This window comes from Asparagus officinalis, chromosome 3 (genome assembly GCF_001876935.1).
Source record: "Asparagus officinalis chromosome 3, Aspof.V1, whole genome shotgun sequence".
Lineage (NCBI taxonomy): Eukaryota > Viridiplantae > Streptophyta > Magnoliopsida > Asparagales > Asparagaceae > Asparagus > Asparagus officinalis.
This window is the reverse complement of record NC_033796.1, coordinates 17,875,856-17,940,594: the sequence shown is the minus strand read 5'-3', so window position 1 is coordinate 17,940,594 and position 64,739 is coordinate 17,875,856. Positions and strand designations below refer to the sequence as shown.

The 64,739-nt window shown below is 39.5% G+C and overlaps 2 protein-coding genes across 3 annotated transcripts; both read right to left on the bottom strand.

Annotated features, from left to right (window-relative positions):
• LOC109833210 (magnesium transporter MRS2-3) lies at nucleotides 23,550–26,937 on the bottom strand. Its single transcript, XM_020400804.1, has 6 exons — nucleotides 26,458–26,937; nucleotides 26,258–26,383; nucleotides 26,033–26,161; nucleotides 25,319–25,473; nucleotides 24,992–25,229; nucleotides 23,550–23,990 (listed from the first exon to the last, which is right to left on the bottom strand). Exons 1-6 carry the CDS (start codon nucleotides 26,857–26,859, stop codon nucleotides 23,703–23,705), a joined length of 1,338 nt encoding a protein of 445 aa, XP_020256393.1. The 5' UTR covers nucleotides 26,860–26,937; the 3' UTR covers nucleotides 23,550–23,702.
• LOC109833209 lies at nucleotides 34,730–54,595 on the bottom strand. 2 transcript variants are annotated; one of them, XM_020400803.1, is made up of 3 exons: nucleotides 53,481–54,595; nucleotides 35,317–35,987; nucleotides 34,730–35,079 (listed from the first exon to the last, which is right to left on the bottom strand). In XM_020400803.1, exons 1-2 carry the CDS (start codon nucleotides 53,991–53,993, stop codon nucleotides 35,346–35,348), a joined length of 1,155 nt encoding a protein of 384 aa, XP_020256392.1. In that variant the 5' UTR covers nucleotides 53,994–54,595; the 3' UTR covers nucleotides 34,730–35,079; nucleotides 35,317–35,345. The 2 variants fall into 2 exon arrangements, with proteins under 2 accessions (XP_020256392.1, XP_020256391.1); XM_020400802.1 differs by lacking the exon at nucleotides 34,730–35,079 and adding an exon at nucleotides 35,086–35,191 and having other exon boundaries at nucleotides 53,481–54,594.

Here is a 64,739-nt window from a genome sequence, read left to right as displayed (position 1 = left end):
CAGCCGAAACAGCAAATGCTGTCTCGCGAGCTTATTTTCTCTAACTGTTCCTAGGGGTTATAAATACCCCCTGAGATCGATTTTTGAGCGGGGCTGATCAGAGAGCATTGGCGGAGCATTTTAAGAGCAAATAGAGCAGAGTTCCTGAGCTTCTGGCAATTCCTTGAGATTCGAGCTTTGACTTGATCTTAAGAAGAGTGATCGTCTTACTTTGATAAGATCTTCACTTTAAATTCCTACTTCGATAAACGAAGGAAGAATCATTTAACCCCTCACAATTTAATCAGAATCTGTGATTTGGTGGTCCACGAGTCAAAGCACTCCCGGCACAGGCAAAGATCCCACGCAAGCAGCGATCCAAACAACGATCCTGCGTTTGTTTCTAAAAAGTTGTAATTTTCCTTTTGTTGTGTAAAAGAAGTCTTATAAAAATGCTATCTCTTTTGAATTTGTTGTAATCGATCGAAGATATAATGAATTCCACAACGAGACCAACTTTTGACGCAAACAGTAACGGCTAGTTTTTTCCAGCCTGTTCCTGTTTTAGTTTTTTGGTCTTTTTGCCTTGATTCTCTTGTGTTTTGGCGTCTCTATAAATACCCTTTATACCTCAGACTAAAAATTATCTATGAAAGTTTTTAAACAAGTTTTAAAAGGGTGTCTAAGTTTTGTTTAAGTTTGTTTAAGAGTTTAGTTTGTGAAGCAATTTTTACAAGAGCAAAGTGGAGATCATCCTTTGGTATTTGAGCATTCACTCTTCTTCCTCTCTCTTGTTATCTATATAGAGAAGTTTTCCTAAACTCAATCTAGCTTTACATTTATATTGTTTGATTATCATTTTATTAAGCTAGTGTTTATATTGAGTTTAGTTGATTTTATTTACTTTTTGTTTACACATACAACCATTGAACTTATTGTATTTTCATACATAGTTAATTGGGGTTATGAGTGTTAGACCCTAGAGGGGATGATTAGGGTCTTGTGTTAATCTAATCCAATTTTATGTTAATTAAAACTTATTAATAAATTATTCTTACAAGATAGATATATAATATGTTATGAGCAAGAATATGCAATATGAACAAAGGAAAATATCCTAGCAATGAGATATACTATGAGATATATGTGAGAATATATAAATAACATAAGGATAAACAATCTAAACTAGATAGTGGGCAATATAAGCAACAAGCAATATACAAAGGCGATATAAGATATGAACATAAAAATAAGTGTGCCAATGCAATCACAAACAAACGATATGTTCACGGAGTTCGGTCCCCACGACCTACGTCTCCGCTCCTCACCTCGAGAAGATCTCCACTATCACAACCGGGTTTTCTACGGTCATCGGAATAACGTTTACACCACACGATATCGGTTTTTAACGCTCACCGATCAACGTTCACAATCTCACAATGTAACTACACTCCACACCCTCTAAGTGTTGGTCTCTAGTCCGTGTCATTCCTCAAGTGCTCGTAATTACCACCTCTCTCTAGGCTTTACTACCAACCCCACTCCTCTTGGAAGTGACCCCGTCTCTCACCACACACTCATCTCGGTGTACTAGTGTAATACAAAGTAAATCTCACAATAAGCACAATACAACAAATGATTGTTCTCTAATATGGATGAGAACATAATATATGCTCACTCTCAATTGCTACAACTCACTACAACCCAAATTATACTAAGTATGAAAATACAATAAGCTCAATGGTTGTGTGTGTAAACAATGAGAAAATTAATCATAAACTCATTGTCAACCCTAGATTAATGAAAATGATAAACAACAAATAATTAAAGCAAAGTTAGTATTGAGTTTAGAAATTCTTCTCTGAAACAACAAGATGGAGAGATGGAGATTGAAGCTCAAATGAAGATGATCTCATCCACTTGTGAAAACTTCTTCACAAACCAAAAACCAAAACTAAAACAAACTTGAACCATTGTTAAACTTTCTTAAGATATTTTCTTGAGTACTTAGAACTGAGGATATATGTGGGTATTTATAGGAACCCCAAAGCTAAGAGAAAACAATGTAAAAAGACTAAAAACCCAAAAACAATACAGTCTAAAAATATAGTTGTTATAGTGTTATGAGTCGACTCAGTACTATTCATGAGTCGACTCATAAGTAGCCGTTACAGGCTAAAAATCAACTTATGGGTCGACTCATAAAATTCATGAGTCGACTCATCATGCATGGGTCGACTCATGAAGTCATGTGTCGACTCAGCAAAAACAAAATACACTTTCCGGCACAGTTTATGAGTCGACTTATGATAAACATGAATCGACTCAACCTGTCTGGGTCAATACATAATGTTATGAGTCGACTCGTCAGAAACAAAATGTAAACTACACAACAGTTTATGAGTCGACTCAACACTGTTCATGAGTCGACTCAAGACATGCACACAACATGTTTTAAATAGTACATATCAACTTAAAACATGGTTTAAAAATATCAAATAAATTCAGAAAAATATAAAACTTTGAAAAATGATTGTAGACATGATAATAAACATGCTACAAAATATTAAAAATGTAAACACATGAGTTTGATATTTTAGCTTAACCAAGTTTTGAAACATTACAAAATAATTTTGTAGACTTAATAAAAGATGTATATGATTATTGTTAAGTCCAAAAACTGAGAATATAATATTTTCACAAAATTACATATTTTGAAAACTTTTCAAAAACAATAAATATGATTTTATTGAACTAAATAAAATTGATATTGATGAAATCATATATATGCATATAAGTATGAAACAGGAAGTATATTTTCAATTGTATTCAATTGTTTCATATTAAAATTTAAAAACTATCAAACCAAAACATATATGTATATATATAACTATATATATACATAGAAACCACAATTAAAGTGTGTATATATATATAACTACATATATATACAAAGAAACCAATAAAATATGTGTGTATATATGATTGAGCTTAATATATAACTACATATATATACAAAGAAACCAATAAAATATGTGTGTATATATGATTGAGCTTAAAGTACCAACCCACATAATATAAACCTAAACTAAATATGCCAAGGTATGATCTTGATCTTCAATAAGCTCTTCCTGGTAAACTTGCGGATGAAGCGGGAACTTGAATCTTTAACTTGAATTGCATGGCTTCACTCCATTATTCTGTCAACATCCATTGGATATGATCGTGAAAGCTTGATTCCATCCATCCTACAATGCGTTGTTTGTCTATAATAAATAGAAATACACCAACACTAGACAAACAACATTAGTGATAAATTGTTTGTTAAACATCATCAAAACAAAGAGGCCAATAGTGAGAGTTTGTAACATCGAGTTGTGCTTAATTGAGTTGTCACCTTGTTTCGAGAACAATCATTTGTTGTAGTGGTTGTAGTGAGCCTAATTGTGTAGAGCACATTATATTACACTTGGACACTGAGAGAAGTGGTTGGTGAGAGACGGGGTCGGTTCCAAGAGAAGTGGGATCGGTAGTAAAGCCTAATGAGAGGTGGTAATTCCGAACACTTGAGGAAGGTGACACGGGCTAGATCAACACTTAGAGGGTATGAAGTATAATTGCAAGTGTGTAAGTTGTAAAGTTTTTGGTGAACTAGAAAACCGATTGTTGTCGAGTGCCTAATTGTGAGGATTCACTTTGTATTACACTAGTACACCAAGATGAGTGTGTGGTGAGAGACGGGGTCGTCCCAAGAGGAGTGGGGTAGGTGGTAATGCCTAGAGAGAGGTTATAATTCCTATCACTTGAGGGAGATACGGGCTAGAGACCAACACTTGAGGTGATAGTTAGTATAGTTACATTGTGAGATTATAAACGTTGATCGGTGAGCGTTAAAAACTGATATTGTGTGGTGTAAATGTTTTCGGGTGAATGTTGAAAACCCGGTGTGATAGTGGATTTCTCCCCGAGAGTGGGGAGCGGAGACGTAGGACGGAATGTCCGAACTCCGTGATCATTTCCTTGTGTTTGAGTTTAGCATTGGCGCATTTATTCTTGCATATTATTATATCTCTATTGTTGCATGTTTATACCGCCCTTAGTTTGTATATCATTGCACATATATTGTTCATATCTCATTTGCTATGATATATTTGTTAATAAGTTTTAAATTGGCATAAATCGGATTAGATTAGTATAAACCCTATTCACCCCTCTCTAGGGTACTTTCAACTTCAATGCTGAGTTGTCACCAATATTAATGCAATTATTATGACCTCTTGAGCCAGAGCCTTTAAAGCTCCTTAGAGAACGCTAGTACTTCAGTAGCCTTATCATTGTTGCAAGGGCGACTCGTCTGACCAGTTGCTGACGTGTCTTAAAATGATTTGACCCATCATTGCACAAACCCGACCAAATTACCAACATGCCCATGTAAATCCTCTATAAATAATAGTAACTTCCACCATACTAAGGTACTCAATTTTACGCACAAAAAGTCAACAAGACTATACTCTATTTTTCTCTTTAGATTAATCAGATCGGTCACTCACTTGAGCATTTACGCACAAAAGTTAACAAGACTATACTCAATTTTTCTCTTTAGATTAAAAAGACCAGTCGCTGACTTAAGCATCAGAGGACATGTCAGAGGAAACAACCTTTGGGGCCTCTAATTTCTGCTACTTATGTAGGGAATTACAAGTCAAGATTTTTGACAGGAACGATCAACCATCAAAAGAGGTTAAGGGACCCCCAAAATCATTCTTAGCTCTCCTAAATCACACATTAACTTTCTGACATCGACATTAGCCTATGCAATAATGTGCTTCAATCATAGCCAAGTGTAGCTAAGAGTGTTTCTCTCTCTTCCTTTATTCAAATATATTTGCAAAACTAACGATCAGCCATCAAAAGAGGTTAAGGGACTCCGAGATCATCCTTACCTCTCCTAAAACACACATTAACTTTCTGACATCAACATTAGCCTATGCAATAATGTGTTTCAGTCATAACCAAGTGTAGCTATGAGTGTTTTTCTCTCTTTCTTTATTCAAAAAATTTTTTTAGAGAAAAACAAGGGATATACCCTGCTCATTAAAAGCAAAAGTATCTTTACAAAAGTAGGATACGATCTGTATCCATATGGATTAGTAGATAGAAAAAATAATTTCTAAAAGTATCTTTACAAAAGTAGGATACGATCTGTATCCATATGGATTAGTAGATAGAAAAAATAATTTCTCTAACTAGGGATGATCTGTATCCATATGGATTAGTAGATAGAAAAAATAATTTCTCTAACTAGGGATGTATGACCTTCTTTCAAACATCCATGAAGGTGAAGAGAGGGCATTGCCGTCATTCACCGTTGACATAGATATAAGAAAGAACCAAAGCCAGTCATACATATAGTAAAGAGAAATTAAACTTTCTATAGACTAATTGAAGCAAACTATCATATTACAAAAGAGATGTTCTATACAGTCAACAGCTGAAACAAACTGATGAAGCTTAATTAGACATTGTTGCATCTCGAAATAGGCTTATCTTCCAGAGCCTCTGCTAGCTTAAAAGCAGCCTTCCCACTGCCAGAACCTGACCAATCATACATCATACAAACCAGAAATAGCTGAGTTAATGATATCTGTAGCAGAGAAGGGTGTCTTATCAAAAATATATTTATTTCTTGATGTCCATAAGAACCAGCATACTGTAGAGAAAACAGATCGCCATATAATTCATCAGTTTTATGTAGAGATTCAACAGCTATGAAAAGATCATATAGTGATGTTGGCCACATGAAAGGTAGATAATAGTCACTGAAATATTTCCACACTGATTTGGTGAGAGTGCGTGAGAAGAATAAATGATCACTAGTTTCAGGATGTATACCACATAAAATGCATGTAGAGTCACCAAGCCAACCTTTCCTTATAAGATTATCTTTGGTGTGAATCCTGTTCATGGATAACAACCATGTGAAGAATTGAATTTTACTTGGCATAACTGGATTCCAAACAACTTTGTATGTAGCAGATAAAATTCCTCTGAAGTTTAAGAAATCGTAAAGAGATTTGACAGTGAAAGAACCATTTGTTGAAAGAGACCATAAAGGGATGTCAATATGTTTAGTAATATTGTGCAGACCAATAAGATTCATGAGCTCGAGTTTGGCAGTGTAAGAAGCAGACGAGATGCTTCTTTTCAAAAGAGGATGCCAGTGCCATATTTGATTATGAAAGTTTCCCTGACTACGAATAGAAACATTTTTAGACAAGGATAGGTTGTATAAACATGGGTATAAACTTGGTAAAGTGTTTGTAGTAATCGATTTATCTTCCTAAAATCTTATTTTTTGACCAGAGCCAAAAGTCCAATGAATAAGATGAAAAAATGTTTCTTTGTTTGAGATGATATCATTCCAAAACAAAGAATTAGAAGAATTGCAAATAGCTAATTGAAGAAGTGATGCCTTTCTGATATAAAGATGATGAAGGAAAGCTCCAATTAAAGAATCTCTGTCAATACATTTCCATAACCATTTAGCAAGAAGTGAGATATTAAACAGCTTAAGATCCTTCACTCCCAATCCTCCTTCTAATTTACTTAAGCATATTTTCTTCCAATTGACTAAGCAATTGAAAGGTTTGGAAATATTTTTACCAGTCCATAAGAAGTTTCTCCTGATTTTATCAACTTGATAAGAAGTTTCCCCTGATTCAAATATTTGCAAAATTACCTTTTAAATCTCAATTGTTGCAAAACGCCCCTTTAATTAGATAAGCATAAGATCATTTTGGGTATCTAGCTTAGATTTTTTTGCATCAGCACAGGATACAGAATTCTTGCATTCTATAGCTTGCGTTTAAAGTTAAGAAAACTTTGTATCTTGGGCTTATGGGGACATATATAACTAGATGAGTTTTTCGATAAATGAGTGTAAAACTTTGGTTTAATAAACAAAAACCTCTTAAAAGAAAGTTAGGGTAATACCTTAGCTCAAGCTTTCCGTTTAAAATTGGTAGTACCATAGACGATTGTCGGTGTAAATCTCATAAATGATTGGCAGCATAGACAAAGATCTAAGCAGTTATGTGGTGAAAGATCCACACCTATTGGAAGATCTTTGCAAATGTTGTTAGCCATATTGTCATAGTACAGTGCCAGCTCTACTCATAAATGAAGGGGAAGGTTGTTAACAATATTCACATATAAGTATAGTTCTAAATTGGAAATAAATGACCAGAAAAAATGATCGGTGAGTTTAAATAAAAGTTAAAGATCAAACACACAATAGTTTAAACTTTTTGCCTAAAATTTATTTGTAGCATCCGCTTAAGGCCCACTGGCTCTCATTGAACCCTATTTCTCCACAACATAAACATTGACCAGTCAAAAGAGTCTCGGCTTAAACACATCAAGGCCCAAGTTATAAACGTTATGTTTTGCAATAGATGCTACCAAAAAAGATGGACCACATTTTGAATCTGACGCTTGCAAACGAGGCTTGTTATTTGACTCGACAAACAAACTGAACGTTTTGAGAGAGAACCGTGTTGTGCCTCGAGAAACCAAACCAATCGCCGAGCAAGATAAAGAACCAATCAAAATCAATAGCACAAACAATCAAACACCAGTTTTACGTGGTTCGGCAAGATGCCTACGTCCATGGGGCAAGGAGGGGGGGAGTTTTCACTATTAGAAATCAAGAGGAACAAACTAGGGTTACAATCTCTCACCAAAACCCTCAACAACTCACTCTTAATCTCTCCAATTGCTCCAACAATAGAAGCCCAAGAACTCACCCTCAATGGCTGCTAAAACCCCTTGCTTACAAACCCTAAAACTAAGTTTGGGTATTTATAGAAAACCCAAACGAAACGGGTCTGGAAAACAGACCCAGCCCAAAACCGCTTCGGCGGTCGACCGGCACGGTCGACCGCGATCCATCGCGGTCGACCGGCGCGGTCGACCGGCCCTCCATCCAGCGATATCGCCAAAACGTCCGAGAGAGTTCGAGCGGTCGATCCGCGGCGGTCGACCGCCACCCAGAGCAGAACATCTGCGTCGACCGCGCCGGTCGACGCCACCAACACCGAAGCCCAGTAAGCCTTGTGCCGAAATGCGGTCGACCGCGCCGGTCGACCGCCACAGCAATCTGCTGAAACTGAACTTTCTGCCAATTCTATCAAATCGCCACCTCGGCGAAGATTCTACAAACTGAGACAACACCAAACAAACCAATGGCTAACTGCTGCATCCAGTACGCCATGGCAACAGACTCATGACAACGGACTCCATCCACAGCACGTCGAGACCTAAACGGGAGTGCGAACACACAACCCGCAACCAACTGTGTTCTACTCACACAAATCGACTGCATCAGAAAACTGACTGCCTACGTATCCTCTCCAAGGAATCAAGCCTTCACGTAGTTCACCATTGGCCTCCAAAGGCCCTCAATCCATCTTGTGGCTGATAGCATCATCAACGACCCCAAACTGAAGCGATCCAAACACCTCCACCTGAGATGTAACAATGGCCGTATCCAAAACGTATCCACCAGCTGCATCCAAATCAACCACCTCATCATCTGCACCCATAAATAAATGACTCCTACGCTGTGCCACCTCAGCTGGAATCCCAACCAATCCAGAATGACCTGGAGTATGTGGGGAAATCCCCACCCAATGTGGAGTAGCATCAACCTCCACCCGCTGCGATATCCCTCTGACCTGATCAATACTCTCCACGAAATTTGCAGTAAAAAGACAATGAAAGAAAATTTGACTTGTATTCTCTCACCTGGAGTATGTGGGGAAATCCCCACCCAATGTGGAGTAGCATCAACCTCCACCCGCTGCGATATCCCTCTGACCTGATCAATACTCTCCACCTGCCGAGAGTCCAAAGTGACAAACCTGCTCAGACCAAACTCAGAAGCTCCCCACTGATAGCCGAACGAGCCTCTGAATCCCAAATGCGCAATCGGATTCAATCTCACATCCACAATGTGACCAAGTGCTGGGTAGCCGAATATCCGACGCCAACCAAAATTTGAAACAGCTCCACCGGATCTAACAACTCTACATGCAGCAGTCGGCAACCTCATAAGATGACCCAAACCTGTCGAAGCCTGAATACCAGATCCGCTGCTTGACAACCAATGTCGATCCTCCTCCAGAAAAGAACGGCTCACTAAATCCGCCATCTCATCACGTTGCCCCACTGTCTCCTCTCCTCTGAAGTGTCTCCAACTGCCATGAGCTCGGCACCAATGCAAGAAAGGACTCCTACTAGAACAAGTACGACTGGTAACCTTTCTGCCCATACACCTCCTCCAACTATTGCGGACTACTAGGGCTTTATACCAACGGGACTTGGTTGCAACCCAAATATGCCTAGTACAATCCCCAACATAGGAAACAAAATAACGATTACCTCCCGATGATGCCTCCTCGGAAAGCCCCCAAATGCCTGACTGAACACCTCCAATAAGACCTCTCGATCGATGGATAGAAGTGCTGAACTCCACCTCGGTCTTCTCGCTCATACCAATGTGCTCACAGGACTTCAATCTGCAGGTCATAGCACTCTGCCTCCAATACCCCAAGTGAAATGATGTTCTTCCTCAGTTGAGGAACGAACCTCACATCAGCCAACTCCCGGATCATCCCGTCACTCATCCGAATACGAACGGTACCAATACCACCAATAGGGCATCTGTGATCATTACCTATGAGAACAGCATCCCCTCTTTCCAACTCCTGAAAGCTGGAGAACCAATCCTTTCTAGGGCATATGTGGTAAGTAGCACCAGAATCCAACATCCACTCGGTGGAGTCGGCAACATCAACTGACGGAAGAGCTGGGCACGAATAGCCCGAAGAATCTGAATCTAAAACATCGTCACTAGCCTTGGCAATATTCACCTCTGAAGCTTGAATAGTTTTCCCTTTATTCTTCACAGCTTGCAATTTTGGGCATTCGGCTTTCCAATGTCCATCCTCTCTACAAAAGGCACACTGATTCCTACCAACTGCAGGATGCCCCCCTCTAGACTGCGACCTTCTTCCACGGTTTGGACTTCTAGCTCTTGCAACCAATGCCCCCGCAACCGGCTCAATGGAAGTCTCCTTGTCCTTCTTTCAAAGTTGATAGTTCACAAAGGCTGCGGTGACCTCACTATACGAAAGAGATGCCTTCCCATTAATAAGAGTGAGGACGAATGTCTCATATTCCTCGTCGGGCAAGGAACTCAATAACAACAATGCTTTATCCTCATCTTCAACAATGACATCTACGTTCGCCAAATCTGCAAGTAGCTTCGTGTAGTGGTTCATGTGATCACTAATGGATGTCCCCTTCTTCAATTGGAAGCGATAAAGCCTCCTCTTCAAATGCAAACGATTTTCGATGCTCTTCGTCAAATATTTGCCCTCTAGGACCTCCCAAATCTTCTTTGCCGAAGTTTCATTCATCACATCATATTTAAGGTCTTGGGTAAGGCAAGACCTAATCACACCACACGCCGTTCTATTCATTTTATTCCAAACCTTTTCATCAATGTCGGCCGGTTTCCCATCCAACTCCAATGTATCTTCCAAATTTTACGCATTTAGCGCATCCATGACTTCGCATCGCCAAAGTCCAAAATTATTTGTGCCGTTGAACTTTTCCACATCTATTTTCATAGAATGTATATTCAAACTTTGGACGGCCCTCACACTAGAAGAACCCTCCCCACTTTTATCTTTTCCGACAATAATCTCAAAGCACCTAATAAACAATTGCGGAACAAATAGGAAATAGATCCAACTTGAAAAAGATAGAAACTTTATCACAAAGATCCCACCTTTATCACCAATCGAAGCTTTAGATGAACTTCCCAACTGATCTATAACTCCAAAAAGCCCAAGCGTTGCCCGGAGCTCTGATACCACTTGTTGTGCCTCAAGAAACCAAACCAATCATCGAGCAAGATAAAGAACCAATCAAAATCAATAGCACAAACAATCAAACACCAGTTTTACGTGGTTCGGCAAGATGCCTACGTGCACGGGGTAAGGAGGGGGGAGTTTTTACTATTAGAAATCAAGAGGAACAAACTAGGGTTACAATCTCTCACCAAAACCCTTAACAACTCACTCTTAATCTCTCCAATTGCTCCAACAATAGAAGCCCAAGAACTCACCCTCAATGGCTGCTAAAACCCCTTGCTCACAAACCCTAAAACCAAGTTTGGGTATTTATAGAAAACCCAAACAAAACGGGTCTGGAAAACAGACCCAGCCCAAAACCGCTTCGGCGGTCGACCGGCACGGTCGACCGTGATCCATCGCGGTCGACCGGACCGGTCGACCGCCCTCCATCCAGCGGCTGATCCAAACGTCCAGAGAGTTCGGCGGTCGACCGTGGCGGTCAACCGCGGGAATTTTTAGCTTGACGGTCAAGCCCAGTAAGCCTTGTGCACGAATGCGGTCGACCGCGCCGGTCGACCGCCACCCAATCTGTTGAAACCTGAACTTTCTGCCAATTCTACAAACCGAATTCCTTAATTTCAACGTACACGTGACCAAAACCGTAATGGGTTATACATAGCTTTCAAATGAAATAAATATTATGTCTTCAAATCTTATCACTCCTAAACCGACGGCTCAACATTAAGGCGTCGTTTGGCAAAGGGTTAAAGAAGAGGGGTTAAAAAGAAGGATTAATGTACTTAGCCCATTTGATAATATGAAGGACTAAATTATTAACCCATTAAATAAGTTTTATTTTAGCTATTGTGATCAGTTTTAGTGTTTGGGAATAACAATGATTTTGACTATTTTCTTTATAATTAGAAGGGCTAACTCTTAATACTTCTTAATAGGAGTATTAGTAAACCCTTCATTTTGAGGGGTTAACTCATTTTAATCCATCTAGAGGGGTTAACTTAACCATTCTATATTTTTTTATGTTTGGCAAATTATGGAGGGTTAACTCACTTTAACCCTTATATAGATTTTTTATATAGATTTTTTGTGTTTGGCAAATTGTAGCTGAAAGCTGTTAGCTGTGTAGCTAGCTGATTGACTAGAGCTGTTTGGTAAAAGTAGCTGTACAACTAGCTTAAATTTGTTAAATGACTAAAAAATACATGCAATATTATTGATATAAAATTAGAATTATTAGGGGCAAAAACGGAAGAAAAAAATTGGCAGCTCATTCCCAAAGACAAACGCTATTTGAGATAGCTTTCCAAAAGCTACTTGCAAAAGACACAATCTCCAAAATAATCTCCTCCTATTTTTGGTCACCAAACAGCTCTACTAGCTTATTGATCAAGTCAATAAGACACAAGCTCTTAGATAAGACATTTTTTTTTGTTGCCAAACAGTGCCTAAGTCTCCTTAACACCTTACTTAACCATTTGCCAAAATGTATGTATATATATATAAAGATCGTGTGATTTAAGCCTACTCTAAAAAAAAGGTCAATTAAACACATGAAAGACAAGAAAAGGACAGCACATGCTTATAGCAATTGGTCGTGTTTTCAGAACAAATTTCAATCTGTAACGCAACCTGGTGCATAAAATATCCACCAGGGTTGTTTTCGGTCCACTGCATGGTTTAATTATTGAAACAAGCAGTTAAAACAAGACTACGAGAGTCTAGATATCTAAATTCATTTTACACACTAAGGGGGGGAAAGATGAACTTAGATATCTGTAATCGTTATTAGCGTTCACACTTCAAGGAAACTGCGCTATTTTTTTGTTTCTCACCTTAAATCGCACTTTAGATTTGTGAATTAATTCTCATACATTTTTAAATTGCACTAATCCAAGATGCACATAATTAGTAACGGATAAGATCAACTATTGGATATTTTTTCAAGTTCTACGTTTCATATAATCAGCTTCTTTTCTAGATTTTGAAGCAATAGTTCACATAAATCTTCAAACATGTCAGGTCTTTTTGGGTAGAGAAACGACTGATGCTTTTAGTTGGCTCACCGTCTTCCAAACTCCAATCTGACGTAGCGCAGAAGTGATAGCCTCGGAATCCAAGGGCGTTCTCTGAATCTACAAAGAACAATCTTCGAATCCACGAAGAACTTCGAATCCGCGAAGAAAATATCGAAAAGAGAAATTTTATTGATCAAAAGTTATGCCTCTAGAGCTTACAAGACTCTGCTTAAATAGAAAAGAAACAAAACTCCTACTTGTTGTGCGCAGCGGAAATTTCGGCAGCACTTCGGCAGCACAACAAGAGAGATTAGATCGATAAGAATTCTCGTCTCACCAAGGAAACAAGAATCTGAAGCGGATATCTCAACCAAGTGAGATATCGGCTCTTCCTCTCATCAGTTCTAGGACTGACCTGTCGAGGGATCCTACAAGCTATTACAAATCACGACAAGAACACAACTTTTACGTGGTTCGGTAAATAGCCTACGTCCACGGGGCAAGGAGGGGGAGATCTACTATTAGAGGGAGAGATACAACTAGGGTTTACAATTTCACAAACTAAACCCTCAAACTAACTCTCAGATCCCTCACACAAAATCTCTCTCAAAAGAACACAAAAGGACTGCACAGAAATCCACACACAAAGTCTCTGTGTTGCACTGTACGCCGCTCCTTTTGCTTCTGTTTTTCTCAACTTCGCACACCTTTGCAGCCGCTGTGCTCCTCTGCCTTTGCGTCTGCTGCAGCCGTCACAAGAAAAATCAACCCTCTTGCTCGGAACCCTAGGGAAAAGCATTTTTTCTTTTATACACTTTGTCTTCGGGTGGGCCCCACACGCTAAGAAACCGTGTCTGCAGTTTATAACCAAGCCCAACCTCTTCACGCGTTTTCCCCAAGCTGCTGCCCACGTGAAGACCTTCACGTGAAGGTGGACCCCACTTGCCTCAAACTCATTATTGGTTCACAATTCTCCACCTCGGTGAAGTTTTCTCAAAACTGAGCCGACACCAACCAAACCAAATGGCTCACTTGTTGTATCCAGTACGCCATGACAACGGACTCATGACAACGGACTCCATCCACAACAGGTCGAGACCCAAATGGGAGTGCGAACACTCAACCCAAACCAAATAGTGTCTACTCACCAAATCAAACTGAGCCTACACCGACTACACCAAATGCCTCACTTGCTGAGACCCAAATGGGAGTGCAAACACTCACCCCAAATGTCGATGTCGCTCACCAAATCGATCTCACCCCCATCAACTAATCCAAACCCGGCTGCATCATAAAGACTGCCTACGTATCCTCTTGCCCAAGGAATTAAGCCTTCACGTAGTTCACCCAATGGCCTCCAAAGGCCCTTAATCAAATAGAAAAGTCTGCAACTCTTCTCCAATATCACCAAACGATCTGCAACTGATGGCACTCCCAATGGCCCCAAATTGAGACAAATCAAACACCTCCATCTGAGGTGAACCAATGGCCGTATCCAGCAGCAGTCGGCAACCTATACATGAGACGGCTCAAACATGTCGTAGCCCGCACACCAATGCCAATGCTCGACATCAAACGCCGATCCTCCTCCAGAAAGGAACAACTCCCCAAATCTGCCATCTCATCACGTCGCCTCAAAGTTTCCACACCAATGAAGTGTCTCCTATTGCCGTGAGCTCGGCACAAATACAGATATAGGTCCCTCTTGTACCTCCTTCTAACATCAGACTGAAGTACCTTCACCTTTCTGCCAATACACTTCCTCCATTTGTTGTGGGCTTCTAGGACTTCACACCAACGGGACTTGGTTGTAACCCATCAATGCCTAGAGCAATCCCCAACTGCGGAAACCACATACCTATTACCTCCCAATGATGCTCCCTTGGAAGGCTCCCGAATGCCTGAATGAACACCCCTCAGATGACCCCTCGAATGATGGATAGAAGTGCCAAACTCCACCTCCGTCTTCTTGCTCATACTAATGGGTTCACAGGACTTCAAACTGTAGGTCAAAGCACTCCTTAACAACTTATGCAAGGTATTACCAATCAAATAACCCAGCATCAAACAACACCACAGTCTAGCCGAATCTGATAAAGTCGTCATCTCCCTATCAATCGTCATGCTTCCGAGCAAATAATACAAATTGCTCCTTCTGACGCCCTTCATCACAATCATGGACCCCAATGTGACCTTCAAACATGCATCCACCAAGGTCACTTTATAGCCAGATGCCACCAAAGCTCCTAGTGAAATGATGTTCTTCGACAACTGCGGAACGAACCTCACTTCTTCCAACTCCCGCACCATCCTGTCACTCATCTTAATCCGAACGGTACCAATACCACCAATAGAGCATGCATGTCCATTACCCATGAGCACAACATCCTCTCTTTCCAACTTCTGAAAGCTGGAGAACCAATCCCTCCTAGGGCAAACGTGGTATGAAGCACCCGAATCCAACATCCACTCTGTAGAGTTGGCAACACAAATTGACGGTAGTGCAGACAATGAATAGCCCGAAGAATCCGAATCTGAATTGTCGCCACTATTCTTGACAACATTCACTTCTGAAGCTTGTACAGCTTTCCCCTTATTCTTCTCGGCTCGATCTAACTTTGGGCATTCGGCTTTCCAATGTCCATCCTCTTTACAAAAGGCACATTGATTCCTACGAATCCCACGATGTGCACCTCTAGACTGCGACCTCCTGCTTCGGTTTGAACCACGGCCATGAACTACTAATGCATCTCCCGATGCCTTCTCGGAGGACTCATCCACACTCTTCCTCAACTCATAATTCACTAACGCTGAGGTCACCTCCTTGTAACTAACAGTAGTTCTTCTATTAATCATAGTTAGGACAAACGTACCATAATCATCATCGGGCAACGAACACAAAAGTAGCATCGCCTTGTCTTCATCCTCAACCATGATATCCACATTAGCCATGTCAGAAAGTAGCTTTGTGAAGTTGTTAACATGCTCCCTAATGGAAACTCCCCTCTTCATCTTGAACTGGTAAAACCTCTTCTTCAAGTGAAGCCGATTCTCAATGCTCTACGTTAGATACTTCTCATTGAGTGTTTCCCACATTCTCTTCGTCGACGTCTCGTTCATAACGTCATAAATAAGATCCGGTGTCAAGCATGACCGAATAACTCCACACGCCCTACTATTCATCTTCTTCCAAACCTTAGCTTCCATCTCGGCAGGTTTCTCTTGTAACTCAAGAGTCTCCTCCAAATTCTGAGCGTCCAAGGCGTCCATCACCTGACACCTCCATAATCTGAAATTAATCTTGTTATCGAACTTCGAAACATCAATCTTCATATTATTGATATGTATCGTCTTCGTAAGAGACGATCCCGATGTGCTTGTTTCACCCATGTTGTCGATCTAATCTTCCAATAGGAATCCTTCAGCGAATCCTTCAAACAAGCTCCCAAGTCCAACCCGGAGCTCTGATACCACTTGTTGTGCGCAGCGGAAATTTTGGCAGCACTTCGGCAGCACAACAAGAGAGATTAGATCGATAAGAATTCCCGTCTCACCAAGGAAACAAGAATCTGAAGCGGATATCTCAACCAAGTGAGATATCGGCTCTTCCTCTCATCAGTTCTAGGACTGACCTGTCGAGGGATCCTACAAGCTATTACAAATCACGACAAGAACATAACTTTTACGTGGTTCGACAAATAGCCTACGTCCACGGGGCAAGGAGTGGGAGATCTACTATTAGAGGGAGAGATACAACTAGGGTTTACAATTTCACAAACTAAACCCTCAAACTAACTCTCAGATCCCTCACACAAAATCTCTCTCAAAAGAACACAAAAGGACTGCACAGAAATCCACACACAAAGTCTCTGTGTTGCACTGTACGCCGCTCCTTTTGCTTCTGTTTTTCTCAACTTCGAAATCCACACACAAAGTCTCTGTGTTGCACTGTACGCCGCTCCTTTTGCTTCTGTTTTTCTCAACTTCGTACACCTTTGCAGCCGCTGTGCTCCTCTGCCTTTGCGTTTGCTGCAGCCGTCACAAGAAAAACCAACCCTCTTGCTCGGAACCCTAGGGAAAAGCATTTGTTCTTTTATACACTTTGTCTTCGGGTGGGCCCCACACGCTAAGAAACCGTGTCTGCAGTTTATAACCAAGCCCAACCTCTTCACGCGTTTTCCCCAAGCTGCTGCCCACGTGAAGGTGGACCCCACTTGCCTCAAACTCATTATTGGTTCACACTACTATGACTCAAGTTTTACCAAAAATAAAAATAACAAAACTCTTCCTAAAAAGACTCCTTAAGATTAAGAAAGTCAATCGGTCAAATATGATATCAAACCGGATTCGTTTCCTAATCAAAACAGACTCTTAAAATATTACTAAAAATAGTTAAAAACTAACAAAAATACAGATATCTCTCAAACCGTAAGGAATTTGGCAAAATAGACGGGAGCAAACCGAACCCTTAGGGTAGGTTTGGTCAGCTCCGTCTCGTCGAGATAGTCGATTTTCATATATAATTCATTCAATTCCGGGTTTGAAAGTTATGACATGTTTTTCGTAACAAGTTATTTTCCTCGATCGGGCCCGCGTTTGGACTTGTGACTGTCCCACTTTGACACAAACATGTCTGTCGTGTGTTCTACATCACAATCTAAGGTAAAGAACTATCAATAAATCTTCTACCTACCAAATATTAGAAACCCGAAAGCTTTAATTACTAAATAATTATAAGATCTAATTACCAAATTGTATCCGAAGTTAGGAACATTTGATTATCAGTTCTATGTCAACTTTGACTTCCGAAATCTTTACTTCTTTTAGATTTTTGCTCTTTCGCAATGCATTGAGCTAATAAGACCAGTGCTGATGTCTGATATCAAACAGTCAAATATTATAATGGGTGATTAAGTTAACAGAGGTCCTCTAACCCTCCGAATGTTTGATTTTGGAGAAAGTTGTTCCTATGACGATCAAGTTAGTGATTTGCTTGAGTGGAGAAGTAAAATAAACTACAATTCTTAAACACAGTGTATAAAGGTAAAAATCATACCTTATTATTGAAAATAGTATCCCTATTTATAGTGATGGTAGAAGGGTAGGATGATAACTTTGGTCAAGTATGAGATGGCGGCCATGTCAGCCTCTGCTTTACATATGTTGGGCGACGAGTGGAGAAAATGTTACTTCGGTATTTAATGCGAAGTGATTGGGGTGTGCGGTGCCGACGTGGTCCGATGTGTCATAAAGACTATTGGGGGCAGAGGAATGATGGTGCCCATAATGAAGTTAATGACATTTATTGCGATGTGATTGGTCGCCAGTATACGGGAGGGGGTTCGAGGCTCGAGGCATTTCGTCGCCTTTCTATTCGTTTGGTGGTCAAGAAGTACTGCCTTTTGTGTCGCCTTCGTAAGATGTCGGCCAATTAGTCGGTCGAGTAGAGTGATTAAGCAGTCGACTTAGCCAAGAGTCGGCACGTCGTTGACACATAACGCTTTTCGAGTCATCCTCGTAAGAAGTCGGCGTGTCGAGTCGGCCAAATTGGGCCTTACGTTATCTTGAAGCGCTGATTCATTTTCGCATAATGTGGGAGACTTGTCTGCCATTAATTAGGTATTTTCTTTCGTCACTAAAATGATTATAACAGTGAGAGGTAACATAAAATTCTGAAGACATCGGTGCAAACTCCTTATTATTTAAAGACGTTCTGGTTCCTTAAGTAATGGCTACGATAACTTTTACCTTGAAAAATAAAAATTAATGGTCAACAATAAAAATTTAGGGAAAAAAGAAATATAATAAATGCAAAGCTTGTTAATTTTAGTCCAAAAACGTATGGTTAAGAACTTAAGGGAATGGTATCTACATTAATATTAGGACAAATTTTGAAAACCACCCGCTTTCAAAATTTATTTAGCAAAATCGACCGTGTTAAGATAAAATTAGCAAAATCGACCATTTTCAGGTGAAAATGATCGATTTTGCAGGTGGGGCGTTGTGGCGAAGTGTACGGGACTGCTAGTCCCGTACACTTCATTTTCTTTCTCTTCCCTCTGGCTCTTCCCTCTAGCTCGTGACCTCCAAATCCCTCTGCCTGACGAAAAACCCCAGATCCCGCCCTCCTCCGCCCGACGAAAAACCCCAGACCCCTCACCTCCTCTGCCTCCTCTCCTTCCCCACCTACCTCACCTCCCCTACCCCCCTACCCCTCACCTCCTCCGCCCGACGAAAAAGCCCAGACCCCTCACCTCCTCCGCCTCCTCTCCTTCCCCACCTACCTCACCTCCCCTACCCCCTACCCCCTCACCTTCTCCGACTCCTCTACCTGCTCAAAGTGCTCAACTATGACCACACCTTAGAGCTAAATAGCCATACAACAAGCAGCACGAAAATCATTCAAGAAATACATAACAACTTTGCAAAAATGCTAATGAGAAGACAACCTACAACTATGTGAGCTATTTGCCTGAGTGGGGTCTGGGGTTTTTCGTCAGGCAGAGGGATTTGGAGCACAAGCCAGATGGAAGAGCCAGAGGGAAGACAAAACAAAGAAAATGAAGTGTACGGGACTAGCAGTCCCGTACACTTCGCCACAACGCCCCAGCTGCAAAATCGACCATTTTCACCTGAAAATGGTCGATTTTGCTAATTTTATCTTAATACGGTTGATTTTGCTAAATAAATTTTGAAAGCGGATGGTTTTCAAAATTTGTCCTTAATATTATTACAATTGGGAATCATGTCAATAATGGTGAACTCTGTAAATGCTAACATAGTTAAGGGACAATAATCATGGCCAGTGGAAATTTCAGATGAATCAGTCTGCAGTTACCAAACTGAATTAGATCCCAGAGGTAAGAAGACTAAGCAAAAACATATAAAGCTCTATTATGCATCATGATATCTTATCAAGTATCTAATAAATCTTTTGAAGGCAACAAAATCTACATATGCAGTATGATGGTTATCCTTCAAAATGCTTCATATGCTTAAGCCAACACTGATCCGTATCAACAAAAGGCAGAAAGTGAGATTAATGCTGAACAGGAATGGAGAAATGCAGAAATTGAGATCAATACTAAACTGGAATGGATACAAGTGAATACTAACAAAAATGGTCAGATTATTAAAAAACAAATAATGGTTGGAAATTTTATAAAAAGCATTAAAATTGTCTAAGCCACAGGTTCGAACTCGGCACCTCTAGTGTGTGAAGACTAGCGTGATGGCCTACTACACCACCCAGACTTTGTTGATAGAGCAATCAAAAGATCATTTATAATCTAAATATCGGTAGCACCATAGATGACTCAATCGGTTGTGAGATTCCAACATGACTTTCACGGTCCTGTATAATGGGCTTAGAAAGATTGAAATGACTAGGTAAAGGTTCGTTCAGACCGTTTCATAATTTAAAACGAATGAATTTGAACAAAAATTTAAGCTCATAAAATTATCCAACAAGTTTCCAGATAACTAGGCTTGAATCAGCTTGTATTTAAGCTGTACTGTTTGGTAGGGGTGTCCATCCGGGCCGGGCAAAACTGGAGCCCGTACCTGGACCCGGGTCTGGGCCTGAGTGGGCCGGGCTCCGAACCGGCCCAATTTTTTTAAAAATCTCTTTAAAACTCTAATTTTACATAAAAAATTACACAAAATTTTAATTAAAAACAATAATATTATTAATCACTTGAAATTACATAAATTACAAATACAAAAAATTATAAAAAAGTCAGATAATAAAAATAACTTCTTTATTAATAATCAGTAAATACTTTACAAGTATAAATTTATTTCAGAATTTGTCGCATCACAATAGATGAGTACATCCCAACTAGGTTAACACCTACTCACCTATATCACTATCATTTGTAACTGTTTTCAAAATAATTCATTATAAAATTTAACTAAGAAATAAAAATTATAATTTGATGAATATTATTTAATCTTTATATCTATTTGATAGTCCCATTTCTTTAAATTTATCCCAATTCTTCAAATTTATCTTCAATTCCAGCCAGCCGATCGATGATTTGCGTTCTTTTCTCGTACCTCCATCAATCTTGTAAGCACATCATCGTCTGTACAGTATACGGATCTAACAATGTCCAGTGGTCATCAATCAAACGTCCTGCTGTGCTGAATGCGGATTTCGAAACTACCGTCGAAACCTGCACTGTTAGTAAATCACGAACCATGGTGGAAAATATAGGATATGAAACTGATCCATATACTCTCCACCATTGCAAAATACCTAAATTATTATTTTGACATTTAACTAAAGAAGTAAATAATATTCATCTATTTCAGAAACCTCCAATGATGATCCAAGTCCAGATCTACCAATTAGTTCAGCTACCATTGCATATCTATTAAAACTTACACTTTTACCTCGACTTGAGCTCGAAGAAGCTGAAGCTGTAGACTGCTGTGCAGCTACACCATGTTTAGCTACATACTCATCATATAAAGTTTAAAAATAATTTTTAATAGCATTATGATGAGAAGTAGCAGCAATGGTGGATCCATCATCTAAGTCTATAATATGATTACCATATAAGGATTGTAACAAACTTCGAAGGCTAATATCCTTCAATTACAGATCAATAAGAACCCCCAAACCAAAAATATGAGAAATAGGTCTAAAATATTTATTAAATTTGCCCTCCGCTTGAAAAATTATAGCTCCAAAAGTATCATCCATACAATATTTAGCAAATTTTTTTGAATATTTAAAATTTGTCAAGAAGCTAAAGTAATGGTTGGATAATAACAGCTATGTAATAATATTGTAGCATCATAAAAAATATGTAACATCTCTTTTAAATCACTTATAATTTTCCATTCCTCTTCAGTTATTCCATAGGTGCTACCAGAGCTAGAACTAGAAGAATAATAAACAATAAAATCATTTATAATTTTTTTATATTCTATTGCTACACTTAACATTGCATAGGTGGAATTTCACCTATGCTCAACATCTTTTAGAATTAGTCTGAGCTTTATATTTTTTTTTTACAGAATTATTTTTATCTTCTAATTCTTTATTCAGAAGCATTATGTATATAAGTTACTGACCTAACCTTTTCTATCATGGGTTTAATTCCAGTAAATACACTTTGAACAATTAAAATTAAAATATGACAAATGTATCTAATATAAAAAGATCATCATGACATGACAATGATAGAGTTGTTTTGATAAAATCAACAGCTATATTAGTATTACTTGCATTATCTAGTGAAAAAGAAAATATTCTTTCTGAAATTTCTAGTTTCATAAGCTCTTCAATTATTAAATTTGTAACATTAATACCAGTATGTGACTCTTCAATTGCAATAAAGGAAACAACTCTTTTAAATATTTGCTAATTTTCATCAATTCAGTGTGTTGTGATGCATAAATAACCAATTTGTACTTTAGATATCCAAATATCATAAGTTAAAGAAAATTTATAGTTTAAACTTTGAAAATAAAAAATTATTTTTACTTGTTCCTCCTTATAATGTTTTAAAATATCATGTTAACAAGTTTGACGAGAATTTTTTTTAAATGTGAGGTAAAAACCATCTATAAATAAATCTTCAAATTCCCATCTTCTACTAATCTAAAAGGAAGATTCTTAAGAATGATAAACCTGATGACCCATTTCCTGGCACGGGCTGCATCATAACTCCAACTTTCGAGACTATAAGAAGTTAAGGATTGGGAGATTATAGATTGTCGGATATCACCTTGAGGCGTCTGGCCTCTGTTGTGTTTATCTAAATGGCGTTTGAGGTGGTTGGTGCCACTCTTATGATGAGCTCAACGCACATTTAACCTTCTGGTTGAGGATCCTAACGTGTTCATCCTTGGTGACGTCTATCTTCTCGTAAAAATTCCACACATCGGATCTCGGTCTTTTAGGAGCTCTTGGTGTAGAATCGTTGCCAACGGATTCGAGATTAATATCGGTAGGATCGGTAGGAGTAGACCCGGTAGGAGGACTCATTTCAAAATCGGGAGATAGGTTTTGCCATTCATAATCAGATCCGGAAGCCATTTGATTGAAGAATTAGAGAGTATAAGAGATTATTAGAGAGTATAAGAGAGTATAAGAGTGTATAAGAGAGAAGTGGATGAATTTTGGTGTGAGGAAAACAAATGAAAACCTCCTCTATTTATAGAGGCAGTCTCCTAGGCAAATGATCAAAATACCCTCACCATATGACCGTTTTTACCATTTTTAGGGGCAAAACGGTCAAAATAGCCAATTTGACCGTTATGGCCGGGCTGGGCCAGCCATTTGACACAAACGGTCACATGACCTTTTATGCCGGGCCGGGCCGTAGGCCGGGCCGCCCAGCCCAGTTATTTTTGCCCAGACGATTTTCTCGTCCGGGCCGGGCCCGGGCCGACGGGTCATTTGGATAGCCCTACTGTTTGGATTCGAGTTCACCTCATCTATTGCCTTAGGATCGAGTTCACCTCGTCAACTAAGTATAGTAGACTTCAGGGCTTGGTTCGCACAAGTAACTATCACAAGTTCACAACCAATTTAACTCCATTTAAATGCTTTATAGGAGATTCCTCCACAATACCATCATCCTAAAAGACCAATTTGTGCACATAGAAAATCAAAGGCATAAATCGCTCCCATTAACTATACCCACCCTATAGAATTCCCTCTGACAATGCACATCAAATACTCCCATGTCCAAAAAGAACTTAAAAGAAACCTACATCACATGCACATTTCATTACAACTCAAACTCCCCTTTCACTCGAGCAATCGTCTATGCTTACACCAAGCAATGGCAAGTATATACAGGAACAAACTCCCAGTGGCTCCTCCACCGACAGTCCACAACCATTCAGAAGTGCCCGACTTTGTCTCATCAAATAAATCATTGTTGATGTTTATGCCAAATATACCAGCCAGCACGACGAACGCACTAACTATGAGGGTTGCGGTCGTCAATACTACTCCCATTTGTAGGAGATGGTTTTGCTTGTCATCCAACATTATGTTGATGTAATCCTCTGTGTCATCCACATACTCCCTTAGCTACAAAGTATATCCAAATGTAAAATTAGAAAAGTAGAAGAAAATTGGGGTTTTCATGCAATAATCGAAGAATTAAACAAAAAAATGCGTATAATTTGAAAAAGGAAAATGGGTGGAAAGCACCGAGAAGAAAATTGTAATGTAGGCAGTTTGGCAATCTATTTGTTGGTGAGGCTTAAATTACGTGACGCATAAGATTACTTTTACTTATCTCAACTTGGCCTTCTAGGACGAATGGAAAATTTCTTTCCTTTCCTTTATCATTATTATTATAGTTTTCTTGTCTATAATAGATTTTAGGTGGCATGCATGCTATTTGTCCATAGCTGAATTTGTTTTCCAGGCAAAAGTTTTGATGTTGTTGATTGTAAAGATAATATACATTTAAGATGGGAAGTATAGCTTTACTTTCAACTATTAGGTAGTCTTTTCTTTTCTTCTATTAAAGATATAAGATGTACTACATTTTCATGCATAAGATTGCAACCGGTTGTGATTTGATATATCCTTATTCCATTATGGAAAGCTAAAGTTCTTTTCTTGAGAATAATGTAGCGCCAAAGATATGTGCAACAAGTTTAAAGAGGAGAATAGTATACTGAAGATTAATTGACAACATCCATCACTTTATGCAGTAGGGACCCTGTCAGAACCTGGGGCGATCTACACCATAAATAGAAGAATTGTAATTTCTAAACTAACTCTCAAACCACCCGTAAATGGTGTAGATCATCCCCTTCTATGGGGTGTTCTGCTAGAATCTTTACTACTACTTCATGTACCAAAGAATATACCCCAAGACTTTCAATGCTACAAAAGGGAGACTCATACATCCCTTACATAAAGTTCACCAGTCAATAACTGTTGTTGTTCATTAAGTTCTTAAGTTAATGGTTGTGGTTGTTATGTTCTATAGGCTGCTCAGTTCAAGACGACGTAACAATTATCACATATTGATAATTTAAGGCTAAAAATTAGTGTGTAGTTCAAAGGAAGCATACCGTAGAAAGATTGTTTAATGTGCTGTCTATCTGTACAAAATAAGCTTCCAATAGCATTTCAAGCTCTTCTATATTTAGACGTTTGCCCCCACTTATTGTGCTGCAAGTTTGAGTTCCACGGCCAACCTCGTTACTGTCCATCCTCGAAAACAGGTGCCCGTGATTTCCAATATTTTGAGAGTTTTCCTCAAAATTCTTCTCTATGTAGCTATCTTCAGATGAAATCTCAGCTGGGATTCTGGAAAGAACATGAAATTGGTTATGGTAATTTTATGCACAAAAACGCAGAAACAAACTGTTTAAAAGATAAAGAGCAAGCTTAAATGCCTCTCATCGTCATCTATATCATCTTCATCTTCGTCTAGAGAAGAATGAGGTGAAGATCCAGTAGTACAGACGTTCTGCTGCAACAGCTTGTCTGTCAAGTACATTTCAGCCATATCATCATCATCGTCTAGAAGTTGTTCGAGTTCATCTCTGACCTACAATGAGAAAGAGATTTATATATAATAAACCCTTAACACTTGAAAGAAATTCTGGCCTCAATGCTAAGGAATTGACCATAATCTACTAATATGACGTACAAATGAACTAATTTTATCTTAAAGAAATTTAACCAAGTCTAACCATATTTTCCCCCCTTTCAATGAAATACTTTCTTGCAGGTGCATTACTGATTTCTCTAGTTGATTTGTGAAGACTCCTTGAAGTATAGATATTTCTACAGCTATTATTCATGTTCACTTGTATGTAGGAATTTCATTTTCTGCTGAAAAAATTACACCTGCCAATGTATTTATGTAATTCTATTGTTTTTGAGAGGCAGAACTCACTGGAATAATACAGTTATATTTCTACTTTAAGCAATGAGGTCCAAAATCAACAAAGAGGGAAACTGAAGTGACTGGGTTGTTGGCCAAAATTGCACAGCAGCCAATTCTAACAAAGCATCAAATGTGCAACCTCAAATGTACCATACACGAATGATGAATAAACATTAAAACGGGACCAGTGCATTCATCTGAAAAAAACCCAACTGACCTTCTGAACTCGACCCGAGATCGCAACCAGCCTACTCTTGATCTGACGAACATGCTCCAAATTTAGACTGCTTATCTTCGTTGTCAGCTTATCCAACGCCGGATGTGCTTCTTTCTCCAATGTCGTCGCCTAAACTCGACAGGACCAATAATCTCTCTCAACATTAGCATTAACTAAAAAAATCAACAAAAACCCCTTCATTTTTTTACGAAAAGAATTTCTAACCTCATTCTCCAAACAACTGCAAGCAGCCTCTAAGCAAGCCTCCAATGCTACGAACTCAAAAGGAAGATCCCTTAATTTACTGAATTTCCCCTCTCCTACTGTACTAATTCCAATCATCCCTTCCCTCTAAACCCAAAATAAAAAATTACAACCAGCACCAAATTCAAACAAAATTTACAAAGGTAACCAACGAAATTCACCTGCTCATGATGCAACTGTATCCTCTGCTGCAACTCCTGAACAAAGGGAGCAACAGCAGGATCCTTGAAATTAAGAAGCAGAACCTCATGAGCCGTGATAATCGCCTTTATATGTTCAAGATTGATCACAATTGCCCTCTCCCGACCGAGAACAGTCGACGGGTAAGACAGTAACGGGTCCAGAATCCGAAGGTCTCGGCCCGGTAACCCTGTTTGGTTCATGATTGAGTGTTTTCCCGCCTCGATAACTTCTGCCTGCCCCGTTGAGTCGACCACCATCCATGGCCTGGTTCCGGGTCCTTTCTTTCTTGCTCCGGTTGAGAGTCGGGAGATTGGTTCGGGTTCGGATTCGGGTTTCGGAGCTTGTGGTCGAGGGGCCCCGGATCCGCTAACGAGTCTCATCTTTGTTGAGAACTGCGGGGGATGAGTTCTCTATCACTCGCTCTGGTCCATGGGAGGGAATAGGATGCGTTTTGAGTGTTGTTATGGGCGGTTTGGATGTTTTTAATGAAAGTCGAGTTATTTATGACACGTGGACTTCCACGTATTGCCCCCTCTTTGAGTTTTTTTTTTTAGGTTTTGCATTTTATTGATTTTCAATTTTATTTATTCTTTTCTAACACAATTTTCACTTCTTAAGAAAATTTATTTTTTAATAAATTTTTTTTGTAAGACGACGTGGAGCTATCCTCCATTTAATTAATAAGAATTTAACAGAACACTTAAAAGTAAACATGAGACAAAAACCATGAACAAATAAGCTAAAGTTGATTGTAGCCAAACATTATACAAAAGAAGAGAAAAGAAATAGAAAAAAGAACAAAAACTCCGCCCATTATTGATTTTCTACCAAGCTGATTAGACTTTGTTTTGAGGAGTTACGAGTGAAAAAATGGAAAAGCTAATGCTAGATCTGGGAAGCAAGTAACTTTCAACTTCAAAATATTTGCAATTTAAAAAGCTCTTATTTCTTTTGGATATAAATATTTTTCAGAATCATCCTTGTAGTGCCGGGATGATTCGACTCTCTAGCCATCTATAAATGATATAGAGTATGTATGAATTCTGATAAAATGTGTACCTATCATCTGGTGGGGTCCACGCGAGTGAGAAGACATGTGTCGTTATGTTGAGGAAACTGAAATTTTTGGGTGGCCATAATGGGCTTGGCCACTTGATGAACGATCTCTTCGCATTAGGCGAGAACTAATGCGGTTTTGATGAGGAAAAGCGAGAGCTGTTGTCACTTGTCACTAATTAATCTTATTAATTTTTGTCAGTGGTAGGAAAAAGAAAAGAAATTTGAATCGTGCAGTCTTAACACCGGAAGGTGAGAAAAATATCGATATTGGTTAAAACTTAAACGTGTGTTTGATCTTGCTAGAGGGACACACAAGCTGAAGATAAGGAATGACTATTAAATATGCTGCAAGAAGCTCTTTGCCGGTAAAAAAAATAAAAAGTGGTTGCAAGAGTTCAAAAGAGAATTTGTATACACGCCTAAGCTAGTTTAATTTGGAGACGTATGAATAGCAAGTAGAAAATAAATGATGCAGAATCGAGATCTTACACCAGATAGGTCTAGACAACCACACTCAAATGACAATCGGAGGTCATGAGAACATTGTTTGGTGGAAATTTTGTAATAAGAGGAAGATGAAAGAATCGCGCGCATTTGATTTTATTCTCTCTAACAGCTTAGAAAAAGAATGGTTACAACTCTCTCAATTTCAATTACAATTTGGATTTCCTGATTACAAAAGAGAAGAGAATTGATCTGAATTCTCCCCTTTGTTTAAAACTGGGTTCTTCACGGTGGCAATGGAGTGCATCCCTCAAATGTTTGCGTCGAGTTTGCTCTTTGTTGACGATCCGCACGTCTCAATTCACTGGAACGATTGAAGGAACTCTTAACGAGTTTATGAACTCAGGATGAGTTCGAACTCTATGTAAAGAGTTGTTTGAACCGTAAATCGTTTAACAGCCAAGTATCAAAACTCCCACAGATTTTCTGTTGCTGAAGAAAGCTTCAAGATCTTTGCTGATCTCTAGATCCGAAAATGTTCAAAGATCCAAAAGATCCCAACTAAGCTGATTTTTCAGCTATTTATAGGCGATTAGGGGGTGTAACCGCCCCTAAAATCGCTCATTTGTGGGGCTAATGGGATGTAATCGTCCCTTAAATCACTCCTGAGTGGAGTTGTGATCCTCTCATATCGTGGGAAACGGTTTTGAAACCGTTCAACTCGTGTTTGAACTAGTCAAACGCAAAATCCGCGTTCTTGCGTGAATTCCGCGTTCAAACACAGTGTCTAGAAGGTCGAACGCAACGTCTGGAAGCTCAGACGTAGCGTCTACAAGCTCATTTGCAGTGTCTGGAAGCTGCGTTTGCAGCGTCTGGAAGCTGTGTTGGCAGCTTATTAGAAGCTGCGTTGGCAGCATTTAAGAGCTGTGTTTGGCAGCGAATGGAAGCTGCCTTGGCAGCTTTTGGAGGCTGCGTTTGCGGCCGAACATGAGCTACGTTGGCAGCTGGGTCTGAGCTGCGTTTGGAGCTAAATATGAGCTGCGTTTGCTCTGCGTCAGCGGCTATGAACGTGGTGCGTCTTGATGCTGGTACGCGGGGAAGACTTCCGCATCTTGGTTTGAAGAGATCGTCGATTTGTAGTCTCTTTCTGTCAAAGCGTTGCAAGGATCGTTATGTTGTAATCTTTACTTTAGCTCTTTGATATGTGAGAGTCGTTAGATCGTAACTCCTGATATTGATTGTGAAGACTATTGATTAGAGCTTTCATCAGTTATTGTGAAGATCGCCAGATTGTAACCTTCTTTGATATACATGAAAGTCTTTAAATTGTAGCCTTCTGAAAGTTGTCGAATTGTAACTTCCATCATCGGTGTTTGATAGGGATCAGCTATCTGCAGTAATTTTTAGACAGCCTATAAACATGTATGTGTAAATTTAGGAGGGTAAAAGAAAAACATCGGTCAAATTTTGTAATTAAATATGCACAATTATACATTTAAGAAGAGGTATAACGAGATCAAATGAAAATGTAACATTTTTTAAGAGAAACTATGAGGAGCAAGCTGGCAAGTGTTTCGATAAAAAGAAAACAATAGTCTAGAAAGATACAAACATATGTGTGTTAGTTTGGGTGTAGACCAAACTTGTCAAACGAGTCGTGGCGGCGCAGGCGAGGCTTCAGACGAGGTCTAGTCGAAGCTTCAGGCGAGGTCGACTCCAGTCAGGCGAGGTCGAGGTCAACGCAGGCGAGGTTGGGGGCGGACGCAATCAGCAAGCGAGCTCGACGATGCACCACAAGCGATCTCGAGTTGGGTCTGGCGAGCTCGAGCGTGGGAAGAGCTCCAGGCGAGCTCGAGGTTGAAGCAGGCGACTTCGTGCAGGCGAGGAACTTCTTCAGGCGAGGTCAATGAGTTTAACAGGCGAGCTCGAAGTTGACGAGATCTGGCGAGCTCGAGCAGTCCGCAGGCGAGCTCGAGCGTGGGATCCAGGCTGTCGACAGCCTGTCTTGAGCTGGCGCTAGGGTTTCCCTATAAAAGGGAAACCCCCAGCACGAGATGGATGCTTCTTCTCCCTCTCTCTCTCCTCACGATTTCTGATCCCCCTGGCGGCAGCCCCTTTTTCCCCCTTGCTCTTCTCCAGCTCTCACGTCATTTTGAGGGGAGAAAGTATTGAAGGGGGATATTAAAGAAAGAGGAATTAAAAGGGGGATTTAAGAGGAGAATTAAAGAGTGGTTCTTTTTCCCAGCTCTCAAAGATTTTAAGGTGGAATTAAAGAGGGGAATTAATATTGTAGCTACAATATTGATTTGTATTTATTGAGAGATCTCAAGTTTGAGATCTTCTCTTGTATTGTAATTTCTTGTTGATTAATGAGAAATTAACTCTGTGGCTCCTGAGGACGTAGACATTTGCCGAACCTCGTTAAATCTTGGTATATTTTCTCTATACTGCGTTTTCGCTGCATTAGGGGTTTCGACGTAAAATTCCCAACAATGCGATGACCTAAACATGGTCTGATCCCTCAAGAAAAAGAAAAAGGAAAAAGAAAAATATAATACACAATCTCATTGTCTTAGTTCAGCCAGTTATTAGTTCTAACGAACCATAGCCATATCCAGCAAACCTCTCGTCAACTTCGACCACTTCTTTGACGACTTTGACGAGCCCCTTGTCATCTCATGAAAATCCCTTATCGACTCTAATGAACCAGGGTCATGTCTAGCAAGCCTCCGTCTGCTCCGACCAACGGAGTTGAGGAGAATGATACAATTCCCAAGGGAGAAAATAACTCCAAATCCCATATTTTTTTTTGTTGGGCGCTTTTTTTTTGTGGCTTTTTGCCGGTCAACTCTCAATCCTATCTCACCGTGAGGAGTTTTTGTTCCGAAATGATTCGAATTCTAGACTCAAAAGCAACACAGGTAGAGCGTAGATAGGGATAGGATTTGGAGAATTCGATTAAATGACTTTGTAAAAACATAGATAAATTTCAAACTGGATATTTACTTTGAAAAATGCCTTAGGGACCCAAAAACATGGGAGCCTACATGGGACATGTGATGTGTCGGCTCCTTGTCCCATGATGCACTGTTCATAAACAGTGTATCATGAAACAGAGAGCCGACACCTCACATGTCTCATGTAGAGTCCCATGTTTTTGGTCACTGTAGCACCACTCATTTACTTTTTGATTAGGGATAAAAAGGAGGATATCAAAATTCCAAATATCTCCTTTCTTAATCAACTTTAAAGCAGTACCCGAATCGAATATTTCTTTGAATTTTCTCCTGTAGATGTGTCTAAATCATCAAATCATTATCTTAAATCATTGTATAGCCAAACAGTGGCTTCTCCAGATAGTGACCAATTGTGTCACTGGAGATCAATGGATTGCTTGATTTATACATATTGTTATTTATTTTAAGTTGTATTTGTTACTTAGGGCACCACTAGAATTAGGATATGACACCACTAAAAGGATTACAACAACAACCAAGTATTTATCCCAAATTTTTAGAGTCAGCTACATTAATCATATTTTCCATTCTATTCTGTTACGGGTTATTTCCTCTGTTGCATTAATCTTAATCATATCATTCTTAATTACTTCTGATTAAGTCATTCTAGGTCGTCCTTTAGATCTCCTAGCCCTATTAACTCTAATATTATTATTTTTTCTTATCGGTGCACTAAGGGGTCTCCTTTGCACATGACCAAACAATCTTAATCTATTCTCTCTCATTTTATTATTAATAAGCACAACCTCTAATTTACTACTGATGCACTCATTTCTTATCCTATCTTTTAATGTATACCCATAAGATCATCACAACATTCTCATTTCTGCTACACTCATTGTTTGAACACGTTGTTTTTAATTGCCCAATGTTCTGATCCATAAAGTATAGTTGACCTTATAACCGTCCTATAGAATTTTTCTTTTAGTTTTATTGGTATTCTACGATCACATAAGACTCCCGAAGCACTCCTCCATTTCAACCATCCTGGTGTAATTGGATGCACAACATCATCCTTTATCTCATCATCATGCCTAATGATAGATCCTAAATAGCGAAAATGATTAGTTTTAGGTACTTCTTGGCCATCAATATGCATCATAGGCTCTCTTTCTTTCCTACTTTTACTAAAAATGCATTTCATATATTCTGTTTTTGTTCAACTAATTCGAAAACCTTTAGACTTAAGAGCTTGTCTCAATCTTTCTACTTTAGAAATAATGCATCTTCTAGTTTCATCAACTAATACTATATCATCAGCAAATAACATACATCATGGGATTTCATTCTGAATGTGCTTAGTAAGTTGGTGCATAACTAATGCAAAAAGATAAAGACTTAAACTGACCCTTAGTGTAAACCTATGATAATAGGAAATGGTTTAGTCTCTCCTTCATTAGTTCTTACTCTAGTTGTAACTCTATCATACATATATATTTAATCACATCAATATATATACTAGATACATGTTTTTTTTCTAACACCCACCATATTATCTCTCTAGGTACTCTATCATAAGCTTTCTCTAAATCGATAAAAATCACATGTAGATCATTTCTCTTCTCTCTATATCTCTCCATCAACCGTCTCAAAATATGTATAGGTTCCATAGTTGACCTCCCAGGTATAAAACCAAATTGATTTTTAGATATACATATCTCTTTTCTTAGTCTTTGCTCAATTACCCTTTCCCAAAGTTTTATAATATGGCTCATGAGTTTTATACCTCGATAATTTGAATAACTTTGTACATCCCCTTTATTCTTATATATCGGTATTAAAATAGTAATCCTCCACTTATCCGGCATTCTTTTCGTCTCGATAATCTTATTAAATAGTTTAGTTAATCATCCTAGGTCTATATCTCCAAGACATTTTCAAACTTCAATAGGGATATCGTCCGTTCCTATAGATCGTCCACTTTTTATTTTCTTTAGAGCATCTTTAATTTCACTAATCCTAATTTTACGACAATATCTATACTTACTATCATTCACTATATGGTCAAAATCTCTATTTTGCTCACTTGTTTGGTTACATTAAACAATTGATAAAAGTAACCTCTCCACCTCTCTTTTATTCCCTCGTTGGTCACTAGAATCTTTGATCCTCACTTTTAACACACCTAATATTACCCAAATCTCTACTCTTCCTTTCTTTAATCTTAGCAAGCTTATATATATCTTTCTTTCCCTCATTAGACTCTAACTTTTTATAAAAATTTTCATAAGCCTTGTATTTATTCTCAGTAACCGTTTTTTTGTTTCCTTCCTTACTAGTTTATATTTTTTTCTAAATTTTTCCTACTCGTACACTTTTGCCACTCTTTATGTAGAGTTTTCTTCTCTCTAATAACTTTTTGCACACTTTCATTCCACCACCAACTCTCCTTACCGTCTAATATACAACTTTTAGATTCTCCTAGTATATCTATTGTCACTTTTCTAATACAAGAAGACATGCTATTCCACATAATATTAGTCTCATTATCTATGTTCTATATATTTTCTTTCATTATTTTATCTTTAAAATGTATTAAATTCTCTCCTTTTAAATTCCATCATTTAGTTCTTAGTCTTTTGTTCACGTTAGTTTTCCTACTCCATTTTTTAATAGATATGTTTAAGACCATCAATCTATGTTGTGTACTTAAACTCTCTCCTGGTATAACTTTACAATACTTGCATATTAACCTATCCGCCATTATAGTAAGAAAAAAGACTATTTGACTATTATTAAAATCACTTTTAATGATTATTAAGTGTTCATCCCTTTTTATAAAAAGTGTATTTGCTATTATCAAATCATACGATATTGCAAAAACTTTAGAATTAACTTACCCATATCGTTCTTATCTCCGTATCCGAAACCTCCATGTATCCTCTCATATCCGTTATTATCCTTACCAACATGCCCATTATGATCTCCTCCTATAAGAAATTTCTCTCAAAATAGGATTCCTTATACTAATTCATCTAATTGATCCTAAAATTTCCTTTTAGTACTCTCGGGCAAGTCTATTTGTGGTGCATAAGTACTAATAATATTAATAACCTTTATACCTAAGACAACTTCTATTAGTATTATTCTATCTCCAATTCTTCTTACATCTACAACACTCTCTTATTACATTATCTACCAGAACTCTCACTTCATTCCTATTCTTCTCTTTTCCATTGTACCAAAGTTTATATTCAATCTTTTAAATTTCTCTAGATTTTTCACCTATCCATTTAGTTTCTTGTAAACAAATTATATTTAGCTTTCTTTTAATCATGACATCCACTAATTTCATTGTCTTTCTAGTAAGTGTACCTATATTCTAAGTAGCTAATCTGATTCTATTAAATTATAAAAGTCTCCTGTCATTTTTCCTTTTAGACCGTTCTAGTCTATGCTTAGTACTTTAGGTACCATATTAGAGAATTGTAGATTCTTAGAACACTCTTGCTTACTTGTCATTACACCAGGGTGACATCGATGTAATGCGCCACTTTTGGGGGACGTCTTAGCAAACCACCCTTGCTTACTTATCATTACATTGGGGTGGGATCGATGCAACGCGTCGCTGTGGGGACGCCCCAACGAGTATATAATAGGATTCATTTTACATGTGGATCCGATTATGTTTTAGCCGGCTGTCGCCTACCTAACACAACCCTCCTCCTTTATCCTGGCTTGGGACAGACAGTGCTGACAAACAGCACCGGCGGAGTTACACCACTAAAAGGAATAAAACTGTAAAATTATTGATGTAAATTCTAAATACAAGTATGATAAATTAGATGTACACACCATCCAGGGGGAAATCCTGACTCCGCCCCTGCTGCCAATGGTAGCATAGACACCCACAAGTGTTTGATTCCATTCCATGTGAATACCCGAACTCTAAGGTCCAAACATCACGCATGGGATGGGCCCAGACCTAAAAACTCCTTATGGTTCGTACGAGAAGACGAGTGAATCCTTCACCGTTGTCGCCAATTTACATAGCAAAGTCACCCAATAATTTAAAGTTTTTTGTTTGAGCCTCACTACCCCACGAATTTGATGATAGCCGTAGAAAAGCTACATCAGTATCTGTAAAGATCTCACCCAATTTATTCGATGTAGACATCCAACAATAATTCATAATCTTCTAAAGGGGGAAAAATGAATACGATGTATGTGAAACTTCTTCAGAGACCAATTTCTGTAATGTATAAAGATCTCTCAATAAACTTGTATAATGTAATAAATTCAGATAATTCTAGTCCGACCTATACATAAGAAAATTGGTATAAAATCAAACAAAAATATATACTGCTGTATCCTAACCTCTCCATCTTCAGCCTCTCTACATCACTTCAAGAAAACCCGAGCAAAGTATTTGTAATGTTCAGTAGAGGTTCCAAAGCACTGGGAGCAAATTTTCTAGCAAAAAGGAAACAAAGTGATGACGGCTGGCCATTATACAAACACTTCTGACCTTCAATAATTCTCTTTAAAAACGCTTCAGTGATATCCCCTTTCCCAAATGTCGCAGGATGAGCTCCACCTCTCGACCAATCAACATAAGTGACAGTCCTATTTGCAATGAGATTTGGAGTTTCAATAGAGAGCATTGTAGGAAAATAATGCTCGTCCACATAACACGCTGGTCGACAATAATCTTTGAACTTTGGATAGTATTTTGTATCTGAGACTAATTTGACTGCTAGTTCTCGATTGACTTCAAACCATTGAGCCCCTTTGCGCCATTGAGCTAAGGTTACCTCGGGGTACATTCTTGAATTGTATCGCCCTCGGCCATGAGGGGTTGGGTCATCGAAGGAGCCAACAAAACTGGTTCGAGATTTTATTAGGTATTGGTAGATGATGCTGAAGTTGTGGAGAGGGATGCAGGATTCTGAGACGAGAACGAAGCGCTCGTTTGAGAGATCAAGGAGTGCATTTGCGAGGAGTCTTCGTTCAGCATCGCACATACTCATCTTTCCCCATTCCGCCACCTGCACACATAGAAGTGTTGAGTTACAAGGTATTGAAAGAAATTGCACCTGATGTTTTGAAACTGCAAGGCAATGTTCTTTGAGATAATAGCATATAGACCCTTTTCAGTATCATTGCCACTACCCCTGTAGTTTTATTGTTGCATATAGATCCACTGGTTAATTTTTTTTGACTCTTTTACCTTCATATATATACTCACTAATTTCGTCCAAGGGCAATATTGGCCAAATTTTAAAAAAATTAAAAAAATTAAACCCACGGGTCTATTTGAATAATGAAATTACAGAGGTAGTAAGTTGAAAACCGCGATGCTACACAGGGTATATGTGCAACGAGCACTTTTTTCTTGAACTGAAAAATTGCAAGGCAACATACACCCCCCTAGAAAAGTATACTGTAATTTACAAATAAGGATCCTCGGAATATAAAGATTTTGGTAATAACAAAATTGTAAAGTTTATCAGAACTTGCAGTAGGAAGAGGAAACAATCAGCTAATAGCCGCCAGCAATGTTATGTTCACCTTATTAACCAGCAGTCTGGATTTTAGCTTCTAGGCCTCTTTCTTTGCTTTAACTCATAACTTAGTATTCCTAAAGGGCCTTGTATGCCTATGAGCACTATGATGAGGTAATTCAAATACTTAAGTTTTAATGCATCTGCAGTCTCAGTTTCTTAGTAAGAAAACAGGTGGATACCACGAATTTCTCAAGAACAAGCGAACAACATTATAAAGCCATCATAATGTAATAGGAAACTATCTGTAGGAGCAGAAGTAACAACAGACTTATCTGAATTCTTTTTTGGTTTTTGCTGAGATAAATTTCTTTCCTCCATTTTACTTAATGAAAAGCGACCTCATTTGCTAATTTAGGAACCACAATGATGAGAAACTAATCGTTTATAATTATCCTGATGTCTATAACACTGCTACTATTACCTTAACACACGTTTATTTTTGAGAAACTCAACACACGAATTTCCATTCCTTTCATTGGTATATTCGTAAGACTTGCTTTGGGTCGAGAGCTGCTGGATCAAACTTCTTTCAAACATCATCGTGTCCTGAGTGAAAAGCACTCTTCGTCTAACAATCATGCTTTAATTATATCCTAATAGTTGTAATTTAAACAAAAATTCTACAGACTTCCCAATTTCATCGCACATTATTATGACTTATTATTTTGGCAACAAATCAAACTTTCCTCTTTTTAACTAGTTATATAGGTGGACAAGGATAACCAGGAAGAAGGTACTGGCACTTTATAACAATAATACATCAAATGAAGTCTAATCAATATTATGACATCCACAGTTAGTATTGTCAGGAGCTGGGGTACAAAATTTTTCATGATAAGAAATAATAATTTCCAAGAAGGTATTTTAATTCAAATCTTTTTTGTTCACATTGTACTCCATAGATGAATGCAATTCCACAAAAAGCATCATTTAACATGACCTGGCTCATTCTCAGCGTAATTTAACATGACCTGGCTCATTCTCAGCCTAGTAGGAACATTGTGACTTGGTGTCTGATCGATGGCCACCAACCTCACCTACTATGCCCAGCCCCTCCCTTGCCATAATTTCCTAGTTCAGGAATTGGTATGTTGAAAACATTTCATGAGATTTAGCCTATCAAGTTAAGCTTACAGCTGGAGCCATTTTCAAGTTCTTATCAATTCATATCGTGATTCCTGAAAAGGGCAGTGACATTTTCATGGATGAAATTTGGGCAGAAACTTGAGCTCCAAAATAATTGCTTAAGAACTAGAAAGTAACCAATCTCATGAAAACTATGTGAAAAAGTCTGCACATAACATTGTCTATGTATTAAATGTGATAAAGTGATCATATTTCACTTCGATCTTGAGCAACCAAATAGCTATTCCAACAGTTACAGATTCAACAAAAGAGCCTATGTCTTGCTTTATCTACAGAATCAGTGCGAAGATGGTCACAGTATATACAAATCACTTTTCTTAATAAGCTGCAAATTTTCTGTTGCATTTTCATTCTCCTCAATTGGTAATACCCATTAATTTTAGACATGATGATCTCCATAAAGTCCTGTATCCATATATTTGCTTATGTGGCTAACCTATTGTAATACCCCAACCCTTGAGAGGGTGATGTGATTAGTATTGATAGATTTGATTAGAATACTCATACCACCAAGATGCATCTTCTTTTCGGGAACCTAACTCTTAGAAACTCCAAAGTTAACCGTGCTTGGCCTGGAGAAATTCTAGGATGGGTGACCCCCTGGGAAGTTTTCCAGGGAGCGCGTGAGTGAGGACAAAACGTGCTGAAAAGACATGTGGTGGTTTGTGAGGCCAGTCCATCAGATCTAATAGCGTACCAACTCCGGGATTCCGGGGCGGGGCGTTACAAATGGTATCAGAGCAAAGCCAACCGGAATTGTGAGAGCTAAGTGCTATGCGGCGCAAAGTGCTACGTCGAGAGGGCGGGAGCCACCTCTTGAGGCCGTAGGAGCCACCTCTAGAATCTCACACGGATGGTACGGTCTTGGATGATATGATTTGACACAACGAGGACGTTGTGAATTTAAGTGGGGGAGTATGTAATACCCCAACCCTTGAGAGGGTGATGTGATTAGTATTAATAGATTTGATTGGAATACTCATACCACACGGATGGTACGGTCTTGGATGATATGATTTGGCACAACGAGGACGTTGTGAGTTTAAGTGGGGGAGTATGTAATACCCACCCCTTGAGAGGGTGATGTGATTAGTATTGATAGATTTGATTAGAATACTCATACCACCAAGATGCATCTTTTTTTCGGGAACCTAACTCTTAGAAACTCCAAAGTTAAGCGTGCTTGGCCTGGAGAAATTCTAGGATGGGTGACCCCCTGGGAAGTTTTCCAGGGAGTGCGTGAGTGAGGACAAAACGTGCTGAAAAGACATGTGGTGGTTTGTGAGGCCAGTCCATCAGATCTAATAGCGTACCGACTCCGGGATTCCGGGGCGGGACGTTACACCTATACAATAGGAAATTAGGAATGAATATGTTGACCTTAATTATGAGGAGAAGAACAAGCAGAGCCAGCTGAATATTGAAAATAGACAAATTGTCTTGGAATGTACGACTTCATTCCTCCCATGAGGCAGCCTATTTGCAGTTTCAATCTCTGAAACCTCACACAATGTATAAGATGTAAATTATTATTTCTATCATTCCTTCTAGCTGACTTTCAGATGATTTTAGGCACAAGCAAGTCTTGATCAGAAATTTTAATATTTTTTTAGACAAAAGCTTCATACTACAATGTATAGTTATAACATACTCACAGCTAATGTGATGTCCTAGCAAACACATTCAAGCAACTTCCTGATCACAAAATATTACAGTAAGTAGAGAATTTCAATGTATCCTGCTTATCAAAGTCTAATTTCCACTTCCTCATCAAAGGAAAGAAGTAAGAATGAGTGTCAATGTCAAATATTTCTCCAACGGAAGTTACCTCTTTCATTGGCTCGCGTTCTTCGAATGAGATACCACCTCGTGAATAAGAAATAATGATCTCTATTAAATATTTATAGTAGCCTCTAAATAAAATGTTCTATATCTTCATAAACTTATAATAGACCACAGAATCCATTACTCTGGTCACTTTATATTCATCAAAATGTCATTTGCATAACCTCAATGACTATCCCAAAAGCAAATATGGAACTTGCCACAGACTCACTGGTTAATCCAACTCATGGGAGATCCTAATTTGCAAGGCATTAATAAATCTATTATGATATCAACTTGAGTTCCTCACTTGATAATAAATTTATTATTAAATAAAAGTGAGATCCTAATTTTGTAGGTACCCTGCTTCTCTCCTGAGAACCATGTAATTTAATCAATGGGAGATCATATTGGGTTTGCTGCTTACTTTCAATTTTGTCTGTTAGCATAATCCCTACAATAAATTGGTTAATTCTTTGTAGGCGTCGAAAAATGCTTGCAGGCATCCAAATAACACTCAAAACAATATGGGAGAACAATTTACACGTCATCAGGCAACACAAGGTGGCACGGTAGCCCATGGCGTCGCGGCTAAGGCGCGACGGCACTTAGTGTCGCGGCTAAGGCGCGACAGCACCTAGTGCCGCGGCTAAGGCGCGGCAGCCTGTTGTGTCGCGGCTTAGGCGCTGCAACCTAGGGTGCCGCGGCTATGTTAAAGGAGTGCTGTGGCGGTTATTCGTCTAACAATCATGCTTTAATTATATCCTAATAGTTGTAATTTAAACAAAAATTCTACAGACTTCCCAATTTCATCGCACATTATTATGACTTATTATTTTGGCAACAAATCAAACTTTCCTCTTTTTAACTAGTTATATAGGTGGACAAGGATAACCAGGAAGAAGGTACTGGCACTTTATAACAATAATACATCAAATGAAGTCTAATCAATATTATGACATCCACAGTTAGTATTGTCAGGAGCTGGGGTACAAAATTTTTCATGATAAGAAATAATAATTTCCAAGAAGGTATTTTAATTCAAATCTTTTTTGTTCACATTGTACTCCATAGATGAATGCAATTCCACAAAAAGCATCATTTAACATGACCTGGCTCATTCTCAGCGTAATTTAACATGACCTGGCTCATTCTCAGCCTAGTAGGAACATTGTGACTTGGTGTCTGATCGATGGCCACCAACCTCACCTACTATGCCCAGCCCCTCCCTTGCCATAATTTCCTAGTTCAGGAATTGGTATGTTGAAAACATTTCATGAGATTTAGCCTATCAAGTTAAGCTTACAGCTGGAGCCATTTTCAAGTTCTTATCAATTCATATCGTGATTCCTGAAAAGGGCAGTGACATTTTCATGGATGAAATTTGGGCAGAAACTTGAGCTCCAAAATAATTGCTTAAGAACTAGAAAGTAACCAATCTCATGAAAACTATGTGAAAAAGTCTGCACATAACATTGTCTATGTATTAAATGTGATAAAGTGATCATATTTCACTTCGATCTTGAGCAACCAAATAGCTATTCCAACAGTTACAGATTCAACAAAAGAGCCTATGTCTTGCTTTATCTACAGAATCAGTGCGAAGATGGTCACAGTATATACAAATCACTTTTCTTAATAAGCTGCAAATTTTCTGTTGCATTTTCATTCTCCTCAATTGGTAATACCCATTAATTTTAGACATGATGATCTCCATAAAGTCCTGTATCCATATATTTGCTTATGTGGCTAACCTATTGTAATACCCCAACCCTTGAGAGGGTGATGTGATTAGTATTGATAGATTTGATTAGAATACTCATACCACCAAGATGCATCTTCTTTTCGGGAACCTAACTCTTAGAAACTCCAAAGTTAACCGTGCTTGGCCTGGAGAAATTCTAGGATGGGTGACCCCCTGGGAAGTTTTCCAGGGAGCGCGTGAGTGAGGACAAAACGTGCTGAAAAGACATGTGGTGGTTTGTGAGGCCAGTCCATCAGATCTAATAGCGTACCGACTCCGGGATTCCGGGGCGGGGCGTTACAAATGGAATCAGAGTAAAACGTGTTGAAAAGACATGTGGTGGTTTGTGAGGCCAGTCCATCAGATCTAATAGCGTACCGACTCCGGGATTCCGGGGCGGGGCGTTACAAATGGTATCAGAGCAAAGCCAACCGGAATTGTGAGAGCTAAGTGTTATACAGCGCAAAGTGCTACGTCGAGAGGACGGGAGCCACCTCTTGAGGCCGTAGGAGCCACCTCTAGAGTCTCACACGGATGGTACGGTCTTGGATGATATGATTTGGCACAACGAGGACGTTGTGAGTTTAAGTGGGGGAGTATGTAATACCCACCCCTTGAGAGGGTGATGTGATTAGTATTGATAGATTTGATTAGAATACTCATACCACCAAGATGCATCTTTTTTTCGGGAACCTAACTCTTAGAAACTCCAAAGTTAAGCGTGCTTGGCCTGGAGAAATTCTAGGATGGGTGACCCCCTGGGAAGTTTTCCAGGGAGTGCGTGAGTGAGGACAAAACGTGCTGAAAAGACATGTGGTGGTTTGTGAGGCCAGTCCATCAGATCTAATAGCGTACCGACTCCGGGATTCCGGGGCGGGACGTTACACCTATACAATAGGAAATTAGGAATGAATATGTTGACCTTAATTATGAGGAGAAGAACAAGCAGAGCCAGCTGAATATTGAAAATAGACAAATTGTCTTGGAATGTACGACTTCATTCCTCCCATGAGGCAGCCTATTTGCAGTTTCAATCTCTGAAACCTCACACAATGTATAAGATGTAAATTATTATTTCTATCATTCCTTCTAGCTGACTTTCAGATGATTTTAGGCACAAGCAAGTCTTGATCAGAAATTTTAATATTTTTTTAGACAAAAGCTTCATACTACAATGTATAGTTATAACATACTCACAGCTAATGTGATGTCCTAGCAAACACATTCAAGCAACTTCCTGATCACAAAATATTACAGTAAGTAGAGAATTTCAATGTATCCTGCTTATCAAAGTCTAATTTCCACTTCCTCATCAAAGGAAAGAAGTAAGAATGAGTGTCAATGTCAAATATTTCTCCAACGGAAGTTACCTCTTTCATTGGCTCGCGTTCTTCGAATGAGATACCACCTCGTGAATAAGAAATAATGATCTCTATTAAATATTTATAGTAGCCTCTAAATAAAATGTTCTATATCTTCATAAACTTATAATAGACCACAGAATCCATTACTCTGGTCACTTTATATTCATCAAAATGTCATTTGCATAACCTCAATGACTATCCCAAAAGCAAATATGGAACTTGCCACAGACTCACTGGTTAATCCAACTCATGGGAGATCCTAATTTGCAAGGCATTAATAAATCTATTATGATATCAACTTGAGTTCCTCACTTGATAATAAATTTATTATTAAATAAAAGTGAGATCCTAATTTTGTAGGTACCCTGCTTCTCTCCTGAGAACCATGTAATTTAATCAATGGGAGATCATATTGGGTTTGCTGCTTACTTTCAATTTTGTCTGTTAGCATAATCCCTACAATAAATTGGTTAATTCTTTGTAGGCGTCGAAAAATGCTTGCAGGCATCCAAATAACACTCAAAACAATATGGGAGAACAATTTACACGTCATCAGGCAACACAAGGTGGCACGGTAGCCCATGGCGTCGCGGCTAAGGCGCGACGGCACTTAGTGTCGCGGCTAAGGCGCGACAGCACCTAGTGCCGCGGCTAAGGCGCGGCAGCCTGTTGTGTCGCGGCTTAGGCGCTGCAACCTAGGGTGCCGCGGCTATCCAGTCAGTTATTTCGCCTCCGTTTCAACTGTGGTGCACTGAGAGCCCTATAAATACCTCCCTAGGCACGAATTAAAGGACAGAGAGCATTTTTGGAGCAGAAGATACTTGAGTCTTTGGTGATTTTGAGAAAGAAAGAGAGAATTTTCACCCTCTGACAAGCATCATTTGGTGAATCCTAGAGATCTAAGCTCAGACTTGATCTTTGGAAGAACGGACATCTTACATCGATAAGATATTCGTTTTCAAATCTTTACTTCGATAAACGAAGGAGAGATCTCTAAACAACCTCTCGATCTACGAATCGGTGGTCCACGAACTAAAGCGTTCCCGGCATAGGCAAAGTCCCACAAAAACAGTAGTTGATAAACGACTTCTGTGTTATTTTCTCGAGAGTTGTATTTTCTTTTATTTTTATTGTAATTTCTTGTAAACACATCAAAGTTTAATGAAATCTGCAATGGAAACAACTTTCGCTGAAAACAAACTGGCGACCACAGTGGGAGCCAGCGGCCTCGCTGCCGAGGCCGCCGTGTCGCAGCCGATTAAGATCATCGTCACTGAAGAGATCGCAAAATACGAGGAGTATATGTCATCCTCGTCATCAAAATCCTCCTCACCCCGCAAGTGCAGGAAGATTTCTTCTCCCAAGAAAGTTCCCGAGTCTTCAGTTCCAATGAAGACCGCAGGTAGAGATTCTTGCCAAGTCATTGCAAAAGAATCAACCTGCGACATCTCTGTTCCGAATGACCCTTCACCAGTTCAAGGGTCCTTAAACCAAGATGCTCCGGTATTGACAAAGAGAGCTCGTCAGAGACAACGTCAACGCCGCGCTCGTCAATTGGCTAAGGCCATGCAACAGACCGACGGGGTCCATTATTACACGGACCTAAAGTCGAGGAATCAAAAGATGGTTCAGTTGCCCCAAAGGCAAAATAATCACATCTCTGCACAGCTTACGACAGAGGAATGGACTCTGGTCAAAAGAGCCCGTTCTACCCTGAAGGAGCGTATACAAAGGCGTCAAGCAAAAGCTTCTCGCGCTCGTGCCCTTCGTCAACAAGCGCAGGAAAACAAGAAGGAAATGGTATCTGGAAAACCACAGAAGAACTGTAAAGTTTGGGTTCCCAAAAACGAGAACACCCAAAAAATACAGAGGAAGCTAGTCTTCAACCGCGGCAGCACAGACTGTCGCGGCTTATCATATAACCGCGGCAGTACGTACTGCCGCGGCTCATCATATAACCGCGGCAGCCCATACTGCCGCGGCACATCATACAACCGCGACAGTTATGGCTGCCGCGGCAAAGAGAAGGTCAACGAAGACCCCATTTCAACTCCTTCAGCATCCGTCCCAAGCCCGTCTACTGCGTCACCAGTAAAGATTCAGGACAAGCCGGACATATTGAAAGTCAAACTCACAGAATTAGATCTCCTTAGTTTGGCATTTGATAATCAGGGCAAAGCCCCAACCAAAGAGCAGTCAAACCCAGCAAGTAAACCCTTAGTGGTTTCTTATACAGGGGGTCGTAAACATCCTCCTGTCAGAACTGCACAAGTCCAGAACGAGAGAATACCAGTTCATTCTCGTCTAGGACCGATGATGACACCATTCCCGCAAGGGGGTGGATTTAAAAATCCAACCTTGGATCGCTCAGAAGCGACAACAAGTCGTCCTGCGCACGTTAACAAGGTTCAGAAGAAAGAGATAGGTTGCTCAAATCGTAACAACGATGAGCTGTACTATCAGAAAAATAACTCAAGAAAAAAAGTTGTACAAGAAAACGAGTCTCACTGCTCCTATGAGAGACTCATCAAGGCAGTGCAGACGGAATGCGGATGCTCCAAGACTAATTCAACAAGAGTCTCCGTATTCCAAAGACTTTCCAATGAAGCGTCACGACCCAAGGTGAGGCGTTTCAACAAAAAGAAACCGGTAGTTCGACAAGATGAGTTCCCCGAGGTCACTATCAACATGACCAACAAAGGGAAGCAAAAGTCGGTCAATCCCGACCCTGATTTCTCTCCAGGAGGGAGAGTTGAGCGGGGTCTTTCTCAAAGGATGGCGCGGTTACAAAGAAGAGCCAACCTACGACGAGACTACAGGAAAATGCACGAGGGGCTATCTTCAGATGAAGAAATATCAGATACTTGTTCAGCCCTTGCGTCGGACGATACCGCATCCAGTGTTGGACGAGCCAGAGAATCATTCGCGATCACGCCGGATCAACTAACTCAAATGCTACAAGAAGCGTTGGCTAAACAACGCGAAGAAATTAGAGCTGAGTTCAAGACCGAGATGGAGCTGACCATGCAGCAGATGCGAGATTTGCAAGTTCAACAGCACCAACCGGAGTCGAACCAGAGGGCGGAGTCCAGTCGGCGTAATGAAGAGGATGAGACCATCTTTGAAGATCCTCCTCCAGATAAAGACAACTCCGGAAGCCAATTATCTTTACTCGACATCATTCAGAAAGAAATGAAGACGATGACGGGAAAATGCAAAAACTTGAAGACAAAATCAATGCTTTGATGACAGCTCAAGAAGTTAAGAAGACGGGTATTCCATGTCCTTATCCGAGGGAATGGGATTCAATACCATACCCGACCAAATTCAATCTGATTAACTTCACACCGTTTGAAGGGAAGAGCTCGCCTATTCAGCACTTGATCTATTTCAAGTCGCATCTCGGCGCAATATCCGGGAACGAAGCCCTGATGGTCCGGTCATTCGTAGGAACCCTCCGCGGGCCTGCCTTCGATTGGTACCGACGCCTTAAGCCTGGGAGTATCACTAGCTGGGAAGACATGGAAAGTTTGTTCCTCAGCAATTTCTTCGACGACGATACTGAAGTGTCAATCGGAACCCTTTTGGATGAGAAGCAAAAAGACGGAGAGTCAGTTGACAATTTTGTTAAACGTTTCCGTAACAAAGCAATGAATTGCAGAGATCCTATTACAGAGGAGTTCATCCTGCAAACATGCCACAATAACCTCTCCATCGATGTCCTGGAAGCTCTGGGGGTCGTGCCATCCACAACTTGGAAGGAGTTAAAATCTCGGGGTGAACAAGCTGAGCACTTTCTTAAAAGAAAGAAAGCTGAGAGAGGCCAACCAATGACATCAAAAGGAGTATTCTTTCGAAGATGATGAAGCTCCAGCCATATTGGAATATCTTCTCGCCAATGACAAAATCGAGCTACCGCTTATTAAAGATCAAGAAGGTGCTAAGATGATTACAGATCCAAACTACTGTGCATACCACAGAAGGGTTCTTCATCCCACCGAGATTTCTTTGGACTCAAAAACAAGATCCAAGCCCTAATTGACTCCGGCGTCATAACGACGAAAGAAGTCGAGTAAAGACGACCATACAACTCTATTGGGTACACGAGTATAAACTGTTTTCCCTAACTCTGATGAGTATACGAGTATAAACTGCTTCTCCATCTCACTCCGAAGAGTATACGAGTATAAACTGTTCCTCGATACTCCAATAGGTATATGAGTCTAAACTGTTTCCCACTCTTGACGGGAAGTTCCTGGAGAATTTTTATATGTAATATTCTTAAGGATAACTCGGTTATGTAACTCAGTATGATGTTAGATCCATTTTCACGAAGGAAGCTGGGGGTGGATGGTTCATGTAACGGGAAGTTCTCAGAAGAATGCTATATGTAATTTTCTTAGGGATAACCCGATCATTATAAACAAAGTGATAAACACTACATCCCCACGGTGATTTCCGAATACTCTTTTGCTGAGATGAGATTCGATCACCTCTTTAGATCAATCTTCCCTCACAAAATTCCCATTTTGGTCAAACCTTTAAACAGTTAGGACCAAAGCTAAAATCCCCTCTCGATTCCTTTCATGAACGAGAGGTCCACATATTGAACAATCAAACCTTTAAATAGTAAGGATCGTCTCAACTCCCACATAGTCAAACCTTTAAACAGTTAGGACCAAAGCCAAAATCCCCTCTCGATTCCTTTTATGAACGAGAGGTCCACATATTGAACAATCAAACCTTTAAATAGTTAGGATCGTCTCAAATCCCTATTTTGGTCAAACCTTTAAACAGTTAGGACCAAAGCCAAAATCCCCTCTCGATTCGTTCCATGAACGAGAGGTCCACAAATTGAACGATCAAACCTTTAAACAGTTAGGATCGTCTCAAATCCCCATTTTGGTCAAACCTTTAAACAGTTAGGACCAAAGCCAAAATCCCCTCTCGATTCCTTTCATGAACGAGAGGTCCACAAATTGAACGATCAAACCTTTAAACAGTTAGGATCGTCTCAAATTCCCTTTTGGTCAAACCTTTAAACAGTTAAGACCAAAGTCAAAATCTCCTCTCGATTCCTTCCATGAACGAGAGGTCCACTCAAATTGGACGATCAAACCTTTAAACAGTTAGGATCGTCTCAAACTCACATCTGGTCAAACCTTTAAACAGTTAGGACCAAAATCAAAATCTCCTCTCGATTCCTTCCATGAACGAGAGGTCCACTCAAATTGGACGATCAAACCTTTAAACAGTTAGGATCGTCTTAAACTCACATCTGGTCAAACATTTAAACAGTTAGGACCAAAGCCAAAATCCCCTCTCGATTCCTTCCATGAACGAGAGATCCACTCAAATTGAAAGGTCAAACCTTTAAACAGTTAGGATCGTCTCAAAACTCCCACTTGGTCAAACCTTACTACAGTTAGGACCACAACCAAAATCTCTTCTCGATTCATTCCATGAACGAGAGGTCCACTTTCATTTGAATAATCAAATCTTATGACAGTTAGGATTATTCAAACCAGTCTAGATTTTCTAAGTGGAGATCCCACTTTGAATTTCTTTTGCACCAGGAGATAGAATATAAAATTCTTCCTCTCCGATTCCGGGTTCATCTCTACCAACAAACAAGAGACCAGGAGATAGAATATAAAATTCTTCCTCTCCGATTCCGGGTTCATCTCTACCAACAAACAAGAGACCAGGAGATAGAATATAAAATTCTTCCTCTCCGATTTCGGGTTTATCTCTACCAACAAAAAAGAGACCATATTACTCCAATAGGTGCACGAGTCTAAATTGTTTCCCTAGCCTCAACAGGAAGTTTCTGGAGAATATTACTCAAAATATTCTTAAGAATAGTCTGACTACCTCCCAACGGGTATATGAGGTTAAACTATTTCCCGAACACTCCGATGAGTATATGAGTATAAACTGCATCTCCCTGAACCTCCCAACGGGTATATGAGGTTAAACTGTTTCCCGAACACTCCAATAGAGCATATGAGTATAAACTATTTCTCTATTTTTCAACAACAGTTCTGATTCAAGACTTCGACAACGGCCACGCGATAAACGCAGTACCGGAGGAATTTTAGCTATTCTACAAAGCACTGAGTAGACTAAAAGATAAAGAAGTCAAGGATTAAAGCCATTCACAGATCATTCTACGCAACTTCTTCAACAAAGCACTAGAAAAATTGCAAGGAAAGCTTATCATATCCAAAGTGTCCCAGACTCCTCTCTAAAAAAATGATGATGAGTCTGAGATACTTTGGAGGGGGTATCTGTAGGCGTCGAAAAATGCTTGCAGACATCCAAATAACACTCAAAACAATATGGGAGAACAATTTACACGTCATCAGGCAACACAAGATGGCACGGCAGCCCATGGCGTCGCGGCTAAGGCGCGACAGCACATAGTGCCGCGGCTAAGGCGCGACAACACATAGTGTCGCAGCTAATGCGCGACAGCACATAGTGCCGCGGCTAAGGCGCGACAACACCCGCGCCAATAGCCGCGGCAGTGTAGACTGCAGCGGCCAAAGAGAAAGCATTTGGTCAGTTATTTCGCCCCCGTTTCAACTGTGGTGCACTGAGACCCCTATAAATACCTCCCTACACACGAAATAAAGGACGGAGGGCATTTTGGAGCAGAAGAGACTTGAGTCTTTGGTGATTTTGAGAAAGAAAGAGAGAATTTTCACCCTTTGACAAGCATCATTTGGTGAATCCTAGAGATCTAAGCTCAGACTTGATCTTTGGAAGAACGGACATCTTACATCGATAAGATATTCGTTTTCAAATCTTTACTTCGATAAACGAAGGAGAGATCTCTAAACAACCTCTCGATCTACGAATCGGTGGTCCACGAACTAAAGCGTTCCCGGCATAGGCAAAGTCCCACAAAAACAGTAGTTGATAAACGACTTCTGTGTTATTTTCTCGAGAGTTGTATTTTCTTTTATTTTCATTGTAATTTCTTGTAAACACATCAAAGTTTAATGGAATCTGCAATGGAAACAACTTTCGCTGAAAACATTCTTAGCAAGGGAATTCGGCTTCAAATAGTTGAGAAATCTTGTTATACCTATAAACTGCACTAAACTTGGTCTAACATAGATCTCTCATCCCACACTAACAGAATGAAGAAGACTACTAAAGAAAGGAACGGAAGACTACTATCATTATCATCTAAAATATCTGAATCTTGTCATACCAATAAACTGCACCAAAAGAGTAGGTAATCTTAATTGTCTTTTACTAAGTCAAATTGATCTCCAGCCAACAAAATAGGAGATGAAAACTAAAGAGAGTCCTCCTAGGGTACAAACAAAATTCAAAATATAATACATTATCACTCCAAGGGTAGGAAAATCTTATTGATTTTAAAAACACTATTTGGCAGCATATATAGAAACATCTCACCAACAAAAAGATAAGCCGATTCTTTATTCACATAATACACATGTACAAAATCATAAGGCTCCCAAATCATGAAAGTGATGTCAATCGGTCTACAATATTTGACAAAAATTCAAGAGTCAAGTTAAAAGATATGCCGACTTTATGCCGGCCGACTTTATGCCGGCATCATTCAAGGTTAAAATATCAAATGAAGAAAAGGAACGCGAGCTAGTAATTAACTATGCTGACCAAGTCAAAAAAAATTGGTTCGATGATTTACTTGATATTTCTCAAGGGAGACAATAATTTGAGTTAGACTTATGCTGATGGTTTTGACCAGTACTTGATGCCATATCAAGCTGACAATAGAGAGTAATAGTAGGAAGGATGAAGGACAGGAGGAAGAGAGGGAGGGACAACAGTTGATCCAAGAGTAAAATAACACATAATTTAATTTTGAAACTGAGAGGTGTTTCAGTCTTAACTAATAGCAATTTCTCATCCTATCTGACAAATTGAGTTAATGCACTATCCAATGCATTACATTAGATACGCATCCTTAGCACTGATGGTGTAAAATTTATGAAGAAGCAAGTGATATAGCATCAAACTTGAAGAGTGTGCACAATGTATGATGAACAGATACTGTTAGTAACTAGTCTAGTAAAGATCAAACTCTCAACAAAATTCTTCAATATGTTATAACATGATCCATCGGAAAGTCACAAACTGCCCCAGTTTAGAACCACTCCAAAAGTAAGAGAGCTATAGTCCTCATATTCAGTGTGTTTCTTTCCTTCATCAGTTCTCTTCTCGCTAATGCTACAACAACTTATTTTTGGTGATCCAATCATCTAGAATGCTACCTCTCGACAACTAAATATCCAAGATTTCATATACAAGATATATACAGGATCTGTTGTTGCAGCATAACAAAACTTCAGGACTAACATACAGAGTCTCTTACAGAAAAAGTGCTACCAAGTTGACAATGAGATATAGACTACACAAACAAGTATAAACAATCTACTTAAATGGTGTAAGGGATAGCTTGAGGTTCAAGACACTTGAGTCGTTTCGTTTAGAGAAAGTCGCCTGATTACAGGAAAGTGGGTGATTTCTACAATAGTGTCTCTTAGGGGGTGTTTGTTTCATTTTTTTTTTTTTTTGGATATAGGGTGGATTTTAAGTTTTGGGATGTAAAAAGGGGTTTTTTGGGGTTTTAGAATTCCATAAACCATGTTTGTTTCAAAAAAAATTTGGGATATTGAATCCCCAAATTATAAAAAACTACTAAATTTTAGAATTTGTGAAATCCTCTCTCAAAGACAGGATTTAGGCTGGATCTCTGACAAACCATGTCCAGCTCATCACAACGCCGAGATCCCGAAATCTCAAAGGAACTCCCATCACCGCTTCACTTTCGTCTCCCTCCTCTTTTACCTGCCGTGTCCAATTTCCGCGCGAAAACTCCACCTTCTTCTTCTCTCACTCCCTTATTCCTTTCCTCATCACTCCTCAAAACTCCCCAATTTCTAGGTTAGGGTTTTAGCTCCCACGAAAACCTCCTCAAATCCCCCAAACCTTAGAAATGACGTCCACATCCACCGCCCAATTCCAGCTCCTCACCTCGTCCTCCCCTATGCCCTCCTCCAAAAAACCCTTCTCCTCCTCAAACTCCCTCTTCTTCTCCTCCTTCAAACCCTCCAAAACCAACCTCAGACTCCGGCAATCCACTGCCCACCCTCTCCGCGTCGTAAACGAGAAGGTCGTCGGAATCGACCTCGGGACGACGAACTCGGCGGTGGCGGCGATGGAGGGAGGGAAGCCGACGATCGTGACGAACGTCGAGGGGCAGGCCGTTAGATGCTGTGATGTCCCCAAGTTACTGACTCCTTTTAGATGATCGACAGTTGGTAACTTGTTATGCTTTTTCTTTCCATACAACCAATTTTTAGTATTTTCTTTTGAATTGTAAGAGTGATTTTATGAATGCTGAAGATCCAACGATGCTATTCTATCCAACAAACATCATTGAACTGCTTGCTGGTTTATTACAGACTATTAAAATGTTGCAAAATTCATTTGGGGTGTTTGTTCAAGTGTTTGATGTTGGTTACTTGGTTACTTGTTGCTTGTGAGCTCAGGTTACTTGTTTGCCGCTGTTTAGGTGCTTGCTGCTGGTTGCTTGTGAGCTCATGGTTACTTGAGCTGTTGCAAAATTCATTTGAGGGTGTTTGTTCAAGTGTTTTTTGAGTTAATGAATACATTGTTTACTTGCTAAAAGTGGGTTTTTTGAGTCTTTCGGATTTAGCTATGATGATTGGTCACATATTGATATTGCCGACTACAAAGGGATTTCATTGTTTACAGGAGGCGTTCATTAATGAGAATGCAGTCTAGATTGCTTTTACAATTTTTAGATGAGGCAGACCGTTATTTGAATGAAATCGGCAATGCAATTTCATTATATAAGTGTTGAAAATAAAATGACCATTTTCTGAGCCTCTATGTTATCAATTATTTTTGCATTTTATTATTTATATTGTCTCGGGTTAGTTTATGACTGTTTATAGCCGTTGGAGTATAAATTTGAATGGGTATGCTTACCCCAATTAAATACAATTGTATTTGTTTTTTTGTTGAAGGTAAGCTCACCAAAGTTCTTATATTCACCATTTATTATTTTGGTAATCCTAAAACTTGTTTGCTATAACTATGGATTTCAAATTCTAAAATTTGTAATGCCACAATTTGAGTTTGAAACAAACAAAATATTACAAATTATAGTATTCCAAATCCTAAAATATTGTTGAAACAAACAAAGTTTTAGGAATCCCAACTCATAACAAAACACCTATGGATTTCAAATCCCATGGTGAAATCCATATCCTAAAATTATAGGATTTGAAACAAACACCCCCTTAATGTCCCTTCCACTATATTGTATCTCTGAAACTATAGTAAGAATTGAATATTATAATTTTATATTCTAATATGTCCCTGTTGGTTGAGCAATCTTTTCATGGGCTGAAACCTAGACAATTTTACACAGAAAATATTTTCTAAATCCGCTTAAATGTACATCTGGTGGAAATTCAAACCTTAGTGGCTTCAATATCAGCTTAAAACCTGTTTAACTACACAAGAACTCCGAACCGATGGTAAATATTAAGGTTGTAATTTTATACTCTAGTTTCAAAATAAGACGCAAGCTAATATTATCAAAAAGCACTTTTCAAATAAAGTCATGTTTCTTGACGAAGGAATAACACTTAAAACACCTATATCTAACAACAATTTTTTTTCCAATCACTAGAATTATTTAAGTAAAAGCAAAGTTTGATGTGTCACAACAAGCAAAAAAAATCTATAAATGAACAGATGATCTATATAAAAAACAGAGCAACACAGAAACACGACATATCAATAAAATATCGATCAAATTTATGTTAAAATTATCAGAATATATAACCCAGAAAATACCTGACTAGGAACCTGCCTCTGATAAAACACTGACCCCGACTTGAACTCATCCTTATAATTCGGCAACGAATGAATATAAATTGAGTAATACTCTTCATGCCCTTCGAAGAATCTCTCCCAAAGAGGAGAAAGCGGCAAAGGCCCTCTCGTTAAAAACATGAACGCAACTTTAGGAACTCTCTTGTGCGGATACTTCTTCAGCTGAGGAACAAACGAAGCTCTCCAAAAGAGCTCTTCATCATTCATCGAATGCTTCGAGCTCGAAGGAGGCTTAATCCAACGCTTGAATTCATTCTCCTCAGTAAAACACTGCTGAATTAAACCGAGCCTAGGCTGCAAGATCACGTTTTTAACATCAAAATAGCGAGTTGTGTACACGCTGAGTACTGATATAACAACGCCCAGAGACAGGAACAGAAGGAAAATCTTGATGATTCTCAATGGAAAAGGTTTATGTTGAGCTCTGGGTAGCAAATCTTTCCCTTCTTCTAAAGGCAAAACCCTAGCCAGCATCCTGGAACGATCAGGAATCGACCCAAAGACGAAATTTTGCGATCTGGGTTTTGTTATTCCAACGATTTTACGCCAAAAAAACGCCACTAAGGAAATAAATTCAGAGCAAAACGACCCAAAACAGAGAAAAAGGTGGAGACTTTATTTACTTTCTAGAGAGCTCTTTAATTGGGGACTTTGGATTTTTCCTCTTCTCTTCACTGAAGGAAGCAAAAGAAGAGGAACCCCATTAGAAAGTCTCTCTGGCTGAGTTCATACAAATAATAAGAGCAGCAGCGACAACAACAAAAACCAAAACAGCTCTGTTTCGGTTTCTTGAAGACGTGACGGATTGAGCGAAGAGGAAGAAGGGGGGCACTTCCAACGGTTGGTGGGGCCCAGCGAGTGTGGGATCAGCAGCCAGAAAAGAATAGAATAAGCGAGAGGAGAACTTTGGCGTGAACAGAAATTAATGAGGAGGTGAAAGAGGAGGCGGCGTGGCGGGGGATTAGAATATAGAATGAAATTAAATTTAGGGTTAATGGTGAACTAATGGAGGGATTATGAAATAAATGGGGGTGGAATTTCGGAGATTTTGGAAATTCAAGGTTTTGTTCGGGGTCAGACAAGTCAACCGTGGGGGTTGCCGTGTTGAAGGGGTTTTTGGTGACTTTGGATTTTTGGACGTTGAGTGATCAAAGAGAGGAAATTTATAGGTCGGTTTAAGAGGAGGCAAGGATGCCACCTAAATATCTAAAATTGTTTAGCATGTTCATATGTAAACAAATAAATAAAGGTGCTCTGATTCTTCATTTTTTTATCTATATTCTTTTGCAAATTATAAATATACTTTGATGCTTCATTTTATTTATTTTTGTTCTGTGATATTCTAGAGTTATTCGATTCACTTCACATAGGAAGATGATCCATAAAAAAAACTGAATTGAAGAATAACATATTCTAAAATTTCAAGATATATACTTCGTCTTTGTTGTTTTTAAGATTACTTTATGAATCTTTATATTTATTAACTCATGTATAAATCTTCGTTAAACAAATAACTGAAGAAGTGACGAGAGAAGCAGCAGGAAGTTCAGAAGAATCAGCCAGGCAGACTGGCGGTCGACCGCGAGTCAGCGGTGGTCGATCGCGAACGTGCATAGAAGAGCAGTAGGATTCGGAGCTGAAGGCGGTCGGCCGTGGTGGTCGACTACGCGTACCCTGTAGGTGATTTTCGGTCTCGGGATGAGATTCGGTCGACCGCGCCATGACTGTAATCGATTCTACTCTTGGGTGTAGGCGTCAAAAAATGCTGAGAGATATCCGAATACAGCTCAAAAAGGCAGAAGAACACAAGTATGGACTGTCTCGCACGCGAGACAGTCTTTACTGTCTCGCAGGCGAGACAGTATTCTCTGTCTCGCCATGCGAGACCCATGAGACAGTTTTCAAAGAAGTTAGAAACCACTTTATAACCGCCGATACGTGGCCACCAACTGTTCAAGAACGTGGGGAATGTCGTGGGCGAGAATCACGTTGATAACTGCCAAAATAACGGAGTTTGAAACGTGGGAAGGCAGTTAAAACAAAAACTGCCTGACAGTTACTATTTCCGAGACAACGTTTACTGTCTCGCGGGCCGAGACAGCAAACACTGTCTCGCCCGCCGAGACAGCAAACACTGTCTCGACAGCCGAGACAGCAAATGCTGTCTCGCGAGCCTGTTTTCCGCCAACTGTTCCTATGGGTTATAAATACCCCCCCGAAGGCCATTTTTGAAGGGGGCTGATCATTTGGAGCACTTCAGAGCAGACAGAGCAGAGTTCTTGAGCTTCCGGCAATCCCTTGATATTCAGGCTTTGACTTGATTTCAAGAAGAACGACTATCTTACCTTGATAAGATATCGTTTCAAGTTCTCACTTCGATAAACGAAGTCAGAATCATAAACCCCTCACGATTCAATCAGAATCTGTGATTTGGTGGTCCACGGGCTAACGCACCCCTGGCACAGGCAAAGATCCCACGCAAGCAGTGATCCAAACAACGATCCTTGCGTTTGTTTCCCAAGAGTTGTAATTTTTATTTTGTTGTGTAAAAGAAGTCTTATAAAAAGGCTATCTCTTTTTGAGTTTATTGTAATCGACCGAAGATATAATGAATTCTATGACAAAACCAACTTTTGACGCAAACAAGCTGGCGACCACAGTGGAATTCATTATATCTTCGGTCGATTACAATAAACTCAAAAAGAGATAGCCTTTTTATAAGACTTCTTTTACACAACAAAATGAAAATTACAACTCTTGGGAAACAAACGCAGGATCGTTGTTTGGATCACTGCTTGCGTGGGATCTTTGCCTATGCCGGGGGTGCGTTAGCCCGTGGACCACCAAATCACAGATTCTGATCGAATCGTGAGGGGTTTATGATTCTGACTTCGTTTATCGAAGTGAGAACTTGAAACGATATCTTATCAAGGTAAGATAGTCGTTCTTCTTGAAATCAAGTCAAAGCCTGAATATCAAGGAGTTACAGAAGCTCGAGTACTCTGCCCTCTCTGCTCTGAAATCAGCCTGTGGATGCTCTCTGATCAGCCTCCTCCATAAAAATGGCCTTCGGGGGATATTTATAACCTCCAAGAACAGTTGGCGAAAAACAGGCTCGCGAGACAGCATTTGCTGTCTCGGCTGTCGAGACAGTGTTTGCTGTCTCGGCGGGCGAGACAGTGTTTGCTGTCTCGGCGGGCGAGACAGTGTTTGCTGTCTCGGCCCAAACAGTAAAAGACTGTCTCTCCAAACAGTAAAAGACTGTCTCTCCAAACAGTAAAAGACTGTCTCTCCAAACAGTAAAAGACTGTCTTGCGAAACAGTAAAAGACTGTCTCTCCAAACAGTAAAACACTGTCTCTCCAAACAGTAAAACACTGTCTCTCCAAACAGTAAAACACTGTCTCTCGAAATAGTAAAAGACTGTCTGGCGATACAGTAAAACACTGTCTGGCGCCCGAGACAGCAAACACTTGTTTCTTATGTTCTTTTGATCTTTGGATGATCTCCTTTTAAGCTGTATTTGGATATCCATCAGCATTTTTTGACGCTTACAGATACCCCCTCCAAAGTATTCCAGACTCATTCTTTTATAGAGGAGTCTGGGATACTTTGGATAAGATAGATCTTATCTGCAATTCCTTCAAGGCTTGATTGAGTAGATCATACGGAAGGACTCATAAATGGCTTCAATTCTTGACTTCGTCATCTTTTAGCCTATTCAGTGTTTTGTAGAATAGCTAAAATTCCTCCGGTGCTGCGTTTATCGTGTGACCGTCGTCGAAGTCTTGAATTAGAACTGCTATTGTAGAGATAGTTTATACTCATATACTTTATTGGAGTGTTCGGGAAATAGTTTAACCTCATATACCCGTTGGGAGGTAATCAGGTTATTCTTAAGAATATTTTGAGTAATATTCTCCAGAAACTTCCTGTTGATGGTAGGGAAACAGTTTAGACTCGTGTACCTATTGGAGTAATATGGTACCCGATGATGGAGAGGGAGAATTTTATATTCTATCTCCTGGTCTTTTTTGTTGGTAGAGATGAACCCAGAATCGGAGAGGAAGAATTTTATATTCTATCTCCTGGTCTCTTGTTTGTTGGTAGAGATGAACCCAGAATCGGAGAGGAAGAATTTTATATTCTATCTCCTGGTCTCTTGCTTGTTGGTAGAGATAAACCCGGAATCGGAGAGGAAGAATTTTATATTCTATCTCCTGGTCTCTTGTTTGTTGGTAGAGATAAACCCAAAATTGGAGAGGAAGAATTTTATATGAATTTGAGACGATCCTAACTGTTTAAAGGTTTGATCGTTCAATTTGTGGACCTCTCGTTCATGGAACGAATCGAGAGGGGATTTTGGCTTTGGTCCTAACTGTTTAAAGGTTTGACCAAAATGGGAATTTTGTGAGGGAAGATTGATCTAAAGAGGTGATCGAATCTCATCTCAGCAAAAGAGTATTCGGAAGTCATAGTAGGAGTTTAGTGTTTATCACTTTGTTCATAATGATCGGGGTTATCCCTAAGAATATTACATTTAACATTCTTCCGGGAACTTCCCGTTACATGAATTATCCACCCCCAGCTTTCTTTGCAAAACTGGGTGTAACGAGGAGTTCGTTATCCTCAGTCGCATGTTCGGGTTATCCTTAAGAATATAAGATTCTCCAGGAACTTCCCGTTATATAAATCATCCACCCCCAGCTTCCTTTGCGAAACCGGGTTTAACATTGTACTCAGTTGGATAATCGAGAAGCAGTTTATACTCATATGCTCTTTGGAGTGTGGGGAAACAGTTTATACTCGTGCACCCACTGGAGTTATATGGTCGTCTTTACTCGACTTCTTTCGTCGTTATGACGCCGGAGTCAATTAGGGCTTGGATCTTGTTTTTGAGTCCAAAGCAAATCTCGGTGGGATGAAGAACCCTTCTGTGGTACGCACAGTAATTTGGATCCGTAATCCTCTTAGCACCCTCCTGATCTTTAATAGGCGGTAGCTCGATTTTGTCATTAGCGAGGAGGTATTCCAATATGGCTGGAGCTTCATCATCTTCGAAAGAATATTCCTTTTGAAACCTCGGATCGAGAGTCGCATTCTCAACGATTGCAGATGTCATTGGTTGGCCTCTCTCAGCTTTCTTTCTTTTAAGAAAGCGCTCAGCTTGTTCACCCCGAGATTTTAACTCCTTCCAAGTTGTGGATGGCACGACCACCAGAGCTTCCAGGACATCGATGGAGAGGGTATTGTGGCATGTTTGCAGGATGAACTCCTTCGTGATAGGATCTCTGCAATTCATTGCTTTGTTACGGAAACGTTTGACAAAGTTGTCAACTGACTCTCCGTCTTTTTGCTTCTCATCCAAAAGGGTTCCGATTGACACTTCGGTGTCATCATCGAAGAAATTGCTGAGGAACAAACTTTCCATGTCATCCCAGCAATTGATGCTCCCTGGGTTGAGCCGTCGGTACCAATCGAAGGCGGGCCCACGAAGGGTGCCAACGAATGACCGAACCATTAAAGCCTCGTTTCCAGAAATCATGTCTAAATAAGACTTGAAATAAATCAAGTGCTGAATCGGCGAACTCTCCCCTTCAAACGGTGTGAAGTTAATCAGATTGAACTTCGCCGAGTACGGTATTAAATCTCATTCCCTTGGATAGGGACATGGAATACCCGTCTTCTTAACTTCTTGAGCTGTCATCAAAGCATTGACTTTGTTTTCAAGCTCTTTCATTTTCCCGTCATCGTCTATGTCTTCATTCGAATGACGTTGAGGAAAATGAGTTAGACCACCCACTGTGAGAGGTGCCATTGAACCACTCCCAATATCGTTATTGGGAGAATGTGTTAAACCACCCCCAGCGTTATTGCTATTAGGAGGTGTATCAGCCATAATGACTTCATCCACCTCTGGATCACTGTCCTCTACAACATTCCGAGTGTGGTGGCTGGATTCAAGTCGCTGATTGGACTCAGGAGGTTGAGGCTGTTGAGTTAACAGTTCTCTCATTTGTTGGATAGCCAACTTCATTTCTGTCTTCACTTCAGCTCTAATTTCTTCACGTTGTTTGGCTAGAGCTTCCTGAAGTATTTGAGTGAACTGATCAGCAGTGATTGTGAATACTTCTCTGATTTGTCCTGTGCTAGACATTGTATCATCAGAAGCGATTGCAGAATAAGTGTCCGAGAATTCATCCTCCGAGGACATTCCTTCTTGCATTCTCTTGTAGTCTCTGCGTCTGATAGCTCCTAATTGGAGTCGAGACATCCTTTGAGCAATTCTTGGATTGACTCTTCCTCTCGGGGAAAAGTCAGGATTTGAGTCACTTGAATGCCGCTTAGACTTTCTTTTATCAGCCACGTTGATGGTGACTTCAGGGAATTCATCATTTTGGACAGCTGCTCTTCTTTTGCGGAAATGTCTCGGCTTAGGTTTCGATAATACAGAGACTTTTCGTGGGATGACTTCTCGTTTGAAACAGTCACATTCTGATAATGCTGTTTTAACGAGTCGCGGGATGGCTTCTCGTTTGAAACAGTCACATTCTGATGATGCTGTTTTAACGAGTTGCGCACAGGAACAATGAGAGTTTAGTCCTCGAATAACTCTCTTTAGAAAATTATTCACAACCCCAACTTGATAATACGATTCATCGGTATGATTGCCAAAAAATCGTATCGTCTGTTGGCATGACCTCCCAGGTATGACGATATCATTTGGTGAATGCGTCTTCTTCTAGGGGTGTAAAACCTTGTTGGCATTCTCAGGACAATTTATTTTTGTCTTTGAGCGATCCAAGGTTATGTCAGGAGTCGCACGTTTAAAACCACCCCATTGCGGGTATGGAGTCTTAACGGGCTCTGAATGCTGATTTTGCATAAGTCTAGACTTTGGAATCCAAACTTGGCAGAGTTTCGGTGGTTCTTTGGTCAGAATGCTGATTTTGCATAAGTCTAGACTTTGGAATCCAAACTTGGCAGAGTTTCGGTGGTTCTTTGGTCACCGTTTCCTTCCTCCTTTCTCGTCTTTGTTGTAGGAGAGTTCGGACATGAGCAGCATTTATACGACGTTTTTGTATACGTTCTTTGAGGGTCGAACGAGTCCTTTTGACAATAGTCCATTCCTCCGTCGTGAGTTTAGCAGAGACATGAATGATTGGTTGTTGAGACAACTGAACCACTCGATGCCTCCTCGACTCTAAGTCCGCATGATAACGAACTCCGTCGGTTTGTTCCAAGGCCTTAGCTATTTGACAAGCGCGGCGTTGGCGTTGTCTTTGACGAGCTCTTTTCGTCAATGCCGGTGGGCTTTGATTTAATGACTCTTTACTTGGCGAAGAGCCATTATGAGCAGAGAGGTTGTGAGTAGAATCCTCAGCAACAATCAGGCGAGAGTCTTCATTCTGTGCCTTCTTTGGCATGGAAGTCTTCTTCAATGTTGAGATCCTCTTGTACTTGCGAGACAATGAAGATCTTGAAGAGGATGATGAGAGATATTCCTCAAACTTGGTTTGGTCGAATTCGTATTCGACCATGGATTCAACTGGAATCTTGATCGGCTGCGACACGACGGTCTCGGCAGCGAGACCGTTGGCTCCCACTGTGGTCGCCAGCTTGTTTGCGTCAAAAGTTGGTTTTGTCATGGAATTCATTATATCTTCGGTCGATTACAATAAACTCAAAAAGAGATAGTCTTTTTATAAGACTTCCTTTACACAACAAACTGAAAATTACAACTCTTGGGAAACAAACGCAGGATCGTTGTTTGGATCACTGCTTGCGTGGGATCTTTGCCTATGCCGGGGGTGCGTTAGCCCGTGGTCCACCAAATCAAAGATTCTAATTGAATCGTGAGTGGTTTATGATTCTGACTTCGTTTATCGAAGTGAGAACTTGAAACGATATCTTATCAAGGTAAGATAGTCGTTCTTCTTGAAATCAAGTCAAAGCCTGAATATCAAGGAGTTACAGAAGCTCGAGTACTTTGCCCTCTCTGCTCTGAAATCAGCCTGTGGATGCTCTCTGATCAGCCCCCCTTCAAAAATGGCCTTCGGGGGGTATTTATAACCCATAGGAACAGTTGGCGGAAAACAGGCTCGCGAGACAGCATTTGCTGTCTCGGCTGTCGAGACAGTGTTTGCTGTCTCGGCGGGCGAGACAGTGTTTGCTGTCTCGGCCCGCGAGACAGTAAACGCTATCTCGGAAACAGTAACCGTCAGGCAGTTTTTGTTTTAACTGTCTTCCCACGTTTCCAACTCCGTTATTTTGGCAGTTATCCACGTGATTCTCGCCCACGACGTTTCCCACGTTCTTGAACAGTTAGTGGCCACATGTAGGGCAGTTACAAAGGCGGTTTTAACCATCTGAAAGCTGTCTCACGTGCGAGACAGTAAATTCATCTGGCAGTTGCATAAACAGTTGAATCCAAATGAGCTTTTCAATCTCTTCATATCTAAGTGTGTGTTAACACTGTCTCGGCCAGCGAGACAGTAAACACTGTCTCGCCATATTAATTCTGTCTTTTGTTGAGTTTTGTTAGTTATGAACCCCAGAGGCTATAAATACCCCCCGAGGGTTATTTCTGACAGAGGCTAATCATTTTGAGCACTTCAGAGCAGACAGAGCAGAGATAGGGCAGAGTACTCGAGCTTCTGTAACTCCTTGATATTCAGGCTTTGACTTGATTTCAAGAAGAACGACTATCTTACCTTGATAAGATATCGTTTCAAGTTCTCACTTCGATAAACGAAGTCAGAATCATAAACCCCTCACGATTCAATTAGAATCTGTGATTTGGTGGTCCACGGGCTAACGCACCGCCGGCATAGGCAAAGATCTCACGCAAGCAGTGATCCAAACAACGATCCTGCGTTTGTTTCCCAAGAGTTGTAATTTTTATTTTATTGTGTAAAGGAAGTCTTATAAAAAGGCTATCTCTTTTTGAGTTTATTGTAATCGACCGAAGATATAATGAATTCCATGACAAAACTAACTTTTGACGCAAACATTGGGTTTTTGGTTCGGTCGACCGCCGCGGTCGACCGTCGCGGTCGACTCGACCGTCGCGGTCGACCGCCGACTGTTTTTGGACTGGGCTTTGATTTTTGACCCGATTCGTTTCTGAGTTGATATATAACTCTAATTGTAATTAGTTAGGGTTAAGCAAGGATGATTTTGAGCAGTCTTTTGGAAAGAAAATTGTTGTATCCAATTGTGGGAGATTTGTGAGAGATCTAGAGCTTTGTTTTAGGGTTTGATCGGTGAGATTTGTAACTCTATTTGTATTCTCTTGATTTCTAATAGTAAGAACTCCCCCTCCTTGTCCCGTGAACGTAGGCAACTTGTCGAACCACGTAAATAGTTTGTTCTTGCTATGATTGTGATTTGCTTAGTAGTTGTGATTTATCTCAAGTTATTGTTCGTGTCGCTTCGAGAACTTCCGCCGCGCACAACAATAACATGACCTTTATTAAAATTCAAATAATGTTCACTATTCTATTAAAGATGATTTTTTAACCAAAAAATAGCTAATCTATTAAAGAAAGTGTTAATTATATTTATCCCCTCCTTTCAATAAAGTAAGAGAATCTGTGGTTATTTGACGATGGAGTAGTATTATTTCATGGATTTAAAAAAGGAATACATTAGCCTAGTCATAAACTACATGACAAATTTGATAAATATTATGTTTAAACGATGATCTTAAAAGTATTGAAGGTTTAGATGTGTAAATGAGAAGGCACAGGAAATTGACAAAGGGAAAACATTTTAAAATTGATTTTCCTATTATGTAATGAAAAAAGAGCCGATGGAAACTTAGCTAGGTTTTTCTTTTAACTTTACTCGTTTGGCATTTTCTATTTAAGAAATACAATTGTCCACAATGTGCACCTTAACCTTGTTGTTTTATGAGAACACCGAAGTTGATCCCCTTAAAAAAAAAAGGTCGGTGTCTTAATCTCGTAGGTCTTCATCAAGAAAATAAATAAATAAATAATCTCATAGGTCAACTTGCTAAAGGAGCTTAAGCCACGTCAAGAGAATAATTGGGCAAGTAGACCTTATTACATGGTCATTTAGGAATTGAGGACGTGCGTAACCTATATTCTTACCACACATCATTTCAGTATTTAATTTATTTTCATGCGATTTATCATCTAAAAAAGAATTAGAAAAGTATAGTTTTGTGCAGTGTTCTTTTAATTTGACCAAGACTTTTGGTTAGGTCTCAATCAATATAATTCACTAGCCTTTGCCGTGAAGAGAACTGCTCAGTAGAGAAACTACAACTAGCAAATAATAATAGTCGGTCGTAGATATACAGTACTTTGGAGAAATCAATTTCTGCTTAAATTAGCGGGGGGAGCTTAATTCACACGCACACACAAAAAGTCTTTCATGGATCTACAATCTTCTATTTGCCTCTTTGTGAGGGAGTGAAGCTTTTATTCGGCAAGGAAATTATCATCGTCTTTCTTTGGTAACTGGAGTAAGTTTTAGAGTTCCATGTTAGTGGTTAGTGTGAAATTTAATCTAGCTTGTCATTTTCAACTTTTTAGAAAAGCATATCCCTTTATCTCAAGTAGCTTTTATTTTTCCTTAGCTTGTGAGAGGGGTTGAATCTTTTTAATTTTTTTCCCTAACGGAATTTGGTGGAAAATCTTCCACATAAGATTATCTTTTTAGGAAAATTATATCTATAATGTAAATTTTTTTTTGATAAAGGAGAAGATTTCTTTTCAAGGAAAAAAATTATTATATAACTTTGTCACAAGTGTTTTAGATTAAACGGGCGTATCATTTTTACGTACTTGATTAGCATGTCACTGATATGGAATATATCGGGATCACTATATAACCTGTATCATCAGTGTAGAAATTATGCTGCATTTTGTTTCCACTTTTTTATTACGTAAAACACTCTTTAGTTTTGAAAATTGATAAAAATATTGTTCTTCTTTTTTTTCCTTTTTTTCATAGAGAACGTGAGATGGATGTTAATTTTTTCACCTGAATTGGATTTTAACTTTTTTCACGTGAATTGGATGTTAATTTTTTCAAATGAAATCAAGAGAGGAATTTTTTTCAAATGAAATCAAGAGATGCTTTTTAGGGAAGATTAAAGCACCAACAACTTGGGAATGGAAGGCTTTCTTTTTCCTTTTCCCCCCTTTCTCTAGAAGAAGCAATGAGTAGTTGCCCCAATGTTCCATTC

Coding starts and splice junctions, on each gene's coding strand:
- LOC109833210 (XM_020400804.1), bottom strand. CDS start 26,859: ATGAGACTCGTTAGCGGATCCGGGGCCCCTCGACCACAAGCTCCGAAA. Junction 26,384..26,457: donor TACAGTTGCATCATGAGCAG/GTGAATTTCGTT, acceptor TTTTGGGTTTAG/AGGGAAGGGATGATTGGAAT. Junction 23,991..24,991: donor CATTAAACAATCTTTCTACG/GTATGCTTCCTT, acceptor TATACTTTGTAG/CTAAGGGAGTATGTGGATGA.
- LOC109833209 (XM_020400803.1), bottom strand. CDS start 53,993: ATGCTGGCTAGGGTTTTGCCTTTAGAAGAAGGGAAAGATTTGCTACCC. Junction 35,988..53,480: donor AGAGGCAGGTTCCTAGTCAG/GTATTTTCTGGG, acceptor CTATGTGTGCAG/GTGGCGGAATGGGGAAAGAT.